This window comes from Ipomoea nil, unplaced genomic scaffold (assembly GCF_001879475.1).
Source record: "Ipomoea nil cultivar Tokyo-kokei standard unplaced genomic scaffold, Asagao_1.1 scaffold2957, whole genome shotgun sequence".
Lineage (NCBI taxonomy): Eukaryota > Viridiplantae > Streptophyta > Magnoliopsida > Solanales > Convolvulaceae > Ipomoea > Ipomoea nil.
The window spans coordinates 1,171,950-1,244,038 of record NW_017619385.1 but is presented as its reverse complement, the minus strand read 5'-3'; the positions used below and the strand labels follow the sequence as shown (position 1 = coordinate 1,244,038).

The following is a 72,089-nucleotide window of genomic DNA, read 5'->3' as shown; positions in this document are numbered from 1 at the left end:
TCTCAATGCAACAAGATAAAGACTTTCCACATGCTCATGAGTTTTGAAAAATAATACTTAGCCTCACGTTGGCCACTTATGCACTTTTAAAACATGATATGCTTGGAATGCAATTTACTGTACAACATACTTCCCTTCCATAAATTACTGTGAACTCTCAAACGACACATAATCATGCTTGAAATTCATAATCTGACAAATAATATCAAATAATTCTCATGCATTTGGAACTCAAATTGCTCAATTTAAACTCATTCTCTGGATAATAACATTTAAGACTAACATGCTCTGTAGACTTCAATACTTGGAATTTGACAATAATCTCTATGGATCATAACATACACCCTAGGCATGCTTTTCTAACAAAACTTAACAAATATTGATCATATTTCATTATCTAACACTCATATAATTCTCATGCTTCTCAAATAAATAGCCAAAACCAACAATTAGCAATTTCTTCACTGTAAATGATACGAGTATATCCACAGCAGAAGAAGGTGAAAATCAAGAACAACCCATGCTACTAGGCCAAGGAGAAAACGAAGGAAACCGGCATGGATGGCTGATTACATTTGTTAGACTAAGTTTATTCGTAATAGGACACATTAGTTTAGTCCTAATAAATTATTATATCATATTAATTAGGAATCATAGTCCTAAGCATAATAGGAGTAACTTAGTATATAATCACCTTGCATGCTAGGGGGAAAGACATGCGAATTATTATTATCTTTTTCTTCTATGCTATCATCTTCCTTCTCTAAAATCCCTCTCTCTCCCGCTCTCTCTATCTCTCTCTGATTTTCCCCTCCCCTAATTCCAACTCTAGAGTCTGCATCCACTCAAAGCGGTGCCGGCTTGATACGAGTTCGTATCAGTAAACCTTCACAACAATTCTCTGTAACATACTTCTTCACAAATTCGAACACAAAATGCTCATTTCTACTCCAAATTCAACGAAATCAAAGCCCAAACGTGCGTCATGACGGACCTATGGTACCGAGCCCCAAGGGCCCGTGACACCCGGTCCAAAACAAAACGTAGCTGAACCACTGCACAGGACAACATCAACGGGGCTTGCGGCGGGGCTAGAGGAACCCTGCTGCCTGGGACCGCCTCGGCAGAGGCCTAGGGCCACGGCTCTGACCTGGAGCCGTGCCCTGGGGCCGCTCCTCCACGGGACTTGCCAACGGTCCCTGCCTAGGGCCGTTGGCTAGTCCCGTGTCTCATCTGGTGCACACTGGTTTGTGCACCAGTGAGTCTCTCCTTCATCTGTAAGACAAAATCAGGCAACCAAACACTCCCAAATCATCAACAACACATCATAGACAAGTAATAGATCACCTCATAGCTCAAACACTTCAAAAATCTAGCATTCTACTCATTTCTACCTATGAAACAAGGCTTCACAGAGCCAAAACTTAAGATGGGAGTCCATGGGGTTATACCTTTGTTGTTTTATCTTCTTGTTGGGATTCCTCATTCTTCCCAAGTCAGCCACTACCTCCTTCACCTCCTAGACACCTCAAACAAACCACACAACAACCCTTAAGAACTAGAATCTCAGAGATGAAAGCTAAGAAATGGAATGTTAGGAAACTTACTGTGTTTTCTTTCAGGGAGTTTGTGTGGGGAAGACAAGGAAGAGAATCAAGAGGAAAATGTCTGCTAACTCTTCATCTTATAGTGGTTCAAAACCTAGGTGATTCAACAATGATTGGTGGAGGGAAAAATGGTAAAAGCTTGGCTAGAAAGTTGCATCAGACAAAAGCTCTTAGAGTGGTGTGGTTCACCATACTCTATGGACCAAGGCTAGAATTGATATTTAAGGTAGGTTTGGGGTTGAAAGATAATTTTCCCAAAAATGTTTCCTAGTCAAACACTTGATTTAGGCTTCTCGAATTTCTCCCGGTCTCACTCAGATAGGTTTCTCAGTTTAAAACGTGGTAAGCGAAGTACCCGAAAATTTAGGATTTTGGAATTGAAATAAGTTCCGGTGTTGAATTTACTTAAAAGTGGCTCAAAATACTTTATTCAAACATCAATTTCATCGCAAAAATTTTTATAGAGTGAAAATGGCTATTTTGGAATTTCTTAAAAACTGAATTTATAAAATTAAATTTTGGGTTGTCACAAATATAGTCAAGATTGATTATAGTCAATAAAATAATTGTATAGGTATGGTTGAAACCAAATACGGGACATAAGGGAGAGAAAATAAAAATTAGGGCATAAAGTATTAAATATATACTAATATTGAAGAGCTAACTGCTGATTGTCCAACAAAGACATTGCGAGGTAGTTTCCCACTTCAATTTGTTGTGTGATTTGAATACTCTTTTTGTCAATAAATCTCCCAAGTAGTTAATATGATTGGCTTAATTTTTTTTATTTTTTTAAAAACAATTATTATTATTATTATTATTATTATTATTATTATTATTATTATTATTATTATTATTATTATTATTATTATTATTATTATTATTATTATTATTATTATTATTATATGTATACCCTTAGATCATTTTACATGTTAATCTAAAAAGTTAATTTTTTCAAATATCTTTTTACCATCCATTGATATAATTCGCTGGTCAAATCCGCTAACGCTAACCACTAACTGTTGATTGTCAAATAAGAACATTGCGAGATAGTTCTCACTTCAATTTGTTGTGTGATTTGAAATACTCTGATCTCTTTGTCAACAAATCCCTCAAGTAGTTAATATGATTGACTTTATTAATTATATTTTTTAAATTTTTTTCATGGTATTAATAAAATACTTGGTAATAAATATATAACATTATTTTGTATTATAACTTTGATATTTAATTAAAAAAATAGTGCACAAAAAAGATAATAGACAATGTAGTGAATATAATCAATTGATGAATTTGAATGTAAAGAATTTTTACATTGGAGAAAAATAAAGACAATATAACTAATAAAATTATTTCTCTTAATTAATTTATTGAGTGAATAATTTTTTATTTTAATAAAGACATTGTAGGGACAATGTAGCGAATATAATCAATTGATGAATTTGAATGTAAAGAATTTTTATATTGGAGAAAAATCAAGACAATATAACTAATGAAATTATTTCTATTATTTAATTTATTGATAATGAATAATTTTCTTTTTAAAAAAAAAATTTAACGGAAAAGTTAACGGATAATCATATCCATTAAGGATAAATTAGGAAATCTTAAGGAAAAATTAAAATCTGATCAATCTGAGCCATTCATTTGATTAAAAATTTTAACCGTTATTTTTTCTACCCATTATAGGCCTAACTCTCTTGGGCTCTTATTAGTATAGTAGATATAGTAGATATAGTAGATATAGATATATAAACGAAAAATAACAATTTTATAAATCCCACAATGTAGTTTTGTAATTTCTATACCTTGTTATAGTAAAGAAAATATTTTGGTAGGTGTCACTGTTAGTCAGTTAGATTGTTAAGTATTGGTTAGAGCTAAAAGTGTAACAGTTACCTATCTTTCTGCTAATCTCTGTGTATAAGTAGTCCTGTAATCTACGCTCGATAAACAAACTATTATTATTTCATCAATCTGGTATCAGAGAGCCTCGTTGATCCTATGGAAACCAACGAAATTCCCTCACCCACTCCCGATTCCCCCGACGGTTCTACTGGTGCCGTCACCGGAGCTGGCCATCGGAACTCCAACATGTTGCAAAAAGCCCACCATTACATCTCCCTCAAACTCACCTCCGCCAATTATCTCTTCTGGAAAGCCCAACTAGTACCTTTCCTGCTAGGACAGAACCTGTATGGCTATGTCGACGGAACCATGACGTGTCCTCTAGAAACTCTCGCCGGCTCCTCCGCCGCCGCACCGGTTGTTAACCCGCTTCACGCCACTTGGGTCCAACAGGACCAGTCCATTTTAAGCATGTTAATCTCCTCCATGTCGGAGGAGGTTCTATACCTCGCGATAGGTCACAACACGATGCGATCGGTGTGGGTCTCCATCGAAACTGCCCTCGGCTCCGCCTCCCGTGCGCGTTCGCTTAGCGTCCTGACTCAGCTCCAAAGTCTCCGGCAAGGGGACTCCACTCCGACGGAGTATCTAGGCAGGGCTCAAGTGCTAGTCGAACAGCTTTCCCAGGCAAGATGCCCAATAGGACTGGATGAACAGAACCTCCATGTTTTCTGGGGACTCAGACCGGAATATCGAAGCCTTGTCGCCTCCTTGACCACTAAGAATGCGCCGCTGACGATCCCAGAGGTGTCAGACCTTCTGTCTACCCACCACTACATGTTCCCGGAGGACTCCACTTTGTCATCTCTTCAGCCGGCAGTGTTGGTTGCGCAACACTCATCGACACCCCCCAGCAATGGTCGCGGTCGCGGTCGTCATAATAACAACCGCGGCCGCAATCGTGGCCAGAGAGGACGCGGAGGTGGAGTCCGCTGCCAGCTGTGCGACGCAACCGGGCACACTGCCCTGACTTGCTATCGGAGGTTTGTCGATGTTGCCGGGCAGCGTCGACGTCGCAGTATGGGCAACCGGTGGCCATACCTCCACAAGCTTAACATCAACCGCAAGAGGACTTTAACACAACACCTTTTAACAATGTTTGGTACCAACTTAATAATAATAGTGTGTTTATTGAGCGTAGATTACAAGACTACTTATACACAGAGATTAGCAGAAAGATAGATAACTGTTACACTTTTAGCTCTAACCAATACTTAACAATTACACTCAATAAACACACTATTATTATTTCATCAATCGTCACCATCCTATTGGTAAAGTATTTACTATTTGTTTAATATTTTGCTCTAAATATTAAATTAAATTAATTAATAGTATATATGGGAAACATTGATTTATATATTAAATTAAACGTGACCCTCAAGAATTGGATGCTCCAAAACAAAGAATTTAAATTCATCTCCCACAGTACGACCCCAATCCCTCAAAGTAAATGCAAAGATTATCTACAATGCAGGGTTATTACCATGAGAACATTAAAATAAAACATCACAAAGTGAAACGCACAATTAGAAGAAAGCGTAGTGATCTAAAGTGTGGTTGCACCATATTACTTGCACATTAACTATATGAACAATGGATTTTCGCACTGATGGAAACCTCATTGCGGCTCAGTGCAACAATGAAGTATATACCTAGGAAGTACCAAATCTCCGCTATTTCAAGATAACATGACACCAAAGGAGATCATTCAACAACAAACTCAACATCATAGACATCCAGATACAGTTCAACGACAACCTCAAGAAAGCCTTACAATTTTAGAAGGCGTGGATTTTTCATGATTTGGACGACGTTGACACATTCGACTTCTCAACTTAGGGAATGTTTTACATTGCACATTGGACAAACTACCAATACTAGCCTCCCGATAACCAGTATTAATAATAAATTTACAAAATTTATTCACATCATAACAAAGTCTTGCTACACCCATATTTGTTGTGACACCGCATAACCATATCTTAGCTTCCCTTTACACAATGTCCAGTAATGTTTACGTTGCTGCGGAAGCAATGTTTCTACTGCATAATTATTCATAGATATGTTATACACAATGTTTATTGTTGGGATGTTTGAAACAGGTGAGTGATCTGCAAATAAAAACCAATGCATGTTATGCACATTCGTATCATAGTATCGGCATCGGTAAATTTAAAGTTATGAAACTTAAAACTTGTAACCTGAGTCTTATCGGTTTGACGATTCCATGGCAGTGTACCAAAAACTATTTGGGTTATATGATATGATGGAGCTTTACCAACGGCAATCAAGCTACCATGAGTAGAACACAAATTATAAATTGTCTCGCAACATAAATAAGATTATGAATATATATTGGTTGACTTCGTGTGTTCATGTTGTAACTTTATGCCGTCATGAACCTCTTGCGTGCATTCTAGAACACCTTGGTTATTTGCAAGACTTGAATAATGGTTTTTTTTTGTTCTAAATAATCCTTCTATTTCCTATTGTAACCGATTCAACCAATGAATAAAAATATCATATTGATTCAAACCAATTATACTATTGAAACTAAAAATTTGATAAAGATAAATATTTTTATCTAGGTTTGCTAGGTCTTTTACGACCAAGTTTGTTCGAATGGCTTCAAAATATCTAGTTAAGCAAGTTAAGGTTGCTAGCTCCAAGTCTACAGCGGTTATTTGCAACACTTCTCGCCAAGCTGCCCATAGTCCATTGGCAAGGAGTAAAGTTAGAACCCAAACTCTTCACACCCCTTTAAGTTAAAGGACAATCCAAGTTCACAAACTCATGGAGCAACTACTAATGCTATGAATATTGTTCACCAAGTGTTGCATGATTTCATCGAGGCTAAAGACAACGTTCTTGCTCAAGAGAAATTTATTAATGATGAAGTTGGAAATTTTGAGTCTAAATTTGTTTCACCTTCTCTGGAGAAAGCTGCTCCAAATTGGTCTCATATTTACATGGTCATGCATGCAATGACGACAAATGCTACTTTAGTAGAGCAACAGTTGGCACATCTAACAAAAACCATAGGGGATTTGACGACTCTTGTGCTTAACCAAGATAAGAAGATAGCTGAGCTGCATAGTAAGTTTAGAAATGCACCTGAGGGAGAGACAAGTCGTGCTCAAGGAAAGCAACATGAAGAACCCGAAGAAGTTGTTTCACAACCACAGATCCCTAGAACAAATATACAAGTTTCTGATGGTATGATCCCAATTGATCAATTGAGGGATTCCATTGTTGGGACAATAAAGGAGAGATTTTGACAAATGAAATTCTTCTTACACTTATTCGAAGCCATACTCTCAACGAATTGAGAAACTGAAAGTGCATATAGGTTATCAACCACTTCACTTCAACAATTTGATGTGAAAGAAAGCCCAAAGCAGCACGTGGCACACTTCGTTGAAACATGTAATGACGCAAGAACTTATGGGGATCTATTGGTGAAATAGTTTGTCCATTCCTTAAAAGGAAACACATTCGATTGGTATAGGGATTTAACTCCAGGTTCTATTGATAGTTGGGAACAAATGGAATGCAAGTTTTTGAATCGCTTCTACAACATTAGAAGAGAAGTTAGCTTGATGGAGTTAACAAACACTTGCGCAGTGAAAAGATGAACCTGTGGTTGCCTATATTGAGTAGTAGAGAAACTTAACTCTCAACTGCAAAGTAAGATAAGTGAAAGTTCTGCTATTAATATGTATATCCAAGGCATGCATTGAGAATTATGTTATATCCTTCAGGGTATTAAACCCAAGACATTTGAAGAATGGACTTCTCGTGCTCATGATATGGAATTGAGCATTGTCGCAAATGGAGGACAAATGACATCAACTGGGATGAAACAGCCCGTTAGAGGAAGTCATTTTCAAAACTCTCGAAAGGGGAGTAAAAGGTAAGAAATCAAGAATGGGGGCAAACCCTAGGTCATAAGTCAAAGAACTTATAAACATAACTGTGCCGGTGATGTCTGAAGAGTTGTTGAAAATGAAGTTTATTGAATTGCCTGAAATGAAACGACACAATGAGGTAGAGACGCTGAATGATCCCATTTATTACAAGTATTAACGCTTATTGGGACATCCAATTGAGAGATGTTTTGCTTTCAAAGAAAAAGTCATGAGGTTAGCCCGTGAATGAAAGATTGAGCAGACAGACTTTGCAGCCAACGTAAACCAAATTTCAGTTACATTTGGAATATTTGCTCCCTTGATGGAAAAATATTATAAAGAGATAGAAATTTGTTCACATGCAATAGCTACTACCATTAAGTTTGGTGATTTCGAGCTTATTTGTATTCGGGAGGTTTCTATCTCGTCCACAGTTGGTATGATACAGAGGAAATTGAGCGCTAGACAACTATGACTCGGCGTCATTGTCAAAAAACATCACTTGATAATCAAAGAATTGTTAGACAAGTTGAGGTAGAAATCACTGAATAACTGCATTTTCAATATTGCTCAGCCTTTAGGTGAAACACCAAATATTAGGAGGGAACTTACTTATTCAAAAAGGTTTCGTGTTCCTATAACATTAGGTGATTATTTGCACAAACATTATCCAATGAATGAGGGGGACAATAAGTCACTGTTTTACTACAAGTGGTGAAGATGTCAAGAACATAGAGGATATTGATTGATCAAGGTTCCGCGGTTAATATCTTAACACTACGAACAATGAAGAGTTTGGTGATTTCCACAAATGAATTTTCTCAAAGTCGTCTAATGATTCAAGGCTTTAGCCAAGGAGGGCAAAGGGTTTTGGGAATTATTAAGATTGATCTAACAATTGGAGAATTGAGGACGAATACCCTCTTGCCATGTTATTGACGCAAGGACATCTTACAACCTTTGTTAGGAAGGTCGTGGATACATGATAATCATGTAGTTCCGTCATCTTGGCATCAATGCCTCATATATGAAAAAAAAAAATGGATTGATTAATAAAGTAAAAGTTGATGAGAGTCCATTTTTTTTTTTTAGGCAGAATCATACTTTGCAGATGCAAAGATTTAATTGAAAAAGCGTGAAAGGATTGATAAAAGTTGTGTAAGAAAAGGTACAATACATATGCTTAGCTTAAATGATAATTTGAAAGGCGAAATTGAAGTTAAAGCTTTGATAGTACCTTTTGCAAAAGTTGAGGTAGTTGCAAGCAATTATGAAATTTCAAGTGTTAAAAGGAGAATACAATACACTGCCAACAAAGTGTACTGAGGGCTTTGACCCTAATGCGCATAAATTGCTAGCCAAAGCTGGGTATAACTCAGGTGAGCCACCAAAGTTAGGAAAACTCATCCCCGAAGTAAGTTGTAACACCCCGTGTTACGGCCTTCAAATCCGGATTAATTATTGAATTAATCCCGTTAACAAATGGTTAAAAGAATGATTTAATTTGGTTAGGATTCCCCCTAATTAATTAGCACGGTCCACCATGGATCGTGGACCCTCGTCTGTATTGAAGACTTTAAGCTCGATAAGAACAAGGAGTACACACCTTCTACCATTCAGATTCTAATTAGGATTTCCTAACTCTATAAATAGGGGATTAAGAAGCAATTAGAACCCTCTCACCTCTCTTAAATCTGTTACTCGAAATTGCCCAAGAAACCTAGCAAAAGGGATTCCCCACCACCGAGCCTAGGAAGATCAATCGAAGGAGAATCTTAGAGAAGGACCTTAGTAGCCAAGGAAAAATTGATTAAGGCTAAGAGGTAACACATGTCTTACAAAACTTATTTTCCTTGCTATCTTTTATTGATTGGCTCTGTTGAACGATTGAATGTATAATTTTGTATTTGTGCTTTGTTAGAGCTTGTCTTTAGGAACTTGTGATATGGATTATTGTTATTCTTGATATTCTTGGTGGCCCTGTGTGTTCTTGGTATGTTCTTGTATTTAATTAGGTTAGAGCTTGTCCTTAGGGTTTATATTGTAAATCTTGTTGTTGTGATATTCTTGGGTGGGTTTATGCATGCCCGGGTGTTGATTCAAGGTTAGAGCCTGTTTTTTTAGACTTTGCATATAGATTTCTTGATGATATTGTGGTTCTTGATGCTCTTGGACCGTTTTGTATTTAATCTCGAGTCTTGACATGTTTAGGGATTGTGTTTAGGGTACAATTGTGGTGTTTCTTGGTTTAATTCTTGTTGTTCGAGTCCATGTCGTTGTTGATATGTTTTGGGATGTGTTTGGACTTGATTTCAGGTTTAATTGATGAATCCCCGAAAGGGAATTATGCCAGTTCACCATCGTACCAGTGGGGGGTCGGTGGGGGGACGAACCCCCACCTGACCACCCACCGGTACCGTCCACCGTACTAGCGGGTGGACGGCGGGTGGATGACCACCCGCTGGTACAGTGCCACCCGTCAGCGGGTGGTTGACCACCCGCTGGTACGGGCGTGGCGGGGTGCTGTTTTATCCCGTTTGTTGTTTCTCCGTGCCCCGTTGTGCCACGTTTGGTGTTTATGAGTCTCGAGTGATGTTTCTGAGTACCGTTTTACGAGTTGTGTGTCGTGGTTATTGTTGTTGTTGAGCTTTGTTGGTTGTTGTTGCTGAGAATTGATTATCGTTGTTGTTTGAGTGTTCTTGGTTGTTGTTATCGCGGTGCACCGGTTGTTGTGATTGATTTGTCCATGATGGAAAATGTGATGTGATTGGTGGAAAAGATTTGTTGGCGGTTAGCACAACGAGTGCTCGGTCATTGTGCTATAGGCACAGACCACCCTTGATTTGCTTGCTAAAGGCATGGATCAAGTTATAAGCGTTGTGGTGCCATGTATTTGTGCTATAGGCATGACCCCTTGATTATTGTGCTATATGCACAGATCATGTGTTAATGGTACTACGGCACTATTAGATCGGTGGATTCGTTGGCAGTATGTCGGTGGGGAACAAGCGTACTCCGGAGGGATAAGGGAGGCGTTATAAGGGTGGCCTGGAGGTACAGGTTAGAACTGAAATAAGGATGGAGAGGAGTAAATGTTGGAACTTGGTATAAGGTCGGATCATGGATGTATACTCTGTTGACTGCTTGATGTTGTTGATTGTCGTTGGACCCCTTTGTTGCTGTTGTTTGTTATTATTGAGCTTTGTTATTATCTTATCATGCGAGCTTAGGATGCATGCTAGTATCTTTATGGTGTTCATGGTGTCTATTTGTCGTTATGTCTCGATCTTGGTTTTAAAGTTAGCGTTACTTAGATTTATATATGTCTTCCAGTCTCAAAATGATTTCCTATACTTATACTTATTGTACTCAACGGGTGGGAGTGGGTTACTCAGCATTATTCGCTGACGGTTGTTACACCATATGTTTTTCAGGTACAGATCAGTAGCTCCGGAGTGCGCTAGATAGACGCAAGGACTTAGTTTACATAGTTTTATTCTTGGTAGATGGCCTGCGTGCCTTGACTTGTATTTTCGTTATTGAATTTGAATTATGTTCTGTTTAGTTAGTTAGCATGTGCATCTAAGTTCTCAAGCTTGGATGTGGCATAGCACCCCAACTCTTATGCTTAGTTCTGCTTTGTTTGGGTAATTAATGATAGATTCACCTTCATTTCATAAGCTTTAAATGTTTTAAAAATTAGGGGTGTACATAAGTGGGTAGAAAGGAAATTTTGCTGCAAGACAAACATGCACCAGTTTGGAGATTAATATATAAAAACTTTGAATTTTTTGTGTTTACAAATTAATTTGTAATCATAAAAAAAAATTAAGAGTTTTTATATATTAAACTTCAAACTGATTACAAATGTTTCAATAAAGTGTGGGTACAAGATTTCTAAGTGGTCCTCTAATTCTTCAATTGATGTCTTGAGCACTCAATTGAAAGACCTTCAGAACTCAAGTGGCTTGATCTTCAAAGAATGGCTTACATGTATAGCTTGGTCTTTGTTGAAGGGTCTCAGGACTCAAACTGACTTGTTCTTCAATTGAGGGTTAGTTCAACATGCTTGACATGGGCTTCATGGAGGTGATTTTAGAAATATTTTATTTTTAGGATCATGGTGATCTCTAAATAAGCTTGAAAGCATTCCAATATGTTTCCATGATATCCCATGTTAATGATGAATGTGAGCGCCTATTTATAGTTGTAGGATAGGAAGAATTTTGATAGGTTTAAATTCTTTTGATATTATCTAATTAAACAAATTAGATAATATCAATATTATCCAAAAATGTATTCAAAAATATTTATCTTTATCAAATTTTTAGTGTAAACAAAAGCCTCCTCGAGACGTGCTTGTATGCCACTTGAGAGCATATACTACTCGAAAGTATGTAGTGCAAGCAAGTCTCGTGTAACACCCCACTTTTCTAAAATCTAAATCCCAAATACTTTAACTTTAAACGAGATAAATAAGCAAGATTAGATAACTTAAACCAACCAATCCAACAAACGGGTGTCACCGCCACAACCACCACTCACGGTGGCTGCACAAGCTACAAAAAGATAACTAACAAGAGTCTAGCTCATCAAAACAACACTAACAACTTGGGGAACAAACCCCGGTGTCCAAGCACCAACAAAAAGGATCAGTCAACAACATCTAAACATCAAATATCCAAAGTAGAATCTAATCTAGAATCTACCACCTCATAACTACGCACTAATCTATCTCGTGCGCTCTCAAACACTGGGCCCACCTGAAAGGGGTTAAAAAAACAAGTAAGAAAATAAACCCGTTAGCAAATTAATTCTAAGTATAAAACCACTCAACCCTGTAAAGTACTATAGATATAGATTTGGAAACCATTTTGCAATCACACTTAATCTCAAGTACTTACAACACTTGAATAACAATCTCAAAACATGCTCATAAACAACTCTATATGCTTGCAATCTATACTTCATATAAACATGGTTTTTTCAAGCACTTAACTTAACACAATTCTCATGCTTTAAACAGATATTTCTAATCATAGCTCAAAGCGCAAACTCATGCCCAAACTGATAGATAAAGAGATACTTAAAACTCAACAAGCAAGCTCATGCTATCATGCCAACTCATAAGCAAAAACAAACTATTGTACCTTCTCATCAAACTCTAAATGCAAATTATGCAAGTCATGCAAAAAGAATTGTCACGATGCTTTATATATATATATATATATATATATATATATATATATATATATATATATATATATATATACTCACGCTCTTTATATAAAAAGATCATTTTCTGTGGAGGTTTCTGTTGAATCACTTGACTCGCTTTTCTCTTCTTTCTTACTTTCTTGCTTTCTTTCTATTGAGTCACTTGACTCGTTTTTCTCTTCTTTCTTACTTTCTTGCTTTCTTTATGTTGAGTCACTTGACTCGCTTTTCTCTTCTTTCTCAATCTTTCTCTTTGTGCAAGGCAGGTACTCCGTTGTAGCGAAGCCCTAGCGAACGGTGCAACTCTTGCAGCCACCACATCCGTATCAATGGAACTTCAAACTCGTGGGGGGGGGGGGGGAGGTAGGAACTTTACGAATCGTGAATGGACCTATCCGAGCTCCGCAATCTAGCCGGCTTAATACTCAACTCGCTCACAGAACCGTTACTCGTGGTTCTTAATCTTTCTTTCTTTCTTTATTACTCTGTGGACTCAGGTATCGTACTTTCAGTGTGTGCACCCCTAACTAGGATTTCAAGCCCGGCGGGTAGTATCCAACCTAGTAACTCGGGAATATCGACCTCGTTACTTCTAAATATCTGTCGGTCCTCTGTGACCGTTTCTTTCATTTCTCATAACTTCTTTCTTTCTCTTTTCTTCCGAAAGGACATAGTCCTAATGGTGCTCGAAAATACTATTTTTCTCACAATAGATTGATAACATATATATCTCATGCAACTTCTTTTTCTCGTGCAATAGACTCTAACATATGCAAGCTTTGCGATGCACATAAATCTCAACAACTTCTCTTTCTCACATTTTGGAAATCAAATATCATGCAATCTTCTCAATGCAAATAGATAGTGATTTTCCAAAATAGATATAAGTTTTGAAAATAGCTTAAGGCTCAACTTTGAGCCTTTACTGTACTTAGTCTTTAAAAGTGGCAAAATGACCTTTTTCGAATGCAAGTTTGTAAAACAGTGACTTATACAAGAAATCTCAATAATCTCAACAATTCTACTATTCATGAGCTAATTAATGCAATTAGCACATTTACTCAAATAATTCTTGTAAGCAAATGTCAATCAGATATTTCATAACTTTGAACTCAAAAGCTAAACAATTATTCAAGGACCAAATTCACACTTTGTCTGCTAACATGCTCTTTACTGTGAAATGGAAATATGCACCGCTTCATGCCAAAATCTCAACAACTTAGCAAAACTTCTCAATAAATAATATCAAGTATTTAGACATGCTTCTCAATCAAATAACAATACTCAAAAGCCATAAATCTCCTTCATGAACTCAATTCACAGACAACAAACAAAGCATTCATTCTTTCAAATTCTATCTGTTAAACATGTTTTAATCTCCAAATCAAATGAAACTAACTTCTACTAGTGCGTTGTAACGAGGCCGAGTGTCCGAGCCTCAAGGGCCCACGAGTCCCAGTCCGAACGACACGTAGCTGAGCCACAGAGGGCCCGGCCAGAACCATCTTTTGGCCTGGCGGATCTTGGTGACGGGGCTTGTGAAGCCCCGCCGCTTGGCTCCGCCTAGCAACGGATCCGTTGCCTTGGTCCGCTCCTCTACGGAACTAGCCAACGGACCACGCCTAGTCCGTTGGGTTTATTGGTGCACCATCTGTGTGCACCAGACCCCTTCTTCTTCACATGTAGACAACTCAGATGAAATCTAACACTTCCAAACATCAATAAATCAATCATAGATCATCAACAACACACAAATAGCTCAACAACAAACATTATCTAGCATTTCTAAACATCTATTTCACTCTTCTAGCATTTAACAGAGCAAAAAATCTAGTTTGGGAGTCCATGATTTATACCTTGAGCTTCTTCTTCTTCTTGTGTGGATCCCCCCTTCCTCTCTACTCAACTACTACCTCCTATTAGATGTGATTCTCTTCTTCTGTCAACAGAGCTCAAGGAGTGGAGAGGCAAATGAAAGGGATCAGAGAACTTCAATGGAATAGTGATGATTTTATAGGGTTCAAAACCCTAGGTAGAACTCAAATGATTGGTTGGGGGTGAAAGGGCAATTTTGGTTGTTCAACATCTCAGACAAATGCTTTTGGCTTGAATAAAATCAAGGTTCACCTTATATCATGGACAAGGGTCTCAAAAATGATTTTGGATAACTTGGGGTCAAAAATAGATTTTCTGAAAATAGTTTCTAGTTAAAACACTTGGTTCAGGTTTCCCAGGTTTTACTCAGATTGACTTTTTGGGTCAAAACTTGGTACATAAATGTACCCGAAACTTAGGATTTTTGAAATAGGATATTTCTGGGTGTTGAATTTATTTAAAAACTCGATTTAAAATATTTAATTCATACATTGTTTTTGAAAAATTTTGGAAGAGTGAAAATAGTTATTTTAGAAATTTTATAAAATAGGGTTTAGGAAAATTATTTTTGTGTTGTCACATCTCGATACTACAAAAAGATATAAGGCCATTTCAACTCGTGCCGAGGAATATAAATGATATGAGACTGTTTCAACTCGTGCAAAGAAACGTTGATGGATATGAGGATGTTTCAATTCGTGTCAAGGAATATCAAAAGATATGAAACCGTTTTTTACTTGTGCCAAGGAGTACCTTTTAGCTTTCTCCATTTCAAATTTCATAAAGGGTTTTCCCCCATCATCAGTTGAAATGTATGGTGTCTAAGAAGAAATGAGAGGCATCATATCGCATTCCCCACTGATCGTGCCAATTTGTGAACACAAAAAATTTAATATGTATTAAAATCTAATATTCTAGTTACAACGAATGTCAATATAATGTAGTGTGGGTACAATATCTTTGAATGGTCATACGATTCTTGAATTGATGTCTTCAACACTCCACTGAAAGGCCTCCAAAACAAAAGTAGCTTGATCCTCAAGGACTTGTATATATTGCTTGTTTTTCGTTGAAGGACATCTGGACTCAAATGACTTTATTTTCAATGGATGGTTGGATTAACATGCTTGGCATGCTCTTCAGGGAGGAAATTTTAGAAGAATTTTATTTTCAAATTTAAGCTTTAAACTTTATCACTTCTTTCCATGATGATTTCTTTTGAAATAAAAGCTCCTATTTATAGTTGGGATATGAAGAGTTTTGATATGTTCAAACTCTTTTGATAATATCTAAATAAAGAAATTAGACAATAACCATATTATCCAAAAATATATTTAAATATAATAATATTCAAAAATATTTATCTTTATCAAATTTTCAATGTCAACAAATGCTCATTCGAGACTTACTTGTACGCCACTTAAACGCATATACCACTCAAAAGTATGTAGTGCAAGGAATTTTCAACACTACAAAAATATATAAGGTTGTTTCAACTCGTGCCAATGAGTATCTTCAAAGATATGAGGCTGTTTGACTTGTGCTAAGGAGCTTTGGAGGATATGATGCTAGTTCAACTTGTGCTAAGGAGTTTAAAGGATATGAGGTTGTTTCAACTCATGCCAAGTTGTGTCTTTTAGCTTCATCCATTTCAAATTTCGTACAGGGTTCGCCCCTAATAATCAATCTCAACATGTTTTGTGCGTGCATGAAAAACATGATTAGCACAAAGATACGTGGCACCCAAGTTGTTAGACCACAGCTTAGGAGAGACCATAACAAGTTAGCCAAGCTCATGCATTAAAGCTTCCACCTAATTGGTCCGTTGCTTCTCAAGGTTAACAAAGCTCACTGCAATTTCATACACCTAGAAATAGCAACAGTCTTTTGCTTTCGACACCAAAAACAGCATAGCCACTTGTTGATTTTCGGTTCTCATGAGAACCAGCCCAATAAAAATCAGTGAAGGCGTGCAACACATCAGAGGAAGACTTGTGTAAAAGTAACCCATAGTGTAACGTACCTCTAATATACCGAAGAACTCGTTTGAACATCATCCAATGAGCCATAGTGGGTGAGTGCATGTGCTGACATGGCTTGTTAACTGCATAAAAAACATTAAGATGAGTTACCGTGAGATACTGCATAGCCCCAACCAAGCTTCTGTAGTGCGTGGGATCTGCATAAGGCTCAACTAATTCATCAACAGCCCGTGCCACAAAGACCGACGTGGCTAAGGCTTTGCAATCAACCATGTCTGCCCGCTTTAATATGTCACTCATATAGCGACATTGAGAAAGAAGAAGCCCAGTAGGCATAGAGACAGCTTCAATACCAAGAAGAAAAAAAAAAAAAAAAAGGGGCACACACTTCACGGACTTTAAATACAGAAGACAACTGACCAACCAAGGGCCTGTTCAATGGACAACCACACTTGAAGAGAGGTAGACTCCCCAACGGCGAGGTGCATCACTTCGTCGGAAAGAGAGGAGATTAACATAGATAATATAGCTTGGTCTTGTTGAATCCAAGTAGCCGCGGGGAGGGTTGTAGAGGACGCCATCGCCGGAGAAGATGGTGCAGCAGTCGACGCCAATAAAGAGGCAGTAACAGCAGCAGACGGGCATGGGAAAGTTCCATCAACAAAGCCTATTAAATTTTGGCCTCTCAAGAAACGGGCCAATTAGGTTCTCTAGAACAAAGAGTTAAGGGCTGTTAATTTGATAGAAATAAAATGGTGTGAACTGGATAAAGAGTTATTAGAAATCACATGCACCGGAACAATGACATCATAAATAGACGGCTCTGAAGAAACTCCGGCAGAACTGTCATTGTCACCGACCATAGGGAAAACCTAGCTACTAATACCAAATGAGAACAAGTTTCTGAATATTATTGAAAAAGGAATAGACAAAACATATATACAAGACTAAAGTCCTATACAGAATATACAAGACTATGTCCTACAATAAACACAATACAAAGAATAGTAGACTTCTAATACTAGTTTCCTCTTCTATTCTTATTGCGATGGAGCAAAACCTACACACCTATATATGTCTGGATGGGCATTGTTCAACAAGGTTTCCCCACGATGCAATGTAAATGGCCAGCAAATCGTGTCATCTTGCCCACAAATGTTCCCGGCATAGGCTTGATGGAATTATCGTGGGGAAATACATGCTTGGGATTTCCAGATTGACGGAAAAATGCACCATTCATCATCAGGTCATGGTCTGATTTCCACGCCCAGTTTTTCCACTCACTCTCTTGTGCATACTCCCTTTTTGTCACCTGCACGCACAACAACAACAAACACTCAACATTAATATAATTTATTACACATACAACTCCAATTTGAGATTAATCTTAGCTTTAATCTAATATGTTGGGGCAATAAAGATTCAAGTCCAACAATTGGTGACTAGGGGAATGTCGGTTGGAGGCCGTGAAGGGGCAAATTCAACACATTGCCTTTCGAAAATGTAGAGTATATAAGAAAATAAATTTGTGTTTTATTCGCTGTGAGCTATACCTTTAGGCGTATTGGTAACTGCTTGATGTTAACATAACCTAACACACACACATATGTGTATATATATATATATATATATATATATATATATATATATATATGCCAGAGGCCGATAAAGGGTGCCAGAGGCCGATAAAGGGTCAAATCCATCAATTGGTGATTAGAGGATTGTTGGGCGGAGACCAGTAAATTAGAGCTAAGTCCAGCAATTGGTGACTATGGGATTGTTGGGTGGAGGGGTCAAAGACTGAAATGGGAAAGAAATCAAATTTTTTGACAAAAATGGGAACCTTTTGAAAGTTCGACAAGATTAGGAAAAGAGCGTTTGATGTTTATTTTTTTTCTCCGAAATTAATCACGGAAACAAGTGGTACTTGCATCTGTGGTATTATACCAGAGACGCAAATTCGACTGTATGTATACTTTCGCACAGACGCAAGTGGAAAATGCGTTTCTCGTAGAATATACGAGAATCGCATTTCCCACTTGCGTCTCTCACCACCGGCGGCTGGAAAACATATTGTTGTAGGATGATGCTGGGAAAGAGCAACCAACCACGCCAGTGGCAGAGTCATCTAATATAGTGCCTAAACCAACTCCTCCTCCTTCTCCTGCACCAAAAGTCGCAGTGAAATCTAGCACCAATATCTATGACGTCTTCTCTTTCAGTGCTCTGGGACTGGAGAGAATCAACAGTCGGCTAGCCATGATTGGGTTCGCGGCAGTGATGTGAATGGAGCTGGCCAACGGCAGCGATCTCTTTGCTCATATTTCAAATAGTGCCATACTTGATTCCTAGGCACGACCGCGCTGCTAATATTAGCGTCAGTGATTCTGTTGTTCCAAAGCGTGACGGCGGAGTCGATTTGAAAGGTTTGATGACCATCGACGCTGAAATCTGGAATGTCATATTTGCTATGTTGGGTTTGGTGGCCTTGGCTTTCATGGAGTATTCTACGAGAAATGTATTTTCTACTTGTGTCTGTGGAAAAGTATACATACGGTCAGAGACGCAAGTTCCACTTGCGTCTCTGGTATAATACCAGAGACAAAAGTACCACTTGAGTGTGCGATTAATTTTGGAGAAAAAAAATAAACATCAAACGCATGTCTCACATGAGCTTCTGACAAGAAGCGCATGTCCCAAACAATCTTTTCCTATTCTAGTCTATTTTTCAAAAGCTTTCCATTTTTGTCAATAAATTATATTTCTTTCCCATTTCAGTCTTTGACCCTTGGGTGGAGACTGGTGAAGAGGCAAGTCCAGCATCTTGTTTCTCGAAAATGTGAGGATATATATAAAAAAAAAAAATGATGCTACCTATTCACTATGAGCTATAACATTTGGCATAGTGATAGCTTTAGGCGCTTGATATTAACATAATGTTAACATATATACATATACCTCTTTGGCGTAACCGTTGGGAGGAGCAATGAAGCGGTTGCCTTGGCTGAGGATAGTTGGTTTGTGGCTGCCACCAATGGCATACATAAGCCAGTGTGTATAATCATTGTTGACGGCGTGGACGAAGCCATATCTCACTCTCGGCATTCTCTGCACCAATCCATGCCCAAAGTGATTAAACGCAAGCGTAATCTGCATCACTTTGTCCTGTTTATTGATCCCACTTGCCCCAAACAACAAAACCTCATTATGCCTAGTGAAATGGCAATTGGATATGGTGATAGCCGTAGAAGCCATAACGGCATCGATAATCCCATCCACACAATTAGACATGGAAACATGATCGATCCAAATGTTGGTAGCCCCGAAGATGGAAATCCCATCGCCGTCGCTCTTAGTTCGGAGCCCGTAGTGCTTGACAGAGTCTCTGATCATGCCGCCCTTACCGGGCTTAATGTCGCGAATGTGAAGGCTATGGATGATGACGTGGTTGATGAACTGGAGAGTGAGGCCGGCGCCGTTGGTGATGTGGACTTCCTGGCCGCGGCCGTCGATGGTCTTTCTACTGGTCAAGATCAGTTCCTGCGACAACCTAATCACCATGGAGTGGCCGAAGATGATCCAGAGGGGGCCGGGCTGGATGACGGCGTGGCGGAGGGTTCCGGGCTTAGGTTTGAGGAGATCTCTGTCAGAAGGATCGGTGACGACGTAAATCTTGCCTCCTTTACCTCCTTGGGCGTTGCGGCCGAAGCCCAGAGAGCAGTCCGCCAACTTCATCCGGTTCTTGGCCCAGTTTTTGTTGCATCTCCAGCATTTATCAATGGGGTTTGTGGCCATGCATGGACCTTTGTACTTGGGTTTGTGATTTAAGCCCCTCCTCGTGCTATTCACCACCCTGCATCGACGCATGCATGCAAAAATTGTTAAAAATAATCATATTATTTGTTATATAATTATAATTATAATAATAATAATAATAGTAATATATATATATATATATATATATATATATATATATATATATGTGTGTGTGTGTGTGTGTGTGTGTGAATAAAGTTAAGCCTATAACGGAAACAAATTAAAAAATGTCTGCCCAATTATTTGATAAAATGAATGGTTTAGATTATTTTAATTTTAGTGTTTTTTATGATTTTTCTTTTTTACTCCCTATTATATTATTTTCTTTCCTTAAATAACCCAGCATTCCATTAGTATAAACTTTAGTAACGAAATATTCTATTAACTATTTATTATTCTTAACTTACTCATTGCTTTGCATTAAAAAATAAAAGTCTTAGGTTCGATCCACATCCCAATTAGAGTTGGTATAAATTAATAGTTACAACAAAAAAAAAAAAATACATATGCATTTCTTTAATTTAGATTTAGATGTCTATAATGCATTTATTAAAAAAAACATTTATTCATTATCAAAAAATTTAAAATATATATATATATAATTTCTTAGTTATATTATCTTTATTTTCTAGCATGCAAAGATTCTTAACCTTCAAATTCATTAATTAATTATATTTACTATATTGTCAATTATCTTCTTTTTACACTATCTATCTTGTAATTAAATATCAAAGTTATAATACAAAAATATGTTATATATTTATTTACCAAGTATTTTATTAATGTCATAGAAAAAAAAAACAGTTTGAAGACAATCATATTAACTAGTTAGGGACCAGGACTATGTGGTCCAATGGTACTCGGGTTGGACTTCCATTAGGAAGGTTGTGAGTTCAAGCCTCAGTGGAGGCGTTATTAGCTCTTTGTGTTTCAGTAGGTACCCGTAATGTCTCTGGATTACATGACAGATGTTCACTTTAAAGGTAAATCATATTTCTTTATTAAGATGATTTAAAATGTATTAATTTTTACTAACTTATCTAATTTTATTCCTTAAATGAACTAGGAATTTCTCTATCCACAAGAACTCATTCAACAATAATAGTTAAACCAAAAGTACCTCGAGCACACCTAAAGGACTTGTATGTTTTTATGTTGATAATAATATGTAAATGGTAATTAGATCATTGTCTTACGTAGCTACATTAAAAACTCATTATTAAAAAATGTCAATGTAGGGCAATAGAACATCGTGACACACTTAACGCATCGAAAAGATGTCGAGACTACAGCAATGTTGCAATCAATCTTGCAAATCCAGAAAATGAAGAAATTTCAAAATAACCATTGTTGCAGCATTCATTGATCTTGTATGTAAAATATTTATTATGCATCCTTTAAATATATTAAAACTAATCTAAATATACAACTCATTTCATTTTCTAGACTCAACATATTTGGATTAAAGACAAAATTGGCATCAACCTTGACAACAAAAACACTTAGTATTCGGACTACCTTCGTAGTCATTGTTGTTACTATCAAGTAAACAAGTTAGGGAACTAAAACAAGATATACTACTCATGAACCTTCTACAAATATAATAAATATTAATATTTTGTTCAATACTTTCACATGTGAATCTACAACATGCACACATCTCACAGCACATGAAATATGTAGGGGGAACTACAGTTGCCAAATATCAACAAACTTGCAAGATAAAGAGTTCATGGTACAACTAAGATCCTAGTCATATATATAACAAGACAAATCTACAACTTCCTACACCATAATCCCATTGCATGACGTTGCCCTCTATGCTACTACCAGTAACCTAATTGCACATGATACACAAGCTACCAATAAAATAAAATAAAATAAATAAATAAAAAAGGACAAGTACGGAAGATAAAAGACAATGACAATGCTACCGAAAATAAAATTAAGAGGACTTAGAGAAATTCAAACCAAAAGTAGTATTTATTTAGACTATCGTTTTTAAACAAAGTATTTAGACTAGCATTATTACAAAGTTGTAAATATTTATTTTTGTGTCAGTTATAATCAATCTCTCATATATTATCTTGCATTCATATACTTCAAATTATTGATTTAAATACACAAATTAAAATTCAATTACCTATGAATGAACATCTCTTATATAATATTGCATTGATATAGTTGAAGTACTTATTTCAAAATAATCATTGGGCATTATCCTGAAAAACTAGTAATAATAATAAGTGGAAGTGGTGGTGGTAACAACAACAACAAGTGGTGTGGTGGTGGTGGTTGTGAATGTGTGGTGGTGGCAGTAGTAGTAGTGGTGGTGATGGTAGTAGTTGTGATTGTGGTGGTTTGGTGGTAATAATAATCTCAAAACTATCTTGAAAAGATATTAGGGAAGATTAAAAAAAAAAAAAAAAAAAAAAAAAAAAAAAGAATTCAGAAAATAATTTTAAACTAAAAATCTATGAAGACATTTTTCGCCAAATTGAGCCTTTTTTTTGTTTACCTAAATAAATATTTTCTTTTGACTTTAATTTCCTAGAATGCCCAAACTACTGAAAAATCAGAAAATGACTTTTGGAAGTCATTTATTCAGGTTTCCAAACAGACCCTAAAAGTAATTGTTTTTCTCCTTTTATGTTAAAAATGAGGAAAAATAGCGCTCATATAGGCACAAGGCACATGAATAATTGAAGGGTAAAAAGTATTATAAACATATAATTCAAGGAGAAAATGTGTCATTTTTCCTAAAAACAAAATACACACCATTTATATATTGACGTATAGTATCTGTTTGAAAACTAAACATAATTGAGCTGGCTTACATGTGTACATTCTCGTTTAAATGATTTGTGACGTTGTGGGGATTAGGGTTATAGGCGTTGCGAGCGGCCTTCTGCGCCGCGGCGGCTCGCTCCTGCCACACCTCATCGAAATGCCCAATGTTAGCTTGAGTCGTGAGAGCAGTAATAGCGACCACTAACAAGAACATCATTTGATGTTTTTGCTTATTACCCTCCATTTTCTTCCCCTTTTGTCTTTTTCTTAATCAAATTGTATGTATATTCTTCAATTGCTTAGCTTTTCCCTTCCTTCATGTTTCTCCATAGTAATATATATGCACCAGAGATTTTTAATGTTCTACATCTTTTTCCCTTCATTCAATTGTAATGGTTTTTAGGAAAAATGTTTTTGGTGAGGCTTTATGGTCGTTGCAGAGGAAAGAGTGGGCAACCGTTACATTGTTGCTATTGTTGTGGTCAAACGTGGTCTATGAGCTTTCATAAATTAAACCTTAAAAAGCGGAGAAATTTTAAGAAGTAGCTTATATCCTAATAAAAAGTCCTTGGGTATAAATTCTTAGGGAGGATTGTGAAGCTCTCCCATTTTCATCCTCCTTTTTCTAAGTGGAATTCCTTATGGCATCTGAGTGTCCGCCAAAATGGAGGACTATGTTGTGGAGGGTTATAAGGGGTATTGCCCACCAAGATGGTTCCATATGTGACTTGCAGGATGAAACTCTCATTCATATTTTTTATTTATGTCCTTTAGTGTTGGAGACTGCCAAATGCCAATACTGTTTTTTTTTTTTTGTGAGGCCAAATGCCAATACTGATGAACCAATAGATGTTTGGTTTCAGCAGATTTTCAATTCTTGTGACAAGCAAAAACTGCATATATATTCCATATGGCAGGTGCGTAATAGGAGTGTTATGCATATATGGTTCCGTATGGGATGTTGTTGCGGCAAGCATGTTCACATGCAAGGTGGATGGAGGAATTGATACTGCTTCTCACTGAATGGGGCATGCATTGTGTCTTGGATCCAATAATGGTTGAAGTGGAGGCATGCAAACAAGCTCTAATCTGGATTCGAACAAGAGGTGTGATGGAGGTACAGGTTCAGATAGATTGCCTTAATATAGTACAAGTTTTGCGTAACGATAAGGAGGATCGAACCTATCTAGGTTCCATTATTCATGAGTGTAAACAGATTGTTAAAGATTTACGGCGTTGCATTTTTCATTACATTCCTAGATCAGCGAACCAAGACACACATGCTTTAGCAAAGGCGGTTGGCTCTCAGCCTGGTCCTATGAGTTGGGAGGATGTTCCCCCTTATTTTATTTCTGAGTTGATTTAATATATCGTCTTTGATGCTGTTTTTTTTTCTGAAAGACCTCTCATTTGAAGGGCCACAGCTATGCCGTTCAACCACAAGACTTTTGGCAAAATAAAGTCCACCATTTAGACTAACCAATCCAGGTGTTAGAAATTTAGATAATTTGACTTAGCTAAATGGTTCTCTGTATTTGAGAAAAAAATCTAAATAATTTAAACAAACAGGTTCTTAATTTGTTATACCAGCACTTTTTAAATAAGTATAAACTATTTAAACGAATAAAAGTTTAAGATAAGGAATACTTTTTTTCCATCATTTTAATCTCTTATGTGATTTATAACATAACTCGGAAAATAACCAAATAAACTCTCAAACTCTATATTCAAAATATTTTAATTACACCCTTGAGCTTAAAAAATTTTCAAGTAAATCATCAAATTCATAACCAAAAAAAAATGTATTTAACATATTTTTACTAGAAATTACTAGTAACAATAGTTCATTCAATGAAAAGTTGCGTCTTTTATTTTGATAATCTATATCTATATCAATATATATATATATATATATATATATATATATATATATATATATAGGGAAGGGTTCAGGTGCGGGTATAGCTTCCCGTGCGGTTGTGCGGTTAAATCTGAGCAATTGATCAAATTTAGATCAACGGCTCAAATCAATGAAAATTAAAAATAAAAAAAAATAAAAAAAAAACGCGTACCTGGAACAAAGAAGTATAAGCTAAGGTGCACCTTAAGTGTTAGATCTTAATCACAAACTCACGCACTTTAAGTACAAAACCCACACACATTAAGCACAACCTCACGCACATTAAGCATAAAACCCACACACTTTAAATATTAACTCACAGGCTTTAAGTGTCAACAACTACTGACATTAAGTACAAAACTCACGCACATTAAATACAAAACCCACGCACATTAAGCACAAACATCACGCACATTAAGCACAAAACTCACGCACTTTAAGTATTCACTCACAGACTTTAAGTTTTAACAACTATTCACGTTAAGCACATCCCCACGCACATTAAGCACAAACCTCACGCACATTAAGCACAAAACACACACACATTAAGCACAAAACTCACACACATTAATCACAGATCCGCTCACCTTAATTTTGACCTAGATGCAAAAATTACAAAATTGCCACCGCGTTTTTTTTAAACTTTGATAATCCTGGACGTTGATTAAAGCGAGATGAATGACTCAGATTAAACCGCACAACCGCACCTGAAGCCCTCACCCGCACGAGAACCTAAATCTATATATATATATATATATATATATATATATATATATATATATATATATATATATATATATATATATATAAAGAATATTTATTTTGATAAATATATTATTATAGAATATGCTAGAAGAATATATTATTATTATAGAAAAGTAAAATCCTTCTTTTAAATGTTCCATGCAATTGCCAATCGTTATACCCTATACCACGGCGCGCGTAGCACTGTGCGCCGCGCGCCTCCCAAAACGATGTCGTTTTGGGGTCGTTTTGGGAGGCGCGATAGAAAGTTGCTGTGATTATGTATATTTGTTCACACAATTATGTATATTTGTTCATACAGTTATGTACATTTTTTATACAATTATGTACATTCTTTTTATACAATTATGTACATCCGAATCAGAAAATTTGTGTGTATTATGTTAAGAGTTGATTTATGTTAAAAGTTTATGTTTATTATGTATTATGTTAGATTATGTGTATTATCTTTTAAAAAGAGTATGCATATTTTGTTATATAATTATGTACATTCATGTATACAATTATGTGTATTCTAGTATAACATTATGTACATTTTTGAACATGGGTTTTTTTTAAAGAAAAATTAACTGTCATACACTGGGGCATGAAATTAAAAAAAAAAAAAAAAAAATTAAAACGACGTCGTTTTGCATCTGGGCACACAGTGCAACGCGCGCCGTGGTGTAGGATATAAATTGCCTGCAATTGCCCTCTAACATTCCTTTTTAAATGTAAGAAAATATAAAAGAATATTTAATTATGATTAGATTATTATTCTCCCTCACGATCATAATAGCATAATATTATTATGGTTAGAAATCAATCTATTTATTCAGAGGGCTTAGATTCGTGAATGGATGTGTTGCGGTCGCCAAAATCACGGACGATGTAAGGGAGCAGTTGCAGTTGGCCATGACAGAGAAAGCGTACGCGGAGGAGGCGAGCCAATAGGCGGAGCAAAGTTTTGGCATTTCCGGCGAAATCAATACTGCAGAAGCAATCTTGACTTCGTCATGGCGGTGTCGGTGCGGAAGTTTTTGGGCTTTTTTATTTTTATTTTTATTTTTTTCTGCAAATCTGAAGTTGGCATTGCTTTGGATTAAATTAGTAATTATGTATATTATGTTAAGAGTTTATGTATATTATGTTAAGGATTTATGTGTATTATGTATTATGTTAAGAGTCCACAACATAATTTGCCTCCAGGAGTGTTGTACAAACTCAATATATAGTTACCTTTAGAGTTTAGTTTTGGACCTTGTGATGAGTCCAATAAAATCTCTTAATAGATCATGTATGGACTGATCTACATCATTTATACCACTTTGAATAAGTACAACTTGTTCACGGCAAATTATATCGTGCACCAGGGTGCATAATGCATTGTGTACCCTAAGAGTTTATGTATATTATGTTAAGAATTTATGTGTATTATGTATTATGTTAAGATTATGTTTATTATGTTAAGAGTTTTTGTGTACTCTATTATACAATTATACATACGAAACAGGAGACTTTTAAGGCGCAGAATGCAGTGTGCGCCCTGGTGCACAATATATAAATTGCTTGTTCACCATTAAGCACTATACTTAACTCCTTATCATGGGCACAACTAAACAATTATTTAAAGGTCTTTGGTTTGATCACATATCAATGAAAAAACATAGAGAAATATTCTCCTTGGAGTTCAATGATAACTCTTTCTATCATTGGATATTAGCAACATTAAGCCCACCACTGGCGAGTAGCAATAATTAAGCTTTATAAATGAGGTAATAGTTCTCCTTATACTTAAAAAGTGATTCAAAATCTCACCCTTGCCAACTATCAACGGAGTCATACTTTAAATCAGTTTACTAATTGAGCATACGAACTATTTGAAAAGTAGTCGGGTGTGGTAAATAGTTGTTAGATGTTAATGGTTAGTTATTAGTTAATTGGATTAGTGGGTTTGATTAATTGATATAATAGTATTAGTTGATTGTAGAAAAATGATTGATAAATTAGCTGTTAGCTGATTATATACAAATTGACTTTCTCAAAAAGTTTATTGAAAAAACTACTTTAAGGAGCTTTTTGAATTTTAGCATTTTAGAACAATAAGTTGTTACAAAAAGTTAATTAATTAAACACTTATATTGAATGTTTAATCAAGTCAAACAGCTACTAATAATCAAATAAGTTAAAATTGACTGATAAACTAACTATGGTACAAAACATTGCCAATATGTGCCTAAATCATGGCATGTTTTGACAAAATGGGTAGAAATTACCTATGGTATCAGATTGATGAAATGTGGGAGGCTAATAGCCAAAGAACATCTTCAAAATCTTCTGTCTTCTGTGTGTATGACTTGGCATAGGTGTTGGAATAATTATTTTTTTTTATTATTATTATTATTATTATTATTATTATTCCATTGCTCATTATTATATTGTGTGGCTCATAAATATTTATTTATAATTTAATAATGATATAATTCTATGATTGGTCAGTTAATGGTAAATAGCAGTTTTAACTGCATCAGATAACCTCTCACGTTGATGGAACCGTGAGATTATGTTTTTAACCATTCTGATTCTCTGGTCCTCTCCCCAACCTTCAAAAAAAAACAAAAACAAAAGTCTCTCTCCATCAGAGTTCTTAGAGAAAGGAATGTTGAAGGTCTGGAGGGAGAAACCAAGTTTCTAACTCAAGCAACTACGGGAAAACAATGGAGCCAGGTATGTTCCCAGAACGCTATTTAAATACAGTATGTGAAAGGCATGTGTTCTGAAGATCTTATGTTTTATAGAATTAACTTACATTTGGTATCATGAGCCTGGTTGTAGAACATGTGTTTTTTCCATATATTATGATGTAAAAGTATTGCTATATAAGGTTGTTTGTATGTACTGTTGAATTCTGGGTATGTATATCATTTTGTATGAACCTATGATTCTTCATTGTTATGAATATGCTTCTGCGTATAACATGTGTAAGCCATATATATGTTTTCTTTCGGCTTTTATTGTTGTAATATGATTAAGTGAAGATTATTTAATATGCAGTACGATATAATATATAACTGATTATATATATTCAAACTGGTTGATGATGTAGTACGAATTGAAATGAACATCAATATTTGCAAATGCTTTTGTTTGAATATTTGCAAATGCTTCTATCCACCAGTACTGTTGAATATATATATATATATATATATATATATATATATATATATATAAAGAAATTGTATGAATAAACTGTTTATATATGTATATAAAACTGCGTATGTATGTATAAACTGTTTATATATGTATAAATTGTTTATATATGTATTACTGCGTATGTATTGTTTATATATGACATATATACATATATATTGTATGTAGTACGTATTTTTGATAGCATGAAAGTTATTTTTATTGCTGCTTTATCACAATCAGTTGTTTATCCATATATTTAAGTATGTATATACTGTTAGTTTATATATATGGTTCTGATGAATTATGCTGAATTCTTACAAGCCTTCCTTAAACTACTTCTTATGGATTGCTACAGTACTGCATTAATATATATGTTTATATCCTTATGTATTCCGGATGTTTATGACAGTATGGGTTGGATTTGTTGTTTGTACGCACTATATGTAATTTGTTGAATGTATCTGATTCCTGTATGTAATATGTTTACCGTATCTGTTACAGCATATGCGTTGATAATTATTTGTATTATCGCTTCCGCTATTTTACTGCATGCAGATTAATTTGTTAATTAATTATGTGTTAATTAAGTATGTAGATTAATTCTGTTTTTTTGTAGCCAACATGATTTGCATGGTGGTTTAGAACCTCGTCCCTTAAACTTGAGGTCAGGGGTTCAATCTCCACCCATGTAAATGAAACAAATCATTTGGCTTGCATATTAGTCATAATTATGTATGTGGATATTTTATGATATTATTTATTATATTATATCCACTTAACTTGGTATCTAATTATGATTAATTTGTTAGTCACCAAAGTGGCCAAATTATAAAGTTTTAATAAATATCAAATTTAAATAAAATTCAATTACCCATGATTATGTGATGCTTATAATGAGATGACATGTTTTGTCTTGTTGGGTAAATTGAAGTTTTGTAATTTTGAAATATTTAAGAGTCACCCAAAGGTTGATCAATTATTTCACAATTATAAACATAATAGTGGTTAATTATTTATATTTGATTGGGTTGTTTAGCATATCCAAAGATAACAAACAAGTCTAGTCGTAATATACTTAATGACCAATTATATGAATTTTTTAGCATCGTATTATGTTTAAAGTTATATGTTGTTGGATCACCCAAAGAAGACCTTCAATGTATTTGATTGTTTATGATTATGTTGAGCTTAGCAACAAAATTAAGGTCCATGGAAATGGACGTGAGTGATACTTTCCTTGTACAATTTATTTTAAACTCTATGCCTCTCGAGTATGAGACATTCCAAGTGAATTAAAATTCCATTAAAGATAAGTGGAATGTGTTCGAATTGCATAAAATGCTAACTCGAGAGGAAACAAGGCTTAAGAGACAAGGAATTCACTCAATTAATCTCATGAGTCAGTCAAGGGCTGGTAAGAAGTTTGGAAAGAAGAATCGTAAAGGTAAGAAAAGGACCAATGAAGACTAATGAGTCCTCTTCTCAAATCCACAAAAGGACCATAAGAATGACAAGTGTCATTTCTTTAAGAAATCTGGACATTTTCAGAAAGGTTGCCTTAAGCGTAAGGCATGGTTCGAAAAGAAAGGTATACATTATATATTAGTATGTTTTGAATCAAATTTAACTGAAGTTCCTTATAATACTTGGTGGATTGATTCTGGTTTCACTACTCATGTTTCGAATACTATGCATGGATTCCTTATGACCCAAACCATAAAGCCAAATGAAAAATTTGTGTTTATGGGGAATTGAGTCAAAGCTCCAGTAGAAGTCATTGGAACTTATCGTTTAATTTTAGATACTGGAAATCATTTGGATTTGTTTGAAACTCTTTATGTTCCTTCAGTTTATAGGAATTTAATTTCTTTGTCAAAACTGGACTCTTATGGTTTTTCCACTAAATTTGGAAATGTTTGTTTCTTCAAGCAAATTTATTTCATTGGTTCTGGTATTCTTTCTGATGGTTTATACAAACTAAAGCTTGACAATCCTTTTGTTGAAACTCTTTTAACCTTGCATCATTGTATTGGAACTAAACGATGTTTAGTGGATGAAAGATCAGCTTACTTGTAGCATAAACGTTTGAGTCACATATCTATGGAAAGGATTCAAAGACTTGTAAAGAATGAAATCTTTCCTGAATTGGCTTTTACTGATCTCGCTATTTGTGTGGATTGTATTAAAGGAAAATATTCAAAACACACAAATGCAGCCACAAGAAGCACACAGCTTCTTGAAATTATACACACTGATATATGTGGACCTTTTGATGTCCCAACTTTCGGAAAAGAAAAATATTTCATCACATTTATTGATGATTTTTTCACGTTATGGTTATGTCTATTCATTGCATGAAAAATCTCAATCATAAATACCTTAGAGGTATTTGTGAATGACGTTGAAAGACAATTAGACAAAAAGGTGAAAGTTATAAGATCTGATAGGGGTGGTGAGTATTATGGAAAGTATAATGAAAGTGGACAATGCCCTGGTCCATTTGCTAAATTTCTTGAAAGACGTGGTATTTGTGCTCAATACACAATGCCCGGTACACCACAGCAAAATGGTGTTGCGGAAAGGCATAATCGTACCTTAATGGAAATAGTTAGGAGTATGATGAGTTATTCTTCTTTACCCTTATCATTGTGACATATGCTTTAAAACCGCTGCTTATTTATTAAACAGGGATCCCAGTAAGGCAGTTTCAAAAACACCATTTGAACTGTGGACATGATGGAAACCTAGTTTAACGCACCTTCATGTTTGGGGATGCTCGACGGAGATACACATTTATAATCCACATGAAAAGAAACTGGATTCAAGAAATAACTAGTGGATTTTTCATTGGTTATCCAGATAAATCTAAAGGGTATAGATTCTATTGTCCTAACCATACTACTAGAGTTGTTGAAACTGGGAATGCTAAGTTCATTGAGAATGATAACATAAGTGGGAGCGTTGAACCACGAAAAGTGGAACTTAAAGAAGTTACGGTGCAAAATTCTCTGATATCTTCTTCTCAATTTGTTATTCGTATGTGTCAAATTACTCTACCTGGAGTTACTCAAATTGCTCAGCCTGCAACGGTTGAACAATTTAATCACATGCCTGAACAACAAATTAATGATAAAGACATTAATGATCAATCACTCCATGTTGAAGTTAACAATGAACCCACAAATGATATTCCTACAGAAGTAGCATTAAGAAGATCTCAAAGACAAAGGAGATCAGCTATATCTGATGATTATATGGTTTATCTTCAAGAATTAGATTTTGATATTGGAATTGATGAAGATCTAGTTTCATTTTCACAAGCTATAAATAGTTCTAGTTATTCTAAATCGGTTGAAGCCAAGAAAGATGAGTTAAAATCGATGGAACATAATGAAGTATGGGATCTTGTTGAATTGCCTAAAGGTTGTAGGCCGGTTGGCTATAAATGGGTTTTTAAGACCAAACACGACTCAAATGGCAATATTTAACGATACAAGTCCAGATGTGTTGCCAAAGGTTTTACTCAAAAGGATGGTATTGATTTCAATGAAACATTTTCACCTGTTTCAAAGAAAGATTCATTTAGAATAATTATGGCACTAGTAGCTTATTATGACTTAGAGCTACAACATATGGATATGAAAACTGCCTTTCAGTATGGAAATTTAGAGGAAGAAATTTACATGAAGCATCCTGAGGGTTTTTCAATTGAAGGAAAGGAACACATGGTGTGTAAACTTAACAGATTGATATACGGACTTAGACAAGCTTCCCGACAATGGTATCTTAAGTTTAATGATACTGTAACGACCTTTCGATTAAGGAAAACACTGTGGATCGGTGTATATATCTAAAGGTCAGTGGGAGCAGGTTTATATTTTTGATTCTGTATGTCGATGACATTTTGCTTGCTACTGATAATCTTGGTTTAATGCGCGAGACCAAGCAGTTTCTTTCTAAGAATTTGAAATGAAAGATATGGGTGAGGCATCCTTTGTGATTGGAATTGAAATATTTCGTAATAGATCACAAGGAATGTTAGGATTGTCTCAGAAATTAAAGCATATATCAATAAAGTTTTAGAAAGATTTAGAATGTGGAGTTTGTGGCATGTTTTGTGGCCACAAATCATGGATTATGGTTGCGGAATTTTATTTCGGGACTTGGAATTGTCGACAGTATTGCCAAGCCGCTGAAAATTTATTGTGATAATGCCGCAGCAGTCTTCTTTTCTAAAAACGACAAGTATACAAGTGGTGCTAAACGTATTGATTTGAAGTATCTTGTCGTTAAAGAAGATGTTCGGGAACGACGAGTATCAATTGAACACGTTAGCACTAGATTAATGATTGCAGACCCATTAACTAAAACCTTGCCACCAAAGGCATTTAGTGAACATGTTGAAAGAATGGGCGTTATTGGAAACTGTTAACATTATGTCAAGGTTTGTGTTTTGATATATTTGATACTAAGAGCTCAATATAGTTTCGTTTCTGTATTAAGTATCCTGTTTAGTTTTGAAGTATATATACATGAATGTTTTATGTTAATATAAACAGGATTTGTCTTTGACAACGACATTATCGTGGACCATAATGGAAAAGTTCATTATGAATCATATTGAGTTTGAAATTAATATTGTGATACATGGAAGGGATTACGTTAAATTAGTGACGTATTACCGCCATGATTCTTATTAGTTTCTAACTGAATGATGACTTACATTCTGACCAATATAATGAAGGAATTAGCGTATACTATGCATATTATGTTTCACGTTCATTATTAAATTTATGACTTATGAGCCAAGTGGGAGAATGTTGGAATAATTATTTATTATTATTATTATTATTCCATTGCTCATTATTATATTGTGTGGCTCATAAATATTTATTTATAATTTAATAATGATATAATTCTATGATTGGTCAGTTAATGGTAAATAGCAGTTTTAACTGCATCAGATAACCTCTCACGTTGATGGAACCGTGAGATTATGTTTTTAACCATTCTGATTCTCTGGTCCTCTCCCCAACCTTAAAAAAAAAACAGAAACAAAAGTCTCTCTCCATCAGAGTTCTTAGAGAAATGAATGTTGAAGGTCTGGAGGGAGAAACAAAGTTTTTAACTCAAGCAACTACGGGAAAACAATTGAGTCAGGTATGTTCCCAGAACGCTATTTAAATACAGTATGTGAAAGGCATGTGTTCTGAAGATCTTATGTTTTATAGAATTAACTGAGGATTGAATTTCATCAATTTTTTCTTTGAGAGTACCCATAATGAAATCCTTCAATTGGTCAACGAGTTTCATGCCCCTGGATATTAAAATGCTTTCTCTATGGCTACTAGGTGTGAGAATGCTTTCTCAAGAACAATAAGTGGCCTTAGTGACTATAAAGCAATTTCTTCTTGAATTTCAAGTTACTTTCTATGAGCATGACTTGTTTTGCCCTGGACTCCATTAAGTTCTCCACTTAGTCAACTAGTTCATCAATCCCCAGCTCTTCTTTTTGGGGGGAGGAGTAAAACTTGTAGTCACTATTCGTGAATGTGCATAAGTTAACCTTGTGACGTTAGTCGGTAAAGGATCACAAGGATGTAAATCAGCCTAGGTTGCTCATAATTGATCGGCTCAAACTAAGAGAATTGTGATTCAAACTTGTGACCTTGTGGTTATAAGTTTTAGCTGATCGGCTCAAACTAAGAGAGTTGGGATTCAAACTTGTGACCTTGTGGTTATAAGTTTTAGCTGATCGGCTCAAACTAAGAGAGTTGGGATTCAAACTTGTGACCTTGTGGTTACAAGTTTGTATCCTTAGCCATCTTGGCTGGGGAAACCTACAGCCACTATCCGAGAGTGCGCACAGGGTAAACCCCACCTTGTGACGCTAGTCGGTAAAGGACCACAAGGATGTAAACCAGTCTAGGTTGCTCATAGCTGATCGGCTCAAATCAAGAGGGTTGGGATTCAAACTCGTGACAGTTACAAGTTTGTATCCTTAGCCATCTTAACTGGAGAAACCTACAGCCACTATCCGAGAGTGTGCGAGCACAGGGTAAACCCACATTGTGACGGTAGCTGATAAAGGACCATAAGGATGTAAACCAGCCTGGATTGCTCATAGCTGACCGGCTCAAATCAAGAAGACTGGGATTCAAACTCGTGACCTTGTGGTTACAAGTTTATATCCTTAGTCATCTTGACTGGGTTACCCACCTCAGGTTTTCTTTTGATTTTGCAATAGGATGGTGATCCCTTCGATAGCTTTAGTGATGCTTGCAAGCAGCTTCTTCATGGATGTTGTACTTGTTCTTTGTGAATTGTGAACATGGGATGACTTTAGCGTAGCCTTCCATGTAGGAGATAATTGAGAAAATAAGCTTCCAAACAGGTGGTAACGTCCTCTAAGGAAGAAAGGGTTGAACCTCTATTGAGTGTATATTTTCAAAGAGAAAATGAAGACTAAAAAGTAGTATAGAGTTTACCATTCTGCTTGTTTGCTCCTATTTGTGAAACCTCAGCTCCCTCTGGATGGTCTGATGCAGAAAATTCACTATAACTTTCCCTTCCTCTTCTTGTCCTGGGTTGCTATTTATGGACATTTATAGCCAGGACTGAACTATGATTGATGAAGTTTAATTTGCAGGCAATTTCCTCAAGTAAAGAAAGGAAAGTTCATTTTTTGTCTTCTTCTTTTCATATATCTTTATAAAAACAAAATCAAATGAGCTAAAGTAAAACCCAAGCTATAAGTTAAAGTTGGATGCTTGGATCTTAATTTTGAAACAGGTATGAGCAAGCATCCGGGTACCTACCATGATATAGGCAAAAAAGCCAGAGGTAAATTTATCATTAAAAATTCTTTTTTTTTTTTCTTTTGGTTTTTGAAGAAGTAATTTCGTATTGTTGAATATATGTCAGATGTACTATACAAAGATTACATACAACAACCAGATTGCTACAATTACAGATGGCTTGATTGGAGTTTCCGCCTCGTCTATAAAAGTATATTTTCTAAAAGTGATATGCAATTAACCTTAGTGAGTTTAATTTCCAGAAAACTGATGATCTTGAAAGTCTTGTTGTTTTGTTTCGCTGATCTGCAGTTAAAATTTTGCATGGACTTAGTACAATCTTCAGATTTGGGCTACCTTGTCAAAGATCCAACAGGGTGAGAGTTTCGAATTTATTCATAGATTGCAGTGGAGGACTAAAGCTAATCATAGCTACATACACCAACAGGTGGAAGTGCAATACAGGCAGAATTATTTTGGAGTGACGACGGGGATCAGTTTGGCGAGGAGCCCATCGCTGAACTTGTCTGGTTCGTTTGGAAATGGCAACTTCTGCGTCGGGACTGATCTCTCGTTCGATACAGCAGCTGCAAAACTGGCGAAATATGATGCCAGTTTGAGCTTCAACACTGCTCTTCTTAGTGCTTCATTAGCCCTGTAAGCCTGTAAATGTTCCTTTCTTCTTTTCCAGAATTCTGATTCATATTTCAGCCAGAACTGTCACTCTGCTGATGTGTTGGTCAGAGGCCGGTAAAGGATAAGTCGAGCACTATGTGGCTAAATGAATTATTGGGCGGAGGTCAGTAAGGGTCAAGTCACCATTTGGTTAGGGGATTGTTGGGCGCAGATTGGTAAAAAGCCAAGTCATTATATGGCTAGGGGATTGTTGGGTTGAAGCGGGTAAAGGGCCAAGTCCAGCACCATGTAGCTAGTGGAATTGTTGGGCGGAGGCCTAGGTTAAGTCTAGCACCATGTGATTAAGAGAATTGTTTGGCGAAAGTCAAGGACAAGTCCAGCACCATGTGACAAGGGGGATTGTTAGGTGAAGGCCGATAAGGGCCAAGTCCAACACTATGTGATTAGAGAGATTGTTGGGCGGAAAAAGGATAAGTCTAGCACTATGTGGCAAAACGGATTATTGGGCGGAGGTCAGTAAGGGCCAGATTCAGTACCATCCATTTGGTTAGGGATTGTTGGGCGGAGATTGGTAAAAACTAAAAAGCCAAGTCACTTTAGGGCTAGGGGATTGTTAGGTTGAAGCGGGTAAAGGACCAAGTCCAGCACCATGTATCTAGGGGGATTGTTGGGCGGAGGCCTCGATTAAGTCCAGCACCATGTGGTTAAGGTAATTGTTGGACAGAGGCCAAGGACAAGTCCAGCACCATGTGGCAAGAGGGATTGTTAGGTGAAGGCCGAGAAGAGCCAAATCCAACACTATGTGACTAGAGAGATTGTTGGGCGGAGGCCGGTAAAGAGACAAGTCCAACACCATGTGATTAGGGGAATTGTTGTAAAGGATCAAGTCCAACACACTGATTCTTGAAAATGTGATGGTAGTCGATAAAGAAATAAAGTTAAATATGATGCCGGACTGTAAAGAAATACTGTTAAATGTGATGACAATCTGTAAGGAAATAAAGTTAAATGCGATGACAGTCTATAAGGAAATAAAGTTACGCCTTCCTTATTAACTACGGTTTTTGACGTACTGATAAGTGCTTGATCCTAACCTAATGCATATATAAACACTCCAGGAATGACAAGTTTGATACATTGAAGGCTTCCTGCGACCGGACAGTGAATCCAGTGACTAACACAGTTGTTGCAGCAGAGGTGGTCCATAGATTCTTCAGCAACCAGACCACTCTCACCTTTGGTGTGCAGCATTCCTTGCTCCCCTCTCAACTCATGAAAGCTCGAGTGGCGACAGATGGCGGCGTTGCAGCCATGATCCAGTACCGCCTTTTCGAGGCGCTGTGCCTAACCATTGCAGGAGAGACCAATATTAAGCATATCAACAACTCACCTAAACTGGGAATGTCTTTAACTCTCAGACATTGATGTGTTTAGTTTGGGTGATCATCACAATAAATTTTTTGCTCTTTTTGTTTGGTAACTTAATAAGAAGATTTCATCATATCCAGGAGTTCATGTTCATCTGGCATGGTTGATGGTTTCTTGGGATTTTCATATAACAAATGCCTCAGTTCAAGTACTAGGAATGTGGATGAAGAATGTCTTGTCTCATCTGTCATGGTTGATGGTTTTTATTTTTTTCCTTCGTATTTTTAATTAGAAATAATGATCAAATAATCCGTTAGACTATTGATGAAAGTGTAATTAAGTCCTCGAAAAGTTTGAATTGGACACTTAAACTTAGAAAAAAGTACAATTAACCATATCTGATCTGTTATTGCAGATAACATTTAAGTTAAAAGTGATTCGAATGCTCATCAATATGTTTTGAATGCATAATAATAATAATAATAATAATAATAATAATAATATATTGAAAATTAAATATTTTAAAAATTTGAAAAGACGCGGTCAAGCTTTAAATTTGTAAAATATAATAATAATAATAATAATAATAATAATAATAATAATAATATTATTATTATTATTATTATTATTATAGAAATAAATTATTAAAAAAAAAAAATTGACTGCCAACCGTCATGGCCATGGAAACTTGATTGCCAACCGTCATGGCCATGGTCAGCCAAGCTTTTTATTTAAAATATTAATATTTTAATTTTAATAAATTATTATTATTATTATTATTATTATTATTATTATTATTATTATGCATCCAAGTCATCAAGTCATATTAATGTGGCATTCTAATCACCTTTGACTTGGAGATTACCTACAATAACAGGCAGGGTTGTAAAAATCCCGCCTAGGCTCCGAGTAATCGGCGCCTAGGCGCTAGGCGCCCATAGGCCGTGGCGATTTCCCCCCTAGGCTCCCGCCTAGGAGACCGACCGCCTAGGCGCCCGCCTAGCGCCTAACTCGTCCGATTACGCCGAGTTAACTCGTCAATTTCTGTCGAGTTAGTCGAGTTAACCCGACCGACTCGACCTTGCTAATTTTTTTTCATTTATATGACATATATATATATATATATATATATATATATATATATATATAATATGACATAGATACACTCGTAGACTAGTTTGATACTTTCAATCTTTGGATGATTGAAGTATTTGGGTATTTCATTTGAGTTTTTTTTTTTTTTTAATATTCTTTTGGTGGTATGACTTATGAATTGTCATTATGTCATTTATTTGGATGTGTTATTTGATTGAATGTTGATAACAACCTCATTAAAATTGTCAAATTGCAAGTCTACTACTGTTTTTTTTTTGGCGACCGCCTAGCGCCGCATAGATTCCGCCTAGGCGCCGACTAGGCCGCTTAGGCGCTAGGCGCTGCCCGGGCGCCCGACTAGCGCCCAGCGCCTACTGCAACCATGATAACAGGTCAAATGGAGTTAATTGCACTTTCTTCTTCTTAGTCCAAGTGTCTAATTGGAACTTTTTCTAGTTCAAGAGCTTAATTGCATTTTGATGAATAGTTCAAGAGCTTATTTGACCCTTATCTATTTTAATTGAAATGGAATATGTTTTTAATTTGACATTTAACCATCCATCCTTAACCAAATGTCAAGGGTTTGATCCTTAGCTTTGAGTATAGAGCAGTCTTAAATCTCCAGGCCAGTTGTTTCATTCAGAAGAGGTGCCTACAGTCCAACGAGGATAGTCACTGTGTCCGACGGTGGAAATCGTGGGTATATTAAAAAAAAAAAAAACATAGTATATTTGTATTGTAATACATAATTTAATAGTTAATGAATAGAGTTAATAGCCAAAATCATTTTTCAACTCTGACATAATACACAAATTAGGTTTCGATTATCAATTTTAACAATTAATTAGTTAATGAATAGAGTTAATAGCCAAAATCATTTTTCAACTCTGACATAATACACAAATTAGGTTTCGACTATCAATTTTAACAATTAATTAGTTAACTATTTAATTTTTACTAAATAAGGTCAGTACCTCATTAAGTAAGAATTGAATAGTTAAGAACGTATTGAGTAATAATTGAATTGTTGGGAACTTAATTTGATAAAATTGATAATTGATGACTAATTTGTGAATTATGTCATAGGCGATGGATGATTTTAGTTACTAACTCTAATGAATAATATGGTGCTAGAGTTTTTTTCACTTTAAGTTCGGTGACTATTGAACCATTTTCATACTAATATTTTGTCTTTGATTATTAATCTTTCTATATTTGATCCCATAACTTTTAAAATCTTGCAACATTTGATTCTTGAGCTTTATTTTCGATCACAGGTGACTAAATTTTTTAGTTACGTTGAACAATGTCATAGGAAATGACAGCTTTATCATTCAAGATAAGTTACTTAATTAACTATGAAGTATTATACACCTATGTTTAATAACATAGAAATACAAATTTAATCACCGATAATTGAAAATTTTAGAGCAAAGGACCAAATGTGACAAAGCTTTAAAAGTTGTGAGAACAAATGTGAAAAAAATAATAATAATCTGGGACCAAATATGAAAATAGTCGAATAATCGTGGAACCAAAAGTGAAAAAAATATAATAAAACAAAAAAACTCTATGTTGCACTATAGTAATCAAAAGCTGTCTACACGGAATTAGCTCACTAGTTTTGTATTCGAATCCATGACCTTTAGTCTGACTCTGATACCAAATTGAAACATGTGCTCCATCTCAACTAAAAGTCTAAGCTGATAGTTGGATTGCATATTAACAGCTCAACATGCAGTATGTATTTGGGAGAAGAAAAGTAATCAGAAGCTTGTGAGGGGCAAATTTGGCAATACGTTATTGTGTGTGGACATCAAAATGATAGACTGCATTTAAGATAGGGTGAGAAGAATCGTGATTGGTGCACGTCTTCATTTCCAAGATTTCTTCCATGAAGAACTAAGAAGGGCATTTAAACCTTTTCGGCACTGATTTCATCCGTTGAAGCAAAATTCAGCCACAAAACAAAACAAAAATAATAAAATTAAAAATAGAGAAAAAAACAATTTCTTGAAAAACAAAACCTATTTTTCGATTCAATGGCTGCTACATCAACAGCTTACCTGGGAAATGTGGAGCGTAGGTTGTTCACTTCCAATCCTCGACTTCGCCGCCGCTTCTTTCCCTCCAATGGTAGACCCAAATTTCTCGCCATGGCACCCAAAAAGAAGGTACACAATGAAATTCAGATTTTTTTTTGGGGTTTTTTTTTAAAAATAAAAATCCAATTCGAATTCAAATTGGCTTTATAATTATTTCAATTATATTATTTCTTCAGTTTAGATTGTTTAATTTTCATTATTTTCCCATTGAAATGAATGTACTCCGAGGGACGGTCTGCTAAGCGATTGAGTTACTTTGATTTATATTCTCTCGAGCCAGAGTGTGGGGGTCCTTAGAGATGGGTATTCAACCTTTTGGGAGAAGAACATTTGACATTTTTGGTTAATTGCAATATAATTAATATTTTCAAAAGTAAATTAACAACATTGTTACGGAGTTTTTTTTTTTTGTTTTTTTTTTTCAGATCTATACAATGAATTTACAATATATTATCTATCAGTTTTAAAGACGTGTGAATAGCTAGAATTCCTTATTGAATTGAAAATTGAAATACATTTCGATGTATCCATTCTTGTAGGGGGAAAAAATTGCCTAAATCCAATCATCAATTAAACGAAAATAATTAGTTTAATTCTTTTGAAAATAAATATATAAAATAGTAAGTGTGTAGTTTTACTATTAATTTTAATTTCAAGTTCAATTTACAGCAATCAAGCTAAGTAATTTTACACCTTAGCCTTAGTCCCTCTCTTCTTATTAGAAAGGGCCATAAATGACATAATAAACAATTTGATATATGTTTTTTCATTAAAAAGAAAGTTATTTTTTGTTATATTATTAAATATATAAATGTTATACACTAGAACCAAATTAAATATAATATTGTACAAGAATTGAATTGACTTCAATTTATTATTTAATCAAAGCAACTAATTAATACTGAACCTTTTGTTTTGTGAAAAATGTCGGGTCAAGATCAAATGTAATACTTATATTGAAAAATGTAATACTAATAAGTATGATGAAAATGCAGGTGAACAAGTATGATCCGACCTGGAAAAAGCAATGGTTCGGCGCAGGGTTATTCGTGGAGGGGAGCGAGGAGGTGGAAGTGGACGTGTTCAAGAAGCTGGAGAAGCGTAAGGTGCTGAGCAACGTGGAGAAGGCGGGGCTGCTTTCTAAGGCCGAGGAGCTCGGCTTCACTCTCTCCTCCATCGAGAAGCTCGGGGTGTTCTCCAAGGCGGAGGAGCTCGGCCTGCTCAGCTTGCTTGAGAAGTCCGCCAGCTTCTCCCCCTCCGCCTTGGCCTCTGCCGCGCTCCCCATTCTCGTCGCCGCCATTTTGGCTATAGTGTTGATACCCGACGACTCCACCGCCCTCGTGGCGGTGCAGGCGGTTTTGGCCGGAGCGCTCGGGGTGGGTGCCGTTGGCTTGCTTCTCGGCTCTGTGGTTTTGGATGGTTTGCAAGAAGCGGATTGAATTCAAAATCTATTACATCCAGACCAAATTGTACGTGTAGCCTAATTGTGGATAGTAATGAATTATTACTCCTAGCTTTTGAGCTTTGATGTTATGGTACACTAATGCAATTTATTATTTTTTTTTTTTTTGAAACAAAATACATTCAATTAGCCAAATCCGGAATAAATACATCTGAAATGAAACTAAGAGGAATAGATGACCATTCTGTACAATCTATCGAAGAAATGGCACGACTAACAAGGGCAAATTATATCATGCACCGCGCGTCTTTTTTTTTTTTTTTTTTTTTAAATGAAAATAAACAGTGTTTGTTTTCCGTCGTTTTGCACCCTTTTGCAAAAAGTAACCCTGTTCTTCAGTGTCAGTTCAACACAACTACAGTTTCATTTCGATATAACTATAGTTTCATTCGAGATTTATAGATTCAAATATGTGAAAATGTTATTTAATTTTATTTTATATACACTATAGTTTCATTAAACACAACTATATGATCATTTTGATATTATTACAATCTCATTGTACAATATACACTCAAATAATGTTATTCAATTTCATTTTATATACACTGCAGTTTCATTTCACTATAACTACAGTATCATTTTGATATAACTGCAGTGTCGATTTAAATATACTGTAGTGTTAGTTAATATTTAATACACCAAACAAGCGGACTCCGTTAACTATAACGGCGTCGTTTTTGACCGCGGTGCATGTGCACCGCGGTCTATGATATAACCACTGACTAACAAGTGAGTGAGCTACTCAATTTACTTATCAAAGAGAAATTTAACTCTGACCCCATATACGAACTTTAATATAATGATTCCCACTACTAGTTAATTGGTTATGGCCTTGTTTGCTAAAAAATTGGCTTATAGGTCAATTTTGGCTTATTTGATCACTATTAATTCATTGATTTAGTTAAAATATTAATATAAATGTTTGACTAATTAGCTTTTTACAACTCCAAAAGGCTAAAATTCAAAAAGTTAAATATCAATATAAATGTTTGATTAATTAGCTTTTTGCAACTCCAAAAGGCTAAAATTCAAAAAGTTACTCCAAGCAACTTTTTCAATTAGCTTTTTGAGAAAAAAATTGAGAAAAGAAATTGTACCAAACAGTTATCAGCTAATTTAACAAACACTAACACAATCTGCTAACAACTAACAGTCATTTACCAAACAAGTCCACACTCCGGATAATATATATTCTGGTTGTATTAATGAAGAACAATTATTCCAGTCATCTCCTTATATATATAGCCATTTTTTTTCTTTTCCCTCCTGATGGTTGCTTTTGCTTGAAACAGAACATAATTTTTTCATCCACCTCTGCCACCATTATCCATGTCAATGACTTTTATTGGCCTTTACCTCTACGGCCACATTCGCGCGAGAAAGAACCATTATACTATACAATTAAATATATCTTAAAAAGATTATTATATATAGGGGTGTAAATTCATTTTCCAAATCAATATGGGACAAAGACTACTTTAAAGCCTTTTCATCTTCATTTTCCAACTCAAATAGATCTACTTTGAGAATAAATTTCTCATTCACCCATTATCCGTTTTTTTTTTATGAACAATATATCAATCTCTTTGTCTCATTATGAAGAACCTGAATTCACTTTGACCCGACCCAAATTGAAAGTGAACCTCACTAATATTTGTACCATAAAATAACCACTTTCCATGCCATTTATGCTGTTTTTCCAATATAATATATTAACTACATAGTACATACACATAATATGCTACCTGTACGCATGTAATATGCACTTAACATATTATGTATATGCAGTTAACATATTATGTGTTTGTAATTAGTATATTATGGATCTGTAGTTAACAAATTATGTTCTTTCAATTTATTTACATATATGCACGTAATTTATGAACTGAAAGACATAATATGTTAATTGCAAATATATAAATTTTTAGACTAGGATCCACAATGCAATGTGGAACCTGGTCCATTGTATAAAAAGTGCGCAAATTATGCAGTGGACTCGTGTCCACAATGCATTGTGGACACGAGTCCAAAACGACGTCGTTTTCAGGGAAAACGCGTCATTTCAGTTAAAAAAAATTGATTTTGTCTCGCCGTTAACGGCGTTATTCGTTTGTATCATTATGAATGTACAATTATGGGATTATGAATGTACAGTTATGGAATTATGAATGTACAGTTATGGAATTAAGAATGTAAGTTATAAAATTATGAATACAGAGCTCTGACATTATGAACTTACAACTATGAACATATAGTGATAAAATTATGAACATAGAGCTCTAAAATTGTGAATATCGAGCTTTGAAAATTATGATTTTACAGTTATTGAATTATGAATGTACAGTTACGGAATTATGAATGTATAGTTATGCAATTATGAACACAGAGCTCTGACATTATGAACTTACAATATGAACATATAGTGATAAAATTATGAACATAGAGCTCTAAAATTGTGAACATAGAGCTTCGAAAATTATGAAGTTGCAGTTATTGAATTATGAATGTACAGGTACGGAATTATGAATGTACAGTTATGAAAGTATGAATGTACAGTTATGGAATTATGAACATAGAGCTCTGACATTATGAACTTACAATTATGAACATATAGTAATAAAATTATGAACATACACTCTTATAACAAAGCGGTCTGAAATTAAAAAAAAAAAAAAGAAAAAAAAAAGAGAGCTAACAGTGCCTAACGGCACTGTTACCCGTGTCCAGCATGCATGCTGGACACGGGTCCATAGCATAACGATTGTAAAAAGTGCATCATGCCACATGTCAACACTTTGTTCCCAAAAGGTTGAATCCCCAACCCAAAGGCCCAACGCCCCGGCCCAACAGAGCTACCCATTGTAATAAAAGTGCATCATGCTACATGTTAACACTTTGTCCTTGGGAGGATGTAAATCATGGTAACTCAGTCACAAGGAGCCCCCTCACTTTGAGAGGTTGCTCACACATTCTTCCCAAACTTCACCCTTATTACCAGTTGAGCTGCCCATGCGGGCCGAGGTTGCTTCCATGTCAACACTGCTGGTGGTGAGATTTGATTTTGGATCATTATTTTCAAACTTTACCTCTATAACCAATTGAGTTGTTCAAGCGTGCAGCCACATGTCAACACTTGACAAGTTAAATAGTTGTAATCCGGAAACTGAATTCAATTGTATTTTACACATGTAAATGCATTTAATTATTACTGAAATAATAATTAAATTAAAGGAATAATTAAGTGTCAAAGAGTTCACTGAGTTTATCGCTTTTAAGTAATTATTAGTTCATTGAACTTAAAGAGTGTACAATTAAATCATCAAACAAGTAAAAATATATACAATTGAAACATTTTATGATTTCTTTTAATGCAATTTAAGTGTCAAATTATAAAGGAATAAGTGTCAATTGTCTTAATTGCACATATTTTACTTGTTTAATGATTTAGTTGCACATTTTAAAGTTCAATGACCCAGAAACAATAAATTTATGACACTTTTTTTATTTAAAATATAGAAAATCCTTTGTCCACTCCAAAATTTTCGATTTTCTTTCTTAAAATTCCTTTTAACCTGATTTATAATTATTGGGTGTCTTGAATTGATAGGCTCCATTAACTTGTTATCAGAACTAAACAATTTGATGAAAAAGTGTTATGTTAGGGGGAGAGATTAGCTAGGAAAGAAAAATTTTGGAGGTGTGGGCAGTATTAGGACTCTATGTATATGAGTCTGTTTAGAACTTCTTATCCTTGTCACACTGTGACTCTCTACTTCTTATCATTGTCACACTGTGACTCTCTATTCTATATATTCAAATTCAGAAAATATAATACAATCAGTTCTCATCTGGTATCAGTTAGCTAGGGTTTTGTGATTCATAAAATCAAGAACATGCAGCGCTGCGATGGCAACCTTAATTACCATGGAGGTAAGCAACGTGGCTTCGATGATCCGTGTCAAATCTGTAAAGGTTTCGGCCACACAGGAGTCAATTGTTTTTGGCGCTATGATGATCCGTGTCAAATTTGTAAACGTTTTGGTCACACGGGAGCCAATTGTTTTTGGCGCTATGATGATCCGTGTCAAATTTGTAAACGTTTTGGTCACACGGGAGCCAATTGTTTTTGGCGCTATAATGCTCCGTGTCAAATTTGCAAAAGTTTCGGTCACACGGGAGTCAACTGTTTTCGGCGATATTCAGGGGCTCCGAGTTCTCAGGCTAATTTGGTGTTTCAGAATGGTTTAGTTGCTAAAACCTCGTCAAATTCTCATACTTGGGTTCCGGACACTGGAGCCACAAATCATGCAACTCCGAACATCGCTGCCATTTCTACATCGGAGAAGTACACTGGTAATGACACTTTACGTGTCGGTGACGGTATGGGTTTATCTATTAGTCATGTTGGTCATGCCTCTTTTAATACCCCTTCTAAATCATTTACATTGTCTGATATACTTCACGTTCCGCGTTTGTCTAATTCTTTATTATCTGTTCAGAAGTTTGCATCCGATAATAAAGTCTTTTTTGAGTTTCACCCCTCCTTTTTTGTTGTGAAAGATATCAATACCAATGAAATACTTCTTCGGGGCAATAGTTCGGGGGGACTATACACACTTTCATTACCTAGTTCGTCTCCGTCAGCGTTTATTTCCGCTCGTGCCTCGGCTTCCACTTGGCACAATCGTCTGGGTCATCCTCATAACCGTGTTCTTAGCCATATACTTCGTTCTTGTTTGGTTAGTGGGTCTCGTGGTAATATTCGTTGTCATAATTCTTTATGCAATGCGTGTCAATTAGGCAAATCTGCCCGTTTTTCCCTCCCCCGTGTTGCTTCCTCTAGTTCTCAAGTCCTAGATCTTATTTACACAGACATTTGGGGTCCTGCGCCCACTTTATCTACTTCTGGCTTCCGTTATTTTGTGATCTTTGTGGATGACTATTCCCGTTATACATGGTTCTTCCTTATGAAATTAAAGTCTGATCTTTATGTCATCTTTGATAAATTTCGTACTCTTGTTGAACGGTCCTTTAATTGCAAAATAAAGGCCATTCAGTCTGATTTAGGTGTTGAGTACAAAAAGTTGCATTCTTTGTTTGTTCAATTAGGAATTCAACATAGACAATCCTGTGCCTATACACATGAACAGAATGGTCGTGTTGAACGAAAACATCGTCACATTGTTGAAACTGGTCTGGCTCTTCTAGCTCATGCCTCTGTTCCTTTGAAATTTTGGGATTTTGCCTTTGAGACTGCTGTCTATTTAATTAACAGAATGCCATCTTCTGTATTAAATAACTCCAGTCCACATCTCCTGTTACATAAATCCCCTCCTTCCTATCTTTTTCTTCGTGTCTTTGGGTGTTTATGCTACCCTCATCTTCGACCATATAATCGTCATAAGATGTCATACAGGTCTTCTCCATGTGTCTTCCTAGGTTATCCTATGTCCTTTAGGGGGTACAGATGCATGGACTTACATACTAATAAGATTTACACATGCAGGCATGTCAGATTTGATGAAGAAGTTTTCCCCTTTGCTACTAAAACTTCTTTGCAGGATCTATCTATTCCGTTTTCTGGACCTTGGGCGGAATCTGTTCTCAGTCACAGCACACCTATTCCTGTCGTGTCCAATGATGAGCTGCCAGAATCGCCGCTACCTGCTTCATTCGAACCAGCCGTGGATCCCGGACAGGCTGCCTCGTCGGGTGATCCTGTGGAGCCTGTTGCTCGCCGGCGAGGCCGTCCACGTGGGCGGTCCATCAGGCCCAATGTCCGTACTCACTCTATGGCCACTCGCAGCAATGCAGATGCTCCTCTTTTTGCTCTAGCAGCTCAGCTGCATCCCACGGAACCCACATGTCACTCTCAAGCTGTCAAATATCCTGAGTGGCGTGAAGCCATGGACCAAGAATTCAATGCTCTCCTGCATAACCACACATGGTCTCTAGTTCCACCCACTGCAGGTATGAATATTATTGGCTGTAAATGGGTGTGTCGTACGAAGAGAAAGGCTGATGGTGCTATTGAAAGGCATAAAGCTAGGCTGGTTGCAAAAGGTTTTAATCAGGTTCCAGGTCAGGACTTCTTCGACACTTTTAGTCCAGTGGTAAAGCCTACGACTGTAAGACTCCTTCTATCTCTAGCTTTATCATCTGGGTGGTCTATCAAACAGCTAGATGTTCATAATGCTTTTCTAAATGGTAATCTGGCTGAAACAGTTTATATGAAGCAACCCCCTGGTTATATTGATGCTAACTTCCCGAATCATGTTTGTTTGTTAAAAAGATCTCTGTATAGGTTAAAACAAGCTCCCAGAGCTTGGTTTAATCGACTACATACGTTCTTACTATCGGTTGGCTTTCAAGCATCAAAGACAGATGTCTCTCTGTTCTATTACTCTAAAGACTCTGCTTTGGTTTATCTATTGGTGTACGTGGATGACATTGTTGTAATGGGAAGTGATCAGGGTATTATGTCTCAGCTCTTGTCCAAACTGTCTGCTACATTCAAAATCAGAGATCTTGGTGAACTAAATTTTTTTCTGGGTATTGAAACGGTTAAGAGTGACAATGAGATTATTTTATCTCAACAACGGTATATGAATGATATTTTAAAACGGGCTGGAATGTCTGAATGCAAACCCCTTTCTACACCTATCTCTGTCTCGAAAACTGTCCCCTTCAATTCAGATCTATATGATGATCCCACACAGTACAGGAGTCTAGCTGGAGCACTGCAATATCTCACTGTCACACGACCTGACCTATCCTTTGCAGTTAATCAGTTATGCCAGCATATGCATGCTCCCACCATATCACACTGGGAGCAGCTCAAACGGGTACTCAGGTATGTTAAGGGAACAGTTGACCATGGTTTACGCATACGACGGTGCTCATCTAGAGACATTCATGCTTTCTCTGATTCTGATTGGGCTGGTTGTCCTGACGATCGAAAATCCACAAGTGGTTTTGCTGTTTTCTTGGGGTGTAATCTTATATCATAGGTTTGCAAGAAACAGAGAATTGTTGCCAGGTCATCCACTGAGGCTGAATACAAAGCTCTTGCAGATGTGTGTGCTGAGGTTCTATGGATTATGTCATTATTGCGTGAGATACAGATTCCGGGTATTTCCATTCCAAAATTATGGTGTGATAATCTAGGAGCTACATATATGAGTGCCAATCCAAACTTTCATGCGCGCACCAAGCATGTGGAGATTGATTATCATTTTGTTCGTGATTGAGTAGCTTCGGGCGATATCCAAGTCAACTTCATCTCCACAAAGGATCAACTTGCTGATATCTTCACCAAAGCTCTGCCTGGACCTAGATTTTCTTCCTTAAGGGACAAGCTACAGGTTACTAGTATACACTGTGCTTGAGGGGGAGTATTAGGACTCTATGTATATGAGTCTGTTTAGAACTTCTTATCCTTGTCACACTGTGACTCTCTACTTCTTATCATTGTTACACTATGACTCTCTATTCTATATATTCACATCATCTGATCTCATTGTAATCAAGTTCAGAAAATATAATACAATCAGTTCTCATCGGCAGCAGTAATGCTCTTAAAATATATATGCACTTTCCACGTTTAACAGTTTTGTTTATACTACTTATCTAGTATTCTTGCATCAAACATTTTTATCTAGACTTAAAATAATTTATATATAATGGCCTGTTTGGTAAAATAGTTAGCCTATAGGTTAATTTTGACTTATTTGACCATTATTAGTTGTTTGATTTTGTTTAAAAATCAATATAAGTGTTTGGTTAATTAACTTTTTGTATTTCAAAATGCTAAAATTTAAAAAGCTACTCAAAGCAACTTTTTCAATTAGCTTTTTTTTTTTTTTAATTTAGAAAAGAAATTATACCAAACATCTATCAACTAAAAACTAATTTACCAAACACATTTCTGCAATCAACAAATGTTTTCAACTTGTTATACCCTCTAATTAACCAAATCAGCTAACAGCTAAGAATTATTAACTAACAGGCATATACCAAACAGGACCATTGTTGACGACATAAACACTCTGCAGTTATGCACCTCAACCATTAAACTATTGTTTCATGATGATTGTCGGAAGTACAAACCAAATCACAAAAGCAAATACATGTCCAGACAATATGGTCCCTTAGAAGCAACCCAAATCACAAAGTTGATGTCAAAAGAATAGGTCGTTCAAATTAATGAGTTTGGATCCACAGAGTAAAACTTTGATGTCTGTATAACTTTTTTTGTTTTCTTCTTAAAAAAAAGTTGTTTCTGTGCACAACATTGTTATCATGTTGCCCCTGCAGAAGAGGTTTTGATCCCTTAGAAGCAATCCTGTAATTATGAACCATCATAGTATAGATTGCTAGCATCTAGGCATGTCAGGCGGAGGATGAGGAAGACTCTCAAGTTGGCCTTCACCATTTTTCACAATAATAACCACACCCAAACCCCATGATAAGTGTACGTCCAGATGACAGTGCATGAACCATGCCCCTGCATGCATGTAAAATATGATCCTTAAACTAGAGGTGAGTTTCTTAACATATAATATAAAAACATAAATGTGCAATCCAATTATCGATTTAAATGGAACACATACTTCAATTTGGTATCAGAACCAACCTCATGCCAATTCAAAGGTCATGGGTGCGAATCTTCCATAGACACGCATTTCTACCATTCCTCCAAGATGAAATACTATAGACACGTGTTTCTACCCCATTCCTCCATCAAGTCTTTTAAGATTAATTGTAACCTCTCAAAGTGAGGGGCTCTTTGTGCACAGTAAGCAAAAGTCTAGCCTCTTTGGTTCATGTTCAATTGAGTTACCATAATTTACATGGTCCCAGATGCTTTGTCGGGCCGGGGTGTGGGGCCCTTAGGGTTAGGGTTCAACCTTTTGAAAAGAAGATCAATTGTAATTTTTATTTTTTTATTTCTTAACTAGCTAGGTGAAAATTGAATATTGGACCCTCTAAAATATGAGGCCCTATGCTGCCCAAAATTCGGCCCTGAATTGTGCTCAACATATCCCCGCACACTGCACATTGAGATGGAGCACATGCAGTTGAACTATGTGGTCCATCTCAACTATGTTCAACACACCCCCGTCCCCTAACATGCGTGAGACTGTTATTTTTTATGTGCTCCAACCAACATATCAAATTGAAACATGTGTCCCATCTGTTTAAGTATTATATGTTCAATAGGGTTTGGAAATGGCCAGTCCAATTGAGTGCTGGTTATATGTGCATAGACGATGATAGATATATAGTTTAATTACCTGGATTATCAGCTGTGAATCTGATGGCAGCCCACCCACCCACCGGAACTCCAATTGTGTTCATGTATGGAGGATCTACCAAGTTAAAACTCACTTTTTCAGGGTCATAGTTCCCAGACCCATACCCTACAACATAGAAGCTGTAGCCATGGAAATGAATTGGGTGGTTTTCTGTAGACACAGTGCCCGTATCCTGGAGGATAATCTGAACCCTGGACCCATATTCTAGGACATATACCCTTGTTCCCTTCACCGCACTTGTATCATTTGGAGGGTTATTAGGTGCCCCATTCACAAAATCATAAAACCCCAGAGGTGTCCCGGGAAAGTCTTCCGTGAACTGCCCATTAATTTTCCGATAGTAAGCTTCCAACAGGGAAACCTTAGGCTTCACGAAACTCACGTTGTTCATGGACGCCGACATAACACCTCCATTGAATCCTCGGCAGTTCTGCTCTGGGTTCCTCGACTGGCACTTCTGAACATTCAGCCCGATAGTAATGAACATATTCTGATCGATTTCTTTGGGGAAAATATTGGCCGGCGGCGGGTTTAGGCTTTTCAGCCCGTCCATGACGGTTTTCACGGCGAGGCTGTCGTTGAACGGCGGCAACGGCGCCGGCCACGCCAAGGCGCTTGGGAGGGCGCCGAGGTAGGTGAAATATGCGACGGAGGGTGTGGTTTGGAAGGTGATGTTCTTAGCGGATTGGTAAGGTCCCATGGCCATGGAGTATTTTCCGATGGGCTGGTCGGCGGTGACGAGGAGGTTGAGGGTCTGGCCCGGCCCGAGCATGACCCGGTCCGTGGTGAAGGGCTTTGTGTATTCTGCATCGGCTTCCACAATTGTGAAGTTGTGATTGGCTATCCCGAAGAAGTGTTGTTGGTTCACGGCTGCATTGATTAGCCTTAGCATGTACGTTTTCCCAGGGACCACGTCTATTGCATACACATCTGCCGCAGTGGAAATAAAACACCATTATTATGTTTACTAAATGTGTCAAATCAAGTTGATCATTGCCAAAGATTCAAGGAGTGATGCTATATATATATATATATATATATATATATATATATATATATATATATATATATATAATGCCATGTAAATAGGAATGTCAATTTCAATTCGCTCCACATATTTTCATTCAAATTCATCATGTATGGATCAAAAAATTTTGGGTGATGGGTCGAGGGTGGCTTGGGTCTTCAAAAATTAGACTCATTGTGTGTCGAGTTGAATTCAGATTTTATGTACAAAACTCTCTTAGATAATAAGTGGTGGGTATCCGTAGTAGACACTTAATTTGCACAGGTCCACTGGATGCGGATTGGGAGTGGGAGTGGGTGGAGAAAGTATAATGTGAGTTGGGTGATGGATTTAGCCCTCAGCTCCCTAACCCACCCCGATCTATTGTTATCCCTACACATGAAGTGTAATTTTTAAAATAATGTTAGGTCTTTGTTCGATAAAAAAAAAAAAAGTAAAAATGAAAATTGTGACCTTTATAATATGATAATTATGTTGCACTTAGTTGCTCACTCTTTTTGGGCGGGTATATGATTATTAGTGTGTATATAGTGCAAGAATGATAACATAAATGCCAACTACTATGTAGGATTGTAGCGTGATGGCACCTCGGTTACCATTCCAAATGGATGATCACATATATGATCAAACTCCAGTAATATAACATTCCAAATGGATAGTCACATGATCAAATCCCCAGTAATATAGAACAGATACTACCTTGTAAAGAACCATGATAATTTCAAAAAAAAAAAAAAATGATAACTTGAAAATTATATTACCATTAGTAGAGCAATTATAGTTGGGGCCGGGGTGGCCGTTGATTGTGAATGAATCGGCGGGTGGAGGCCCTCCCCCACCGGCTAAAACGGCCTTCTCAAGTTGTGTTGCATCTTGCAACCAATATTCTCCTGTATATATTACATACATCCATGTATTAGCCAACTATATATAAATATGGCAAATTATTATGTGGATCTGGATTATATTAAAAAGTACATTTTTAATATATTAAAAATACATTATTTGTATATTGGATGTATATTTTTTTTAGTAGAGTATACTGAATGTATATTATTTAATAGTATGGTACATATAGCTGTGTGGACCATAAATATGCATGACTAGGAATATGTTAGTTTTCAAATTAAACGCTCTATAGTAATTAGATTATTAATGGCAAATATATTAATTTGACCATTGTAAGTTGTAATATGTTCATATATATTATCAAATTATTAATATATATTTTTTTTTGCATGTTAACAATTTAATAGTGTCTCCAGTTTAAAGATATTCAGTTATTTCTCATTCTTTTTTAAAAAAAAGAATTATTAAATATGAACAAATTAAATCAATTATCGAGTTGCCACACTTATGAAATATTCAACTAGTTCAGTTTTATTCTTTTCTTTCCCCCCCCCCCCCCCCCCCCCCCCCAAAAAAAAAAATCATAAATTTACATCTTTTTTTTTTTTTTTTTTTTTCAAATGTGAATCAATTATAGAGTAGAACAAGATATGATATATGTCTTACCCCACATTTGATATGATATATGTCTAATTGTACTGAATGTAATTATAATTGGTGTTGTAATACTATCTAAGTACGGTGCATTTAATTGTTCCAAATTCAAATTTATTATTTTTATACCGTATAGAAGATCATAATATAAATGGATTATTATTATTTTACTGTATAGGTGATGAATAATTAGATTAAGATATTAAGAAATAAATTTGTGGAGAAAATGACAAAATTAACCAAGATGACATGACAAATAGGGACTAGGAACCAAATTAATACTTTTGCCTTATAATAATAATGAAAAAGGAATCTGTCAGCCTATCATCATTTATGTAAAATATCTCAACGTTGTCAACCCCTCTACTGCCTCATGCTAGCATATATATCAAGAAATAGCTTGGATAGCTTATTTATAGAAAATTAATAATATTCAAACTAAGTCGCTGTTTAGTAAAATAGTTAATTTATAAGTCAATTTTAGTTTGTTTGATCATTATTAACTGTTTGACTTGGTTAAATAATTAATATGAGTGTTTGATAAATTAGCTTTTTGTAATAGCTTATTACTCCGAAAATATTAAAATTCAAAAAGCTGCTCAAAACAGTTTTTTCGATCAGCTTTTTGAAAAAGTCATTTTGTATCTAATCAGTTATCAGCTAATAACTAATTTACCAAACATCTTAGCCTTTTACAATCAGCTAATGATGTCAACTAGTCAAACTCACTAACTCAATCAGCTAATCGCTGATATTTACCAAACACCCCATATAAATGCATTAGAATGACAAACAATATAATGGGAGTACATACATACCTAAGATAATGGTATGCTCCTCGTAAGGGTATGGAAAAGGGTAAGGAACACCTGCTTTAGGATACACGATAATGGCACCATGGACGGTGGCACGGAGCCAAGAAACATGGGCATGCCAGAAAAATGTGCCCTTTTGTTGTACGAGTGTAAATTTATAGGTAAATGTTTGTCCCGCTTGAATAGGACATTGCGTTATGTAGGAAGGTCCATCAAACCAACACGAAAGTTTTTGTCGAATTCCGTGCCTAAAAAATAAGTTACACTCATGTTAATTAACACAACAATGATAACAAAAATTTATCAAATTCAACTTATATATAGGTCAAACCTATGCATCATGCCGTGCCATTTTTTTGTAAGTAGTGAAGTGTTAAAGATATTTTTATTAATATCATATCACATCATTTTATATGAATTAATACCTCTTTTAAAGTAACTTACGTCGAATCTGAGATCTTCCTTATAAAAAGAAACAGTGATGTCATCAAATTACAAGATATTTGGCAATAACTATTATTCTTTGAAATTGTACTTTTGATAATAATGTTAAATGTTTAGCCAAGTATATAAATAATATATATATATATATATATATATATATATATATATATATATATATATATATATATATATGCTACTACTACCAGTGTATTGTGACATTGTATGGTGACTCATTTGTGACTCTAACAATAACTTGATCATCTTCCTGAGCATAAACAACTGGTCCGGGGTACATTTTGTTAATCGTCACAATGTCTGTAACGTTGCAAAGCTTTGTAATCCTCTTTGTTTGAACCTAAAACAATACATTAGTTCCATTAATTAGCTATAAACAAGCCAATAATTTGTATATATAATTAGTGTATGTATAAAGACTAAAGTTGCATTAGAGACCAAATTAAAGATGTACAAAGATTAAAGTTGCTCCAACCATTCCAACCCCATTTTCTCTAAGCATGACATAAAGGAGTTGATGAGCATACAAGTCTATTGACTTTGCTTGAATATCTCTCATCAAAAGACATGAGAGTTGATTGTTTAATCTTTGTGAATGATATAAACTATTATTATGTATATTTTTTATTGTACGTTACGTTGCTTGGTGAACTTCAAAAGATGATGAGATCAAATTAATATATGACGTGAAGTGTGACAAATATAGATATATAAATAATCATAGTTTAGTACAAATGAAATATTATTGTAAAATAAATATTATAATATCATTGCAGTTTGAAAAAAAAAAATGCATCAAAGAAAGAAAAACAACAAACCTTGAAATCATAAAACCTTGTCGATCTTCCAGCTGGCCAACGTTGAATAAAACCCATAACATTTACGTTATTACGAGAAAACAATAGAAAGTTTAGCAATAAGTGAAGGCATGAAGTGAAGAACAAGTTTGCCATATGGTAATTAGAAAGGGAATGGGGGATGGGGGGAAGTACAGAGGAAGAGGCACAAGAGAAATTGGTGAAGAGGAGACTATGCGTTTTAATATAGAGAGAGCAATAGCATGTCATTATATTTTCTTTTTCCTTTCTTAATGAAAAACATTAATTTTGGGATTATATTATTTTATAAAAGAAGAGAGATGTATGTATAGTGTTTTGTCATCTTTCATGATTCGTCTAACATGAGGTAATAATAACTTGTTTGGGGAGTGTTGATTCTTCTGTGTGGTGGTGGGGAATGTGTTTCAATTCTTTTTTTTTTTTTCTTCTTAATTTCTATCTCTTTTTTCATCTATACCTCTTTTTAGAAGTATTCAATTACATTTCAGTCTAAAGCTTACTCCATTTATCTCATTTTATCTATTTTACTTACTATTTATTGGTCAAACTAACTCTTTCTTCTTTACTTATTTTTATTAACTTTTTTTTTTATAATTTTTAAAATTCTATTTTTTTTTTTTGTGTTTAATAGTACTTTTAATGTAGTTTCTAAATATATAAATTTTACATACTAATTCCAAACTTAATATTATGAAAAATTAAATTGTAAATAACTTCAGTCAAGTCTCGTTAACAAAAACCGCCACATAAAATGGGACGAAGGAAGTACTAAATAGTAATTTTTTACTCTAATTGTTGATAAAATAAAATTTTTTGTCTCCCCAAATTGTAAATCTGTCAATTATTGTTAAAGTAGCGAATTCTTCTCGGAGACTATTTTTACCACCAAACTGTAGATTGCACCGTATTTATTGTTGGTGATAATGAACCCAAATCGATTTAATATCCCTAAATAATATTTATATATACACACACAAGTATATAAAATATTATTCGATATTTATCCGAAATATACATATACACACAAATATATATATAACGGAATCAATGGTTACGTTATATATACATATATATATATCTACGAAAAAGATATACCAATATATATTAACCAAAAATTGGAACTAATAATCCTCAGATTATAAGTCCAATCCAACGAAAAGAAGCAGGGATTTTTGCTTAGAGCATAATCCAAAACAAGAAAGAAGGAGAAGGAAGAAAGAAGAAAGTACGAGTTAGGCGAGGTGCATTTCTTTCCTTCAAACCTTATTTGCCACCTCCCAAAAGTGCTAGGAGCGTTGTGGCCTAGGTTTCCCAGGATAAAACGTACAACGGTTCGACGTTTGAGCACCCAAACGAACGAACCCGACGAACAAGAGCACGGGCAAAACACAGTAGCAAGAAAGGAGTAGGAGCAGATTTTTGAGAAGAAAAGGTGCTTATCTTTGTGTGTTGTGTCTCTCTTGTTCTTCCTTCACGTTGTAAATCACTTGCTCCTACTACCCCTTCTTATATAGGAATGGGAGTACTAAATAGCATTTAGTAGGCATTCTTGGCACATTGGTAACATCTGAAACAATTGGTCATTAGTGCAGATTTAATTCAAAATTCAAATTGAAATTAATTCAGAGATTAATTCTGTAACAGGTGAATTAAATCTCCAACTTTCCAGAAAAGACTCTGGTAGACCGAAGTTTCGGCCTTGCGCTGCTGCTCGGCCGCAGCACACGAGAGTTCAACTCTCGTGCTGCTGCTCGGCCAGCGCAACACACGAGAGTTGAACTCACATGCTGTTGCTTCGGCCAGCGCAACATACGAGAGTTGAACTCTGCTGTCGAGTTGAACTTTGCTGTTGCTCGGCCAGCGCAGCACACGAGAGTTGAACTCTCGTGTTGCTGCTCGTGGTGAGCGTTTGGAAAAATGATACCGAAAGTTGGCGTAACTCTCGGTTCGGCCTTGCGCTGCTGCTCGGCCGCAGCACACGAGAGTTCAATTCTCGTGCTGCTGCTCGGCCAGCGCAACACACGAGAGTTGAACTCTCATGCTGTTGCTTCGGCCAGCGCAACATACGAGAGTTGAACTCTGCTGTCGAGTTGAACTTTGCTGTTGCTCGGCCAGCGTAGCACACGAGAGTTGAACTCTCGTGTTGCTGCTCGTGGTGAGCGTTTGGAAAAATGATACCGAAAGTTGGCGTAACTCTCGGTTCGGCCTTGCGCTGCTGCTCGGCCAGCGCAACACACGAGAGTTGAACTCTCATGCTGTTGCTTCGGCCAGCGCAACATACGAGAGTTGAACTCTTTGCTGTTGCTCGGCCAGCGCAGCACACGAGAGTTGAACTCTCGTGCTGCTGCTCGTGGTGAGCGTTTGGAAAAATGATACCGAAAGTTGGCGTAACTTAGCCCGCAAGGACTGCCAATTTCCGGATGACATTCGTGCCCGTAGGTGCCGACGCACATGAGCTCGGGCTTGAATCAAGCCTTTTTTATCTCGTTTCTAGTTGGAATTTGATTTGCAACCCCCCTCCCCCGCGCGAGAGAGCCTCTATGCTATACAATTCTACAAGCTCCAAAAGAGCCCATGTATAAAAGGGAGGTCAAATCCTCTTTCCAAACCAATGTGGGACAAAGCTCACTTTTCCCTTCATTTTTCCAACTCAATGGGTCTACTTTGAGAATCAATATCTCATTCACGCATTATCCGTTTTGAGCGTACAATATATCAATCTCTTCGTCTCACTACGAAGAATCGGAATCCACTTTGACCCGATCCAAATCGGAAGTGGACCCCACTAATAATTGTACCACAAAATAGCCACTTAACATGTCATTTTATGCCATTTTAATGCTATTTTTTCCAACATTTACTACACGATTGCATCGTACACGGATACGATTACACAGCAAGGTCCTCTAGGAATGTTTAGGAACCGTAGCAGTGCAATCATGTAGTAATTGTAGTACAATTCTTCACATATTCGCAGTTCGCAATTAAGTTAAGATTGGTTCTCACCTTATTAGAAATCATATATATATATATATATATATATATATATATATATATATATATATATATATATATATATATATATATATATATATATATATATAGAATAAAGTTCAAATGCGGCGGGGTCTTCCCGTGCGGCGGTGCGACGGAATTCCAGAATACACCAATAGTGTTAACAATATGCACCAATAGTGTAAGAAAAATACACCACAATGAAATGCAATAAAACATCACAAAATACACAATATACTCAAAAAATACACCATATAACTCACCACCCCCAATGGTGTATTTCCGAACATTGTATGCTGTTTTTACTCACACCTAATAGTGTGTGTTTGGTGATGCGGGGCTCTGTTTACTCTGTTTTTTGTGGTGTATTTTCCTAACGTTGATGGTGCATATTTGTTGAACTATTGGTGTTGTCGCACCGCCGCACCGTAAGACTCGGCCGCACCTGAACTCGCATATATATATATATATATATATATATATATATATATATATATAGACTCCAATAATATGTAGAGAGAAAGTAACTGCATTAGTTATTTTTAGTATTATCTATTATCTATTTTAATTTTCAAAGATTAAACTTAAATAAATATGAAATAAGGGTTAAATATGTTATCTTTAACATTTTCGCAATACATAATCGGGTCCTTAATTTATACTTTAAAAAAAAAATTCAAAATAAACACTTCAATTGAAAAAAGTACTTCTTTTCATCCCATAACTTTGATTGATTAAATAATATTTTAAGTTTGTATTTACAAGGTAAATGTGTTTTTTTGAGAAACAAGGTAAATGCGTTAGTTTGTTAAAATTGAAAGTTTAGAACATTATATTTAAAATGTCAAAAATTTTAGTTAATCCCGACTAAAAAATATGATAGCTTGATGATTTAGGGATATAGTCAAAATCATGCATGATCAGTCAGGTTACGTTGACTTCAATAAAATTCATAACAAGTGCATGGTTGTGGGTGAAGCCTTCCAAGTGATTGATATTATCCACTTGTTGCCTTCAACATGAAAGGAATTCAAGAACTACCTGAAGCATAAGTGCAAATAAATGAATCTTGAGCGAATGATCCTCAGGTTTAGAATTGAGAAGGACAATAGAAAAAGTGATGAGAAAATTTCCATCTCTGGTGGCACTAAGAAGTAAGACCAACATTGTGGAGCACAATAGAAGCTCTAAAAACTCTAAGAAGGACAAGTACAAAATTGGCCCCTAAAGGTAGAATGTCGAAAAAGCAATTTCATGAAAAATGCTTCAATTGTGGCAAGATAGGCCACAAGGCTTTTGATTGCAAGGCATTGAAGAAGAAGAACGAGTCTTCTCAAGCTAACATGGTGGATGTCAGGAGTTTGAAATCTTTCTCTCAGTTGTGATTTTTTAGGTGAACATCATTGAGTCCAACACAAAAGAGTGGTTTATTGACACTGGTGCTACCCAACATATCTGCTCCGACTATGATTTGTTCACTACATTTGAGACTACTACTAGTCAGAATGTATAAATGGGGAATTCTTCTTAGTTTGTTATTGAAGGTGTTGGCAAGGTGGTTGTAAAGATGACCTTCGAGAAGGAGCTGGCTTTGCTTAATATACTGTATGTACCTGGTGTATGAAATAATTTAATTTATGGTTGATGGTTGAACAATTTTAACTTTTATATGCTTTTTAAAGTAAGATGCCAATGATCTAGTGGCATGAAGAAGCAGTATTGACTTTTGTGCTTCAGTAGGTTGAGAAATTAGATATGAATAGATACTACATTGTAATAGAGTCAGTAATACTAAAAAAAAAAAAAAAAGTAAGATAAAGTAGTTTTTTCTAAGTCAAAATTGTATGTATGCAAGGGCTATGTAACTGATGGGCTTTTTAAGTTCAATCTAATGATTATACTATTATCAATAAGAATATAGTTATGATAAGTGCCAAACATGTTATATTTTGTGTGGTATTTTGGAGGCATATTATATGCTTAGAACAGTTTATTTTGATTAAAGTTAGGAACAAGGACTAATTATGGTTGCATTTGTGAATATAGGAAAGCAATGTCATTTCAACGACAGTTTGATAATTTGGTCATATCTCAGGCTAGGAGTGTTCAAATGAGGTGATTCAAGTGGCATTGGAACGGTAACTCAAAAAGGACAACAACTTTCATGAAGGCTAATTCAGACATCTTCAGGGCCTTGCATGAGCAGAATCACGAGCATGCACGATTCTGGGTACACGTAGAATTCCAGAAAGTTGCATGACGCGATCCATGCTCGTGCATTAGGTCATGACTAGTTCCGAAAATCAGCCTCAGTGAAGGAATTAATGCTATATAAAAGCCAAAAGGATGTAAGGAGTTAAGGAAGTTAGATTAGATTTACATTTTCAGAGATATTTTGTACTTATAACTCTCTCCAGGGTTAGATTCCAACTTTACACATTGCATCTAATTTCTTGGGGGAGATTCAAGATTAATGGATGAAGATTCAAGCTAGATGATTTCTATTTCAATCTTTACTTGCTTTCAATTGTATTACTTGTGATTGATCATGAGTTTATTCATCATTCACCCTAGCTATGCATATGTGAGTATGTGACTATATGTGGCTAGAAATGTAGGAATTGGATTTAGTTTGCCCGGTAAGGATGCAGGACTGACTTTAATTGCTTAGAGGAATTGAGATAATGTGATTTATGCATAAAGATCTTTGTTGGAGGTGGACTTTGTGTAGTCGGTGATGACCACACTATGCAAGAGGTCTTGGAGGAATGTAGTTTCCAAGGAATTGGGACTACGTGATAGCCTTTACACGTGCAATTCCTATTATTACACCCAAGGTTACAAAACACGTTAGACGCCGATTTTTTTATTTTATTTTTATTTTTTTAAATGTAAAAAAACAAAAGTAAAAATTAAAAATTATCAAAATTCACTAATAAAACATAAGGTTCTCATTGTTTTTTCTTAAAAACAATTTATTTAAGTGGCTATAAAATTGTTTAAAATATTGTTGAAACCATCTAAATACATTAAAAAAAAAAAACTAAAATTAAGAGCAAAAGAAGCATTTTCTCAAAAAAATACGCGATTTGAAAAAAAAATTGTCCAAAACGGACAATCGGATCAAAAGTTATCCTTCGCAAAGTTTTTAACCTAAATCCTAAAGTGTATATATATATATATATATATATATATATATATATATATATATATATATATCGCCAGTTCGGCCGGCTAGGCAGCCGCCTACCCGCCCGGCCGTGGAGGAGACCAATTCCGGCCTTCCTCGCCGCGGCCGTGCGGCGCATGGCGCGATTTTTGCAACACTGATTACACTTACACCGGAAGGTGGAAACGTGGAAGAAGGAATGTAGACAAGGTGTTCGATAAAATGTCATGAGTAATTAAAGTTTCTACAAAATAGAACTCGAATTATTCAATAGGCTAATGATTGTGATTGGCTTAGAATGTCTTCCAAAGATCACAATTCAATGCGCTGTGTTAATTCCCACCTAGACTCTTTATTGCATCCAAGCAAGGGAAGCTTAATCCAATCCCCTCCATTCACCCTTGATTTTACTTACTTGCTTTGTGATTCTTTATTTGCTTTCTATTTTACTTGTTCTTGTGACTTTGCTACGGATGATCTTCTTGATGATTGTGAGACATAGCTTCTAGATGTCTCTAAGCCCTTGTACTTAGCCACACCTTACTCCAATTTTTCATCCTTGAGATACGACCCATCCCAGGAAATCTTCCTTCCTCAAGCTTCTTTCCACCCAACGCACAGAGACGGAGCCAACACAATCACGTTTTTAAGTTTCAACACCTAAGCTTCCACCTCAAGGGTTCAAATCCTTTGGCATCAACATAGTTTTACATTTTTAATATTTCACACGCACACGCACACGCACATGCACACGCACACACGCGCGTGCGCGCACACACACACACACACACACACACACACACACACACACACACACACACACACACACACATATATATATATATATATATATATATATATATATTATTCTTTTATATTAATATTGAGATGTGTAATTTATAATGTGTTTTCTATTTAAATTATTTTATCAAATTAATTATGTTTCATATTTTGTTATGAATATTTTTATAAAGTTTCAATATGTTTTATTTTTCGTCCATATCTAACAATATTTACAATTATATTTCTTAGGTAATTTTCTTTAAAATGATCTATTTTTGTTTTAATGTTTCGCTTTTACTGGAAAAATTTTCTGAATCCGTCCCTACTGCTTCGCTCCCCTCAATCGAATTTCTGGCTTCGTCTCTGCCCACGCATATATACTACGATTGTCAAGTTACTTTTAATTTGCTTATTTCTAATTTGAAGCAATTGTATATATGTTTATTTTTTTTTTTAGTGTTATAAAGGTTAAATAAATGTGAATTTATTAAAGTTAGAGATTTGCCTCTTATAAATTGTGTGTAATATATATTAAAGTGTGTTTTGGGTCAATTTTTTTTCATTAAAAGTCAAACTTTATAAACAGGACATTAGTCGAATTGATATTAATCTCATAATAATAAAAATACTGGATATCCAAGGAACAAAATTAGATTAAAAGATGTTCAAGTTGACTAAACAAAATGGGCAATAAAAAGTTACAGAAAGAAAGATCTTTCTTTTCAGCATCTGCAAAAATAGAAAGTTGGATTTGTGTTGCTTTTGCAAGACACTCTTTTTATAGGTCAATCAAATGCAGCTAACCAGCCAGTGCACGCCTTCGTAACCCTACCACCTCTGAAACCTTCTGATTTTGTCTCTTCCTATTCATCCTTATATTTACACAAATTATATCTGCAAATTAAAGCCAGACATTCTAGTTGGTTTGCCCTAATTTCTTCTATTTATTTTTGTCAATCGTTTCCAATATCTATTTGGATTAAATATGATTCAAAGGGGGATAAAGAGCAATAGTCATTGCATGGATCGTGGTCTATATAGTTGTGTGGATCTGTGTCAAAACCGAGGTCGTTTCGAGTAAAAAAAAAATTCATACAACCCACTGCAACATATATTTTTATAACTCATAATGTACATTATTTTAAAGCATAATGTACATTATTTTAACTTATGAAATACATTATCTTACCCCAAAAGTTTCATTATTCAACATATAAAATAGATTATTCTTACACATAAAATACATTATTTTAACTTATAAAATTCAACGACATTGTTTTGGATCGTGGTCCACACAATAATTTTCCGGATAAGAGACATAATAGAAACACAATATTATAATACAATTAAAAACTATATTTATAAAATACATAACGAAAACTAAAAACAAGTATGCATACACAATTGAAAAACTAAAATTGCAATTATTTAGTGATTTAATTTGTAAAATAAGAGATTAAATTTGAACCACATTAAAAATGGTATTATTTGCTTTATTTCACTTATATCTAGAATGTTCTATGTGAGCTTATGATTCAAGGAAACTCTTGGGGTTATCATTTTTGTATTTGAAAAATGTTTTCACATCGGTAACATTTTGGGGTCAAATTTATGTTTAAAAAAAAAAAATCCTATAAGTGAAATTCTATTCCTATTTTATATATATATATATATATATATATATATATATATATATATATATATATTTGAAAGAAGAAAGCTTCATTAACATGACTTGGAGTCTTGGACTACAAAAGGTCAACAATAAAGAGGGGAGGGATCTAATTCTACTCCCAACGCTCTACGGTCACACAAAGAAAGAGGTCCATTCACTAAATTATGGACAATCATATTCGCAGACTGTTTAACAGAAGAGATACTTACGTGCAAAAAATAAAGCAGTATATCTTTAATATCCTTAAACTGTATAAATCATAAGAGGAGAAAAAGTTATCGAGACAACTGAGACCTTGAACTTAATTTAGCGCATCTGCTTCAATCTCCACAAAGTCCATGTTCTTGTCTTTCAACCAACATGTGCTTAGAGAGGGAAACCGTTATGCTGATTGGCAGGCTAATCGGGGACAAGCGGAGGATTGGGCACGACTTACTATGAAGATATTCCGCTCGGGCTGAAAGATTTAATCAAAACAAGTTATTGCTTTTTTCTTTTTTTTTTTTTTTTTTTTTTTTTTTTTTTTTTTGTAGGATAAGATGGGCTAAAGTGTCATCTAGCACCATGAACTATATCCGATTATTCTTCCCACACCCTGAACTTTCATATCGTATATATCAAGCCACAAACTAATTTTTTTTCACCTACAACTTTTAGCAGGTTTCCCTATCTTCTTGCTGACATGGCACCGGTTTCCCATTGATATGACATTTATATTAACCTGATGTTGTCCATGTAAACATTTACATATTTTTTTAAAAAAATAGGAGACCAAAATTCTTTATTTTGTCCAACCCTAATTCCCCCACTACCGTAATTCAAACTATGCTCCCCTAAAGACATAGCTTTGAAACAACGATGACCCAGGTGACGGAAGTTCTTGTTAAGTAGATTTAGTGGGTATGTTTGTAGGCTGAAAGCAGCGACGGAAGGTTGAAGGTGACCGAAGGCTGTTGTTTTTTTCTTTTTCTTGCGAAAGAAGGCTGCTGTAAACATGTATGTTTCTATATTCTGACGATGACCCATACTATAATAAATTAATTTTATACTAGAATGTATTGATATACTGCGCTATTAACATTTATTGGAATGTGTGTATGAGTTATCTTTGTGTGAATAATATATATATATATATATATATATATATATATATATATATATATATATATATATATATATATATATATATATATATATATATAATTTTGGTTTTTTTAATATAATAATTTTGGTTTTTTAAATTTTAAATATGTAAATACTTACATGGACAACATAAGGTTAAGAGAAATGCCACATCAGGCGCCATGTCAGCAAGAAGATAGGGAAACCTGCTAAAAGTTGTAGTTGAAAAAAAAAATTAGTTTGTGGCTTGATATATATGATATAAAAGTTCAGGGTGCGGGATGAATAATCAAATATAGTTCATGGTGCTAGATGACACTTTAGCCGATAAGATGACACGTGCCCTATTAGCCTGGTGTCTTCCACCAAAAAAAACATCAAAATTAGTAATTAATCACTAAATTATTAAAATATATGAATAGAATTTTAATGATTTCTTTAACTACGCCCAATTTTCTATTTAAACTGAAATTATATTAATGAGATTCTAGAAAGACTGGTCTGATCTGATGATATAATTAAAATGCATAAAAAAATTTATCGCGATTTTAAGCAAGTCCTAAAGGTTGACGTGGATGCATGTTCTCTAATCATGTGTGATAGTTACTACATAACTAATTATTAGGAACTTTGACAAAAGTCTACTTTCACCATTCACATTTTTAAAAAGTAGTCTTCACTCTGATAATGTCATATATATATATATATATATATATATATATATATATAGCCATATTGTTGACACGCAAGATTTGCCAAACATAGTCATATTGTTGACACGCAAGGGTTAATCCACGAAACAAAGAAAGAGTTTATATCACTATAATAATAGTGTTTTCAAAAAAAAAAAGAATTAATTTCACTTTTGGTAATGGATTTATAGGTGGTATCCACTTTTAGTCATTTTTTATCAAAACACCCCCTTTTGGTCATAGTATTATTACGACATGACCAATTTTGATTCTCTATTAAAAAATTGATAAAATTTTGTTAAATACAAGGGCATTTCGATCTTCAATTATGAATTATTATTTAAAAAAAAACATAAAAAATATAACATGTCAATGCACTTTGTATTAAAAAGATTAAAATGTCTTTCTATTTAACGAAATTTCAACGTTATGTTGATAGAGGACCAAAATTGGTCATGTCACAATAATACTAGGATCAAAAGAGGATGTTCTGATTAAAAATGACTAAAAGTGGACTGACATCTATAAATCTAGGACTAAAAATGAAATTAACTCAAAAAATATTTACAAATGACATAATAGACTTTAAGAATGTTATTCTATTCTAATTTTATTCCACAAAACAAACATGATATTATATGAATAGATATTACATTGTAACAGAGTCAGTAGTACTAAAATAATGTAACAGAAAAAAAATGACTAGAAAAATTTAATTGAAAAGTGCTATTTTTTCCTCTAATTTTATGTGTAACATTATATTTTAATAGTCATTTTTTAATGTGATATTAGCTATAAGGTTTTAAAAAATAAAGGCTAAAGTGTCATCCCACACCATGAACTATTCGTGATTATTCATGCTGCATCCTAAATTTTAATAACATATATTTTGAGCCATAAACCAATATATTTCTTTGGCCTAGACTTTTTTATAAATTTTCCGGTAATTTGATGACATGACGCCGATTTTGCTGATGTGGAGTCCATGTAAGCTTTATTAAAAATATAAAACATATATGAATCATGACCTCCACGACGACGACTCCAGGAGGTCCATGAAATACGCGACGCCCCGTCGCTGACGGCTGATCACATCGACGACGGTGGACGGGCAGGGGTTATTGGGTTTGGATCTGGTGACGGGCAGTACAGGCGGCGGTGGCGGCGCTGCCGCCGCCGGACCATTGCTGTGGGTTGTGCTATGGCTATCGGCTATCGGCTATCGGGGGAAGAAACCTGCGGCGGGTTTCGGTTTTCTCGGGGAGTTATCAAGGCTTCAATCGACAGGAAGAGGACAGGTAATCTACAGTTATTTGATGTTGGATCTTTCCCTTTTCTTTTTCATCTTCGGTCATCTCTGCTTTAAGCCTTTAATGTGAAGGAAGTTAAATGCAGGTCCTAAATACATTAGAAGAAATTCAGGAGATAGAGGCCGGCATGATGCAGTAAAAGAAATTGATAGAAAGCTTCTTGATCTTCATCAGATTTATCTAGATTTAGCTGTTGTGGTTGAGTCTCAAGGAGACATGCTGGATAACATCGAATCCCAGGTTTCTTCATAGTAAATTACAAGTTGATCTCCATCTTAATGCTAGGTTTAATGTGCATTTCCATTTCCTTTTCTTTGTTGGTTACCGGTGAGAAATACAGGTTATAAGTAGGTAGCATTGATAATTATCAGGCAATTTATGACTTAAGAGGGGCCAAAAAAATGCCCAGAATGACCCAATACCACAAAGATTATTATAGTACATTAAAAAACACAAAGGTTTCACAAGCAGAAACAGAAAGTTGAGATGATCCAAAGCTCCCATCCACTTCGTCTTCTTTATTGAGAATGGAGTTCGTACTACATTCTTGCCTTGGCAATTACCATACCCCGCCACTGCATTTACAGGGACTGTGTCGTACGGATAATCAGCTAGGTCCGGGCCGGACTCGTTGGAGGTGGTGTGGATGGAGGAGCACTGCCAGCCGGAGACATAAATGGTGTCCAAATGCTTGGCCATCATGGTGACCTCAACAGGGTCAAGAGCACCGGATGTTTGCGAGGCCGTGCTATTGGCTTCAGCGTCCTCCAAAGCCCAAAGCTTCTTCGCCTGGAGAATGACGAAGTTGCTAGAAGAAAAAACAAAAAAGAAAAAAAAAATTCCATGTCAGCATTTTATTACCTGTAACTTGTAGCTAACCTGTAAAAAAGTTTAGGTGAAAAAAAAAACATTAATTTATGGCTCAAAATATATGTTATTAAAGTTCAGGGTGGGACATGAATAATCAGGAATGGTTCATGGTGCTGGATGACACTTTAGCCAAAAATAAATATTTAACCGTATACTTATAGATTGGGCGATTCACCTCACTTGCATATTAATTAAGGCAATTGTTGATGGATTGGAATTGCTGTTTTTTCTATTTAATTAGGTAATTAATTAATTGAAAAAGTATATTGTTGATTTGCAGTCTTAGCTTGTTTGAGTTGTTTCAGAGCTTTTGAAATTTAAGCGTGCTAATAATGCCTACTGCTTGTGTCTGTGTATGTTACGCTGTCAAATTCAAGGGTCGGCAAAAGGCGATTAAGAAAGTCAATTTAATATTTATTAGGTTTGTATTATATACTTTATATCATCGACTGTATTATGAATGCTTGAATTAGCGTTTTATTTCTAACAAGAATTCTCTAATAAAGAACTGAAATCAAAATAAATAAATATATAAAAAGAAAAATGATCAGATTAGTCTCCTAAGTCAAAATGATAATTGTAATGGAGCCCCTAAGGAAAAAAAAAGTTCAATTGAGTCCTAAATAAACATGTTTACGGAGTTGATGATTCTCGCATTAACATGTGTCTCACTTTTTAATTTTTAATAGTTCTTTTTTTTTTTAAATAAATGAATTCAAAAATTTTAAAATAAAAAATAAAAGTAAAAAAAAAAAAGTAAATAAAAAAACTATTAAGAAACAAAAATAAAAGGTGAGACACATATCAACGTGAGAATCACTACCCTGCTAAACATGTTAGTTGGTTTAAGAGGTTTGAATGAAGCAATTTTTTTTTTTTATTTATTATGTGACTCAAGCACACTATCTGTTAGACTTATTGGATCATTTTGACCATTTTTCTTATATAAAAATATATAATATGTACATATACACGTACGCATATGTATGTTAGTATGTATATATATTAAAGTTCAATATTAAATGAATGGACAATGACTTTTGCATTTATCTTTCTTTCTATTTTTAGGACTCATTTTTAATTCTATTGTTTAAAAGTAAGGGAATGAAAGATAATGACCTTGCTTGGTAAATGACTGTTAACTTATAGCTGTTAGTTGTTAGCTGATTGGGTTAATTAAACGTATAATTAATTGATAACATTAGTTGATTATAGAAAGATGTTTGGTAAATTAGTTGTTAGCTGATAGCTGATTGGGTTAATTAAACGTATAATTAGTTGATAACATTAGCTGATTATAGAAAGGTGTTTGGTAAATTAGTTGTTAGCTGATAGCTGTTTGGTATAATTCATTTTCTCAAAAAGCTAATTGAAAAAGTTGTTTTGAGTAACTTTTTTAATTTTAGTATTTTCGAGTACAAAAAATTAATTAACCAAACACTTATATTGATTTTTAAAGCAAGTCAAACAACGAATAGTGGTCAAAAAGTCAAAATTAACCTATACGCTAACTATTTTACTAAACATGCCCATTGGTTTTTAACCAAATCAAACAATTAATAGTGATCAAATTAAATAAGACAAAATTGACTGATATAACTATTTACTAAACAAAGCCAATAATTTATGAATAATTAAAAAATTTTGAATCCAATAATATAATAATAAAAATAAACAAACAAATATGATAACTAGTATTGAATTTAATAGTATGATACAAAAGTAATTAACCAAACATTAACTAAATCTTGCAGTAATTAATATAAAAAATAAAATTAGGTAGACTGTGGATTTTAAGCACTAAAAAACAAGGGGTGATCAACCAAGGAGCTAATTTTGGTCAAAACAACACTAAAAACTTGTACTGAAACTCTGAAAGTTGGTTGGATACTTATGGCAAAAGATAATTTTTCTCTATAAGTTAGGCAACTATTTAAATGCGGTCGACCTATTCTGGCGGATTTATCTGATAATACGTGTAAGCAATTTCCAGCTTCTTCAAACGGGAAATTCTATTTGCACCATCCTAATTGCTATTTACATCACCTATTTAATAGGTGTGATAATTTTATAGGTGATGTAAATAGAAAATTGTTATTTGCACCACATTTATTAATTTTAGTCAAATATTATTTTTTTAACAAATATTTATTATGAATGACACCTTTTCCCCTTAGATATATGTTTTTAACATTTTTTCCCTCTTAATTATTCATGTATCCACATTTGCCTCCTAGTTATATTAAAAGTGGCATGTTTTCTTCCTTTTATGTTTGATAGATATTTTTACCCTTAAAACTAAATATTTCATTTGTTTTTCTTCTCCAACAAATTATTGTTTATATGTACAGATGATCACGGTTCAGTTCAAACAATTTTTTTTTTTAATTTTATTGCCAGTTCAAAATTTATTTATTTATTATAAATTTTATTTCTTATTTTTTTAAAAAATAAATTCAATAATTATTTTATTTGTATTTTATTTTTTCGGTTCTGAATCGTAAGCAAAGCCAAAGGGATTTTGTTTTAATTTGCAATCACACGTGTTATATATTACTCTTCCGAACTTCATTCCAGCTAAAAAAGGAGAAAAATATTGATTTCTTAGGCTTTCGCAGTCATATTGAAGTTGACAATCCATTATGTTCCAATGGCATTTTGGAGTGTGATTTTATATCTAAGATTATATTAGATTTCTCTCTTTTTGAGGAATGCACACCTTCATTAGAGGACATATATACTAGTAATCTACAATTACTTTGATTTAACGGCAATTGGTTTTTATATGATTATTATATATAATATGATTAAGCCAACTATCATGTAATATGATGACATTTCAATTACCATTTCAAATAAATGGTCATAGGTCCGAACCTTGGGAGTGGAGCTTAGATTATTAGGGTTAAAAATGTTTAAGAAAATATAGAACAAATATAACTAATTGTGAAGGCACAACACAACTTTATTTTCTTATACTTACGATTCAGAACCGAAAAAATGAAATAAAATAAAATAAAATAATTACTGAATTTATATTATTTTAAAAATAAGAAATAGAATTTATAATAAATAAATAAATAAA

The 72,089-nt window shown here is 35.1% G+C and overlaps 5 protein-coding genes across 5 annotated transcripts; 2 read left to right on the top strand and 3 right to left on the bottom strand.

The window, feature by feature from the left end:
* Positions 1-16,377: 16,377 nt before the first annotated feature.
* Positions 16,378-16,836, bottom strand: LOC109162684 (uncharacterized mitochondrial protein AtMg00810-like). Its single transcript, XM_019311368.1, has one exon. It carries the CDS (start codon positions 16,834-16,836, stop codon positions 16,378-16,380), a length of 459 nt encoding a protein of 152 aa, XP_019166913.1.
* A 708-nt stretch (positions 16,837-17,544) lies between these two features.
* LOC109162683 (pectate lyase-like) lies at positions 17,545-23,350 on the bottom strand. Its single transcript, XM_019311367.1, has 3 exons — positions 23,154-23,350; positions 19,459-20,353; positions 17,545-17,812 (listed from the first exon to the last, which is right to left on the bottom strand). The coding sequence occupies exons 1-3, from the start codon at positions 23,348-23,350 to the stop codon at positions 17,594-17,596; spliced, it is 1,311 nt and encodes a 436-aa protein (XP_019166912.1). The 3' UTR covers positions 17,545-17,593.
* A 12,331-nt stretch (positions 23,351-35,681) lies between these two features.
* Positions 35,682-37,874, top strand: LOC109162763 (mitochondrial outer membrane protein porin of 36 kDa-like). Its single transcript, XM_019311447.1, has 5 exons — positions 35,682-35,785; positions 35,867-35,950; positions 36,052-36,116; positions 36,188-36,396; positions 37,494-37,874. The coding sequence occupies exons 1-5, from the start codon at positions 35,737-35,739 to the stop codon at positions 37,798-37,800; spliced, it is 714 nt and encodes a 237-aa protein (XP_019166992.1). The 5' UTR covers positions 35,682-35,736; the 3' UTR covers positions 37,801-37,874.
* A 2,854-nt stretch (positions 37,875-40,728) lies between these two features.
* On the top strand, positions 40,729-42,511 carry LOC109162604. The gene is made up of 2 exons (XM_019311285.1): positions 40,729-41,012; positions 41,939-42,511. Exons 1-2 carry the CDS (start codon positions 40,881-40,883, stop codon positions 42,380-42,382), a joined length of 576 nt encoding a protein of 191 aa, XP_019166830.1. The 5' UTR covers positions 40,729-40,880; the 3' UTR covers positions 42,383-42,511.
* A 7,954-nt stretch (positions 42,512-50,465) lies between these two features.
* On the bottom strand, positions 50,466-56,514 carry LOC109162760 (laccase-6). Its single transcript, XM_019311441.1, has 6 exons — positions 56,348-56,514; positions 55,718-55,869; positions 55,074-55,318; positions 53,514-53,642; positions 51,705-52,655; positions 50,466-50,914 (listed from the first exon to the last, which is right to left on the bottom strand). The coding sequence occupies exons 1-6, from the start codon at positions 56,480-56,482 to the stop codon at positions 50,784-50,786; spliced, it is 1,743 nt and encodes a 580-aa protein (XP_019166986.1). The 5' UTR covers positions 56,483-56,514; the 3' UTR covers positions 50,466-50,783.
* Between the last annotated feature and the right edge of the window lie 15,575 nt (positions 56,515-72,089).

What these genes read in the sequence shown, in the direction of transcription:
- LOC109162684 (XM_019311368.1), bottom strand. Translation starts at nt 16,836, where the DNA reads ATGCCTACTGGGCTTCTTCTTTCTCAATGTCGCTATATGAGTGACATA.
- LOC109162683 (XM_019311367.1), bottom strand. Translation starts at nt 23,350, where the DNA reads ATGGAGGGTAATAAGCAAAAACATCAAATGATGTTCTTGTTAGTGGTC. An exon ending in TTAAACGAGAATGTACACAT is followed by an intron (nt 20,354 to 23,153) that starts GTAAGCCAGCTC and finishes GCGTCGATGCAG; the next exon opens with GGTGGTGAATAGCACGAGGA. An exon ending in CCAACGGTTACGCCAAAGAG is followed by an intron (nt 17,813 to 19,458) that starts GTATATGTATAT and finishes TTGTGCGTGCAG; the next exon opens with GTGACAAAAAGGGAGTATGC.
- LOC109162763 (XM_019311447.1), top strand. Translation starts at nt 35,737, where the DNA reads ATGAGCAAGCATCCGGGTACCTACCATGATATAGGCAAAAAAGCCAGA. An exon ending in TTTCCGCCTCGTCTATAAAA is followed by an intron (nt 35,951 to 36,051) that starts GTATATTTTCTA and finishes GCTGATCTGCAG; the next exon opens with TTAAAATTTTGCATGGACTT. An exon ending in CTTGTCAAAGATCCAACAGG is followed by an intron (nt 36,117 to 36,187) that starts GTGAGAGTTTCG and finishes ATACACCAACAG; the next exon opens with GTGGAAGTGCAATACAGGCA.
- LOC109162604 (XM_019311285.1), top strand. Translation starts at nt 40,881, where the DNA reads ATGGCTGCTACATCAACAGCTTACCTGGGAAATGTGGAGCGTAGGTTG. An exon ending in CCATGGCACCCAAAAAGAAG is followed by an intron (nt 41,013 to 41,938) that starts GTACACAATGAA and finishes ATGAAAATGCAG; the next exon opens with GTGAACAAGTATGATCCGAC.
- LOC109162760 (XM_019311441.1), bottom strand. Translation starts at nt 56,482, where the DNA reads ATGGCAAACTTGTTCTTCACTTCATGCCTTCACTTATTGCTAAACTTT. An exon ending in CAAGGTTTTATGATTTCAAG is followed by an intron (nt 55,870 to 56,347) that starts GTTTGTTGTTTT and finishes GTATTGTTTTAG; the next exon opens with GTTCAAACAAAGAGGATTAC. An exon ending in GGAGCATACCATTATCTTAG is followed by an intron (nt 53,643 to 55,073) that starts GTATGTATGTAC and finishes TAATATATACAG; the next exon opens with GAGAATATTGGTTGCAAGAT.